The sequence below is a fragment of the Budorcas taxicolor genome, chromosome 9 (assembly GCF_023091745.1).
Source record: "Budorcas taxicolor isolate Tak-1 chromosome 9, Takin1.1, whole genome shotgun sequence".
In the NCBI taxonomy this organism is placed as follows: domain Eukaryota; kingdom Metazoa; phylum Chordata; class Mammalia; order Artiodactyla; family Bovidae; genus Budorcas; species Budorcas taxicolor.
The window spans coordinates 27,168,505-27,240,593 of record NC_068918.1 but is presented as its reverse complement, the minus strand read 5'-3'; positions in this window follow the sequence as shown (position 1 = coordinate 27,240,593).

Here is a 72,089-nt window from a genome sequence, read left to right as displayed (position 1 = left end):
TGATAATAGACAAACAGATAGAGTTGTCATAAATATTAACAAGGATGCTTTAGGAGGAGGAAGGTCTACTTCATATTGATTTGCCACTGAAGTCTTCTCTGTGAGAGTGACTTTTGCGTTGAGATCTGAAAAATGAGAAGGAGCCACCTACATGTGGAATATTAAGAAGAGTATTGAAATAAGTGAGGGGAACAGAGCCAGCAAAGACCTTATCTAAAAAATAGTTGTAATTAAGAAAACTGAAGCAAAACCAAGTTGACAGGGTCATAGTGAGTAATGGGAGCATTGATGATGAGCGTAAAGGAAGTACAGGCAATGATCAATAGTCACAGGGCCCTTGGAAGGCACTGTAGACATCTGATACAATCTTTAATGGGAAGCTGTCCTGGGGTCAAACTGGAAGTAACAACGCAGATGAACAAATCATTCTGGTTCACTGTGAGAGAATGAGAGAAGGAATGAGAAGGGTAAGAGGGTGAGAGTAGGATAAGAGTGGAATCTTACAGATAATTATGATTGTATTGCTTACTCTAGAAGAGAGATCATGGCAGCTTAATTTAAAGCGATGGATAGAAAGTAGATGGATTCGACAGGTATTATAGAGGAATGATCTCTCAGATTTATCCTCCTACATTTCCTGCAGAATAAAATGTAGTTCCCCCTCTCTCCTCTCAGTGCCTAAACTAATCTTATCTTCTAAATTTTGCCCTATCTCATATTTAGTGCCACTTTTTGTCTTTTATCTCATTTATTCTGTTTATCAAGTATCTTCTTCAGCCACTCCTTATTGCTCTTAATATTTTTACTTCAGCATATACACATGATCAGGTATCATCTTTCCACAATCTTCTTTCTCTTCTAATACCTTCCTAGCTTCTTCCCTCCAGAATGTTGCTCATCTCTGCTTTCTACCATTCAGGCTTCTGCCTAAAATTATGTTCCCTAGGCCCTTACTTCATCCCCAGATGTCAAATTCAACATATCATTTTTATTTCATATCTTACTTGATCCCTGTATGGCAACATGAACCATTTGTCTCTTATATTTTGCTCTATTTCTACGATACCTATGGAAATGTTCTGTTATTCTTCCCCTCAGTATTTTTCATGGATAAATACATCATCTATGATGTTCTTTTGACTGATACCTCATAGTATTTGATCTTTCCTTTCCTTCTTTCATTCTGTGAAATCTCTTTGGATTGTCTCCATAATCCTTAAGTAGCTACTAAGGCAACTTGTTGCTGATAGATTCCAAACCTTTCTTTTCCAGCCCTTTGATCCTGATCTTGATCTGTACTCTTTATAGTCACTGGCTATCCTCCCTTATTTTTCTTTCCCAGAAGTTAATAATGTACACTTTCTCCTTCTCTGAACTTTGATCAAACTAAATGGCTAAGATTCCCACAGAGATAATAGTGGGTGGAAAATTCATGTTACCATAGAGCCACCCTAGGTGTGAGAACTTGAAATAGCATGGAATCAAGTGTAGTTACAGAAGCAAATGAAGTGAAGTTTAATTATTTGCTTCTTTCTTCCTGTTGGAGCTGTGAACTGATTGCAAATATTGGCAATTGGCTTGGCATTATAAATGCAAGTTCCCCCTTAACAAAATGTTGAGACTTTCTAAGTTAGTTGAGATCAACTTTTCTAAAATAACTATTATTTCCTTTTTAACAACTTGAATTCTGAAGCTTCTTTTTTAGCTTTTGAAATTTTAGTCTTGAGCTTTAGAAATAGGAGAAATAGCTATCCAGGGTGAAAAAGAATTCTTTCATCAGGAAATCTTCTTGGACCACTTGATAATTACAGTCTCCTTCATTACCTTATAAAAGCAAAACTCCAAAGGCAATAATTGATAGCTTTTCCAGAGCAAACATCTCTCTGCCAAAAACCATGAGGAACAAAACTAAAGAACAAATGAGATAATTTAAAAATATTTTGGCACCATATGTCACAGATAAATTATTTTTACCTTAGTTTATGTGATACTCTTAGAAATCAGAAAAGGAAAGAAAAACAATCTGATTAAAAATAGGCCATTGATAAAAAAAGATGGTTTATATAAAGAACATCAATATTCTATGAATATATAGAAAACATTTCAATAAAGATCAAACAAAGGCACAGAAGAAGGCAGTATATCAACAAGAATATAGCACACAATTTCCTGCCAGACTGCCTGAGTATGGAGCTCAAATCCCTCACTTTGCTCTTTCATACCTTGGGGTAGGAAATATGACCTCTTTTTAAGGTGAACAATCAAGTGACATTTAGTATGTTTATTAAATGTATGTTGTGTAGCCATCATGTCTGTTTATTTCCAAACATTTCATTACCCCAAAAGAAAGCACTGCATCCATTAATTAATTAATCCCTGTTACTTTCTACCCATAACATACAACATGCGACTTTTTATGTTTGCCTTCTTTTACTCAACATAATGCTTTCCAGATTTATACATGTTATTGCATGTCAGTATGTCATCGCTTTATGTGGCTAAATAATATTTCTTTGTATGTATATACCACAGTTTGTTTTTGCATGTATCTCTTCATGGACATTTGGGTTGTCTCCACCTTTTGATACAGAGAATAGCACTGCCATGAGCCTGTGTTTACATGTATTTGTTAAGTTCCTATTTTACATTCTTTTGGGAATTTACCTAGAGGAGGACTCAAAGGATCATATGTTAATTCTGTTTTCAACTCTCGGAGGAATTGCCAAACTCTTTTTATAATGGCTGCACTATTTTGCTTTCCTACCAGCAATGTATGAAGGTTCCAGTTTCTCTATTTCCTTGCCAATACCATTTATTTTTAAAATGTTTACTATAGTTATACTTCTATGTAGAGTAAATCATGCAAAATGCCAGGCTGGATGAAGCACAAGTTGGAATCGAGATTACCGGGAGAAACATCAATAACCTCAGATATGCAGATGACACCACATTTATGCAGAAAGTGAAGAGGAACTAAAGAGCCTCTTAGTGAAAAGGGAGAGTGAAAAAGCTGACTTAAAACTCAACATTCAAAAAATGTTCATGGCGTTCAGTCCCATTGCTTTATGGCAAATAGATGGGGAAACAGTGGCTGACTTTATTTTTCTGGGCTCCAAAATCACTGCAGATGCTGACTGCAGCCATGAAATTAAAAGACATTTGCTCCTGGGAAGAAAAGCTATGACCAACCTACACAGCATTTTAAAAAACAGAGACATTACTTTGCCAACAAAGGTTCATCTAATCAAAGCTATGGTTTTCCAGTAGTCATATATGGATATGAGAGTTGGACTGTGAAGAAAGCTGAGCACTGAAGAATTTATGCTTTTGAACTGTGGTGTTAGAGAAGACTCTTGAGAGTCCCTTGGACTGCAAGGAGATCCAACCAGTCAATCCTAAAGGAAATCAGCCCTGAATGTTCATTAGAAGTACTGATGCTAAAGCTGAAGCACCAATAATTTGGCCACATGATTTAAAGAACCAACTCACTGGAAAAAGACCCTGATGCTGGGAAAGACTGAGGCAGAAGTGGACGATAGAGTATGAGATGGTTGGATGGCATCACTGACTTGATGGACATGAGTTTGAGCAAGCTCTGGGAGTTGGTGATGGACAGCTGACTGATTGATAGTTATTCCAGTGAAAGGGTATGAAATGGTATCACATTGTTACTATGATTTGTGTTTCCCTGATTAATAATGATATTAAGTGGCCCTGCTTATTTAACTTACATGCAGAGTACAGCAGGAGAAACGCTGGACTGGAAGAAGCACAAGCTGGAATCAAGATTGCCGGGAGAAATATCAATAACCTCAGATATGCAGATGACACCACCTTTATGGCAGAAAGTGAAGAGGAGCTCAAAAGCCTCTTGATGAAAGTAAAAGAGGAGAGTGAAAAAGTTGGCTTAAAGCTCAACATTCAGAAAACGAAGATCATGGCATCTGACCCATCACTTCATGGGAAATAGATGGGGAAATAGTGGAAACAGCGTCAGACTTTATTCTTCTGGGCTCCAAAATCATTGCAGATGGTGATTGCAGCCATGAAATTAAAAGACGTTTACTCCTTGGAAGAAAAGTTACGAGCAACTTAGATAGTATATTCAAAAGCAGAGACATTACTTTTCCGACTAAGGTCCGTCTAGTCAAGGCTATGGTTTTTCCTGTGGTCATATATGGATGCGAGAGTCAGACTGTGAAGAAGGTTGAGTGCCGAAGAATTGATGCTTTTGAACTGTGGTGTTGGAGAAGACTCTTGAGAGTCCCTTGGACTGCAAGGAGATCCAACTAGTCCATTCTGAAGGAGACCAGCCCTGGGATTTCTTTGGAAGGAATGATGCTGAAGCTGAAACGCTAGTACTTTGGCCACCTCATGTGAAGAGTTGACTCATTGGAAAAGACTCTGATGCTGGGAGGGATTGGGGGCAGGAGGAGAAGGGGACGACAGAGGATGAGATGGCTGGATGGCATCACTGACTCGATGGACGTGACTCTGAGTGAACTCCGGGAGTTGTTGATGGACAGGGAGGCCTGGCGTGCTGCGATTCATGGGGTTGCAACAAGTTGGACATGACTGAGTGATTGAACTGAACTGAACAAGACCAGGAGCTGACCGTGGCTCAGATCATGAACTCCTTATTGCCATTCAGACTTAAATTGAAGAAAGTAGGGAAAACCACTAGAACATTCAGGTATGACCTAAATCAAATCCCTTATGATTATACAGTGGAAGTGAGAAATAGATTTAAGGGACTATATCTGACAGAGTGCCTGATGAATTATGGACAGAGGTTTGTGACATTGTACAGGAGACAGGGATCAAGACCATCCGCATAGAAAAGGAATGCAAGCAAAATGGCTATCTGGGGAGGCCTTACAAATAGCTGTGAAAAGAAGAGAGGTGAAAAGCAAAGGAGAAAAGGAAAGATATAAGAATCTGAATGCAGAGTTCCAAAGAATAGCAAGGAGAGATAAGAAACCCTTCCTCAGCGATCAATGCAAAGAAATAGAGGAAAACAACAGAATGGGAAAGACTAGAGAGCTATTCAAGAAAATTAGAGAAACCAGGGGAATATTTCATGAAAAGATGGCCTCAATAAAGGACAGAAATGATATGGACCTAACAGAAGCAGAAGATATTAAGAAGAGGTGGCAAGAATACACAAAATAACTGTACAAAAAAGAGCTTCATGACCCAGATAATCACGATGGTATGATCACTCACCTAGAGCCAGACATCCTGGAATGTGAAGTCAAGTGGGCCTTAGAGAGCATCACTATGAACAAAGCTAGTGGAGGTGATGGAATTTCAGTTGAGCTATTTCAAATCCTGAAAGATGATGCTGTGAAAGTGCTGCACTCAGTATGCCGGCAAATTTGGAAAACTCAGCAGTGGCCACAGGGCTGGAAAATGTCAGTTTTCATTCCAATCCCAAAGAAAGGCAATGCCAAAGAATGCTCAAACTAATTGCACTCATCTCACACACTAGTAAAGTAATGCTCAAAATTCTCCAAGCCAGGCTTCAGCAATACACGAATCGTGAACTTCCAGATGTTAAAGCTGGTTTTAGAAAAGGCAGGGGAACCAGAGATCAAATTGCCAACATCTGCTGGATCATGGAAAACGCGAGAGAGTTCCAGAAAAACATGTATTTCTGCTTTATTGACTATGCCAAAGCCTTTGACTATGGGGATTGCAATAAACTGTGGAAAATTCTGAAAGAGATGGGAATACCAGACCACCTGACCTGCCTCTTGAGAAACCTATATGCAGGTCAGGAAGCAACAGTTAGAACTGGACATGGAACAACAGACGACTGGTTCCAAATAGGAAAAGGGAGTACATCAAGGCTGCATATTGTCACCCAGCTTATTTAACTTATATGCAGAGTACGTCATGAGAAATACTAGGCTGGAAGAATCACAAGCTGGAATCAAGATTGCCGGGAGAAATAACAATAACCTCAAATATGCAGATGATACCACCCTTATGGCAGAAATTGAAAAGGAACTTAAAAGCCTCTTGATGACAGTGAAAGAGGAGAGTGAAAAAGTTGGCTTAAAGCTCAACATTCAGAAAACGAGGATCATGGATGGTCCCATCACTTCATGGGAAATAGATGGGGAAACAGTGGAAACAGTGTCAGACTTTATTTTGGGGGGCTCCAAAATCACTGCAGATGGTGATTGAAGCCATGAAATTAAAAAACGCTTACTCCTTGAAAGAAAAGTTATGACCAACCTAGATATCATATTGAAAAGCAGAGACATTACTTTGCCAACAAAGGTCCATCTAGTCAAGGCTATGGTTTTTCCAGTGGTCATGTATGGATGTGAGAGTTGGACTGTGAAGAAAGCTGAGCACCGAAGAATTGATGCTTTTGAACTGTGGTGCTGGAGAAGACTCTTACAAGTCCCTTGGACTGCAAGGAAATCCAACCAATCCATCCTAAAGTAGAACAGTCCTGGGTGTTCATTGGAAGGACTGATGCTGAGGCTGAAACTCCAATACTCTGACCACCTCATGCGAAGAATTGAGTCATTGGAAATGACCCTGGTGCTAGGGGGGATTGGGGACAGGAGGATAAGTGGATGACAGAGGATAAGATGGCTGGATGGCATCACTGACTCGATGGACATGAGTTTAGGTAAACTCCGGTAGTTGTCGATGAACAGGGAGGCCTGGAGTGCTATGATTCATGGGGTCTCAAAGAGTGGGACACAACTGAGTGACTGAATTAATTGAACTGAATGTGTTTATTGGCCGTATATGTACCTTCTCCGGAGAAATATCCATTCAAGTCATGTGTTCATTTTTAAAATTGTGTTACTTGTGTTTTTGTGGTTGATTTATAGTAGCTCTTTGTATATTCTGAAGATTAGACCCTCATTAGACGCAACATTTGCAAATATTCTCCCATTCTGTGGGTTGTCTTTTTACCTTCCTGCTGTTCTTTGAAGAGCAAAGCTTTTTAATTTTGATGAAATTAAATATATATTTTTCCTTCTCCCTTTTTTGTTTCATTTGTGTCTTCATTTTCAATTTAAGAATTCATTGGCAAACCGAGGATCATGAAAATTTACCTTTTTGTTTCTTCTAAGAGCTTTATGGTTTCATCTCTTATTTTTAAATTAATGATCCATTTTGAGTTAATTTTTGCACATGATGTGAATAGATGTCCAACTTCATTCTTTTTTCTCCTGGATATACAGTATATCTTATTTTCCTTTTTTACCCTTTCTCTCTTCTCTTTCTATTGCATATGGATAGTTAAAGGTTAATATATCAAAATAGTAGTAGCAGTTCTCTCTGGGGCCTGGGATTTAGTTACAATGTTATTTATGTCTTTTCCCTTAGAAGTTTTCAAATGTTATATACTTTTTAAAAATTATTTTGAATAAAGAAAGGAAACATAATTATCTGAAAAGATCTTACTAACCTTAAGAAAACATTCTTTCTCAAGAATCTACATGTTATCATCTTGAAACAATCAACTTTAAATTTTTCTTTTTTACCTTTTCATTTTATCTGAAGACATAGTTCTATGTATGTGTGTCATGGTGAAATGAAGAGAAGATGAAAGTCTCTAGTCAATTTATAAAATATGCATATATATTTCACTGGAGCTAAAATTGTTCTGTAGCATGTTCTTGATGAAAGTTTTTTGAAAAATTAATGAAAATAACCACAGCATCCAGGTGCAGGAACTTAAATGAGACAAAGCTTATAGGAATGCCAGAAGAAAGGTTATGATACTTAACAATGGAAAAACTAATATATTTGAGCTTAAATTAATAAGTATAGGTTACATTACTTATAATCACAATTTTAAAAGTCTGTTCAATATGTAGAAAACAGGTGGTAATGAGGAAAGTAAACAATTTCTATTAAAATATAACATTTTAAAATTGAAATCAATAACTACAGAAGAAAATAAATATTCCTGGCTTCTGCTTACAAATTTTTGATTAGGAAAATTATGAATCCTGGTGAGATATTCTAGTAAGAATGAGAATTACTTTAAATGTTACTATTCTTAGTTCTTTTTTATTCCTCAAAATATTATCATTTTTTAAAATGGGAAGCTTGTTAATATACTTATATAATCTGTATATTTGTTAGTTTTTTTAAGTTTAAGTATCTGTTTTCCAAATTTCTACAACTGCTTCTCCATTAACTTGTCAATCTGGATGTTAAGTGGTACTTAAACGATAGGCATGAAATGTACAACAAGTTTAACATGGTAGAGTTAACATTACTGAAAATCTTTGAATTTTGATCATCTCTAGTATTCCATACTTAGTAATTTTTTGGCTACTTGAAATATAGTTAGTTTCTTCTGCCAGAAGTACATTTGGACTGTAAATTAATTAATATTTTATCTCATGTTAATGTGGTATGTCAAAAATGAACAGAGTTTGAACCTTAAAGCCAGAAAAAAATTACAGTGTGGCATAGTACAAATCTCAGAATTGTCTCTTTGTAAGACTTTCAACTTTTAATACTTTGCGGCTATTTAAAACATATGATTTAGATTTGTAACCTAATATGTTTTGCTAATATGGCTCTGATCCCAAAAGTGGTAATAAATAGAACTGAATTCTCTCAAACTAGGGAAGGTTAAGAGAAGTATATACATTTGTTGTCAATGTCTGTGTCATTATTTTTAACTACCACACATGGCTTAGACCCTGATCTACTTGTAGTTATGTGGACCTGTTCATGCTCTCTCATCTGTCTAAGCCTTTGCATGTGTATGTGTATATAAATTTATTTACCCATGTATACATGCATATATATAGAGAGAGTGTATGTATGTGTGTGTGTGTGTATATATATATACACGGTGGTTTAGTCACTAAGTCTGACTCTCACAACCCCATGGACTGGAGCCAGCAAGGTTCCTCTGTCCCTAGGATTTTCTAGGCAAGACTATTGGAGTGAGTTGCATTTCCTTCTCCAGCTGATCTTCTTGACTTAGGGATCAAACCTGGGTCTCCTGCACTGCAGGCAGATTCTTTACCAACTGAGCTATCAGGGAAGCTCATGCATACGTGTATACACACACACACACATACACACACACACACATATAAGAAAGAAAGTGGAAGTGTTAGTCACTTAGTCATGTCCAACTCTTTGTGACCCCATGTAGTGTAGCTTGCCAGGCTCCCCTGTCCTTGGGATTCTCCAGGCAGAAATACTGGAGTGGGTTACTATTCCCTTCTCCGGAGGATCTTTCTGACCTAGGGATCGAACCCAGGTCTCCTGCATTGCAAGCAGATTCTTTGCCATCTGAGCCACTACACATATAATTCTCTCTTTATTCTATAACCTGCTATACTCTTTATATATTTTCTATCCTTCTCTTTTTAGTATTGCTTGTTCTTCTTTTTGTTTATTAAATTTGTATTTTTTCAGCTAATTTTTCCAATGCCCTTTTATTACCCTTTTAAACGTGTTACTTATAAATAGCATAAACCTCTTGTTATGCTTTATATGTCAATATGAATGTACTTGGCTTTTAATGGGGAATTTTAATTCATTTTAACATAATACAATGAATAAAAAGCTGATTTTATTTGTCACTAATTTTTAAATATGTATCATTTTAAAATTTCTTATTATTTTTCCTTTAGCCAACTTTTGTTAAATTGATCAAATTGTTATTCATTCCTTTCACCCCTCTTCTCTTTGGAAGTTTATTTTGCTTCTTAATTTTATTTCTAAGTATCTTTTCCTTCCCAGTACTCATAGTCAAACATTCAGTTTACTAATGTTTTAAAATAATGCCCTTTCCATCTACTCATAGATAGATTCTATTTCCTTACTGCTTCTTTCCATTAAGTCCTAGAATACTTTCCCCTCCCTCTTCTGATTGCCACTATCAAATGATTTTGCTGAGACATTTTGGGATCTTTTTTCTAGATTATAATTAGTTTCTTCCTACAATGTTTTCTCCCTATTTCAAAAATTATTGCTTAGTATTTGTGTCATATACATATATTATTGAGATTTACCTGGTGGCTCAGACGGTAAAGCGTCTGCCTACAACGCAGGAGACCTGGGTTCGATCCCTGGGTTTGGAAGATCTCCTGGAGAAGGAAATGGCAACCCACTCCAGTATTCTTGCCTGGAGAATCCCATGGATGGAGGAAACTGGTAGACAGTCCATGGGGTCACAAAGAGTCGGACACGACTGAGCAACATTTACTTTACTTTACATATATTATTAATCATGTTTATATTTATGTATTACCTATCAAATCTGTGTTTATTGATTAATACTATTTCTTTTCCTTCTCATCTATTCCTATTTTGAGAAGTCCATTCTGAATTATTACTGTCTGGGAAGAGTATTTTCTGAAATATTTTTTTCAGAAAGGGCATGTGTGTGATAGTTCTTTGCATCTATATATATCCACATTGGGCTTCCCTGGTAGCTCAGATGGTAAGGAATCTGCCTGCAGTACAAGAGACCAGGTTTGATCCCTGGGTTGGGAAGATCCCCTGGAGAAGGGAATGGGTATCCAGTATTCATGCCTGGAGAATTCCATGAACAGAGGAGCCTGGTGGGCTACAGTCCTTGGGATCAAAAGAGCCAGACACAACTGAGTGATTAAGCACATATAGCACAGAGAGTAAAAGCCTGCCAGGAACGGAGCTTCTGCACTCTGAGAGGCAGAAAAACTCTGGGAATAATAAGCAGTACAAAAACAAACAAAAAAAGACATGAAGAATCTGTTCTGCGATTTTCCTTAATGAATCAAACACACACTTATTGAATATCAGCTATTTACTAATGAAAGGTCATTAAACACACATTGATAAACCTCATGCAGGCACCATTTTGAAGAGGGTTCAGTTCAGTTCAGTTCAGTCGCTCAGTCGTGTCCGACTCTTTGCAACCCCATGAAGCGCAGCACACCAGGCCTCCCTGTCCATCACCAACTCCCGGAGTCCATCCAAACCCATGTCCATTGAGTTGGTGATGCCATCCAGCCATCTTATCCTCTTGTGTCCCCTTCTCCTCCTGCCCTCAATCTCTCCCAAGCATCAGGGTCTTTTCCAATGAGTCAGCTCTTCAAATCAGGTGACCAAAGTATTGGAATTTCAGCTTCAACATCAGTCCTTCCAATGAACACTCAGGACTGATCTCCTTTAGGATGGACTGGTTGGATCTCCTTGTATTCCAAGGGCCTCTCAAGAATCTTCTCCAACACCACTGTTCAAAAGCACAGATTCTTTGGTGCTCAGCTTTCTTTATAGTCCAATACATGACACATCCATACATGACCATACGTGTATAAACCATACCTGGAAAAAGCATAGCCTTGACTAGAGGGACCTTTGTTGGCAAAGTAATGTCTCTGCTTTTTAATATGCTGTCTAGGTTGGTCATAACTTTCCTTCCAAGGAGTAAGTGTCTTTTAATTTCATGGTTGCAGTCACCATCTGCAGTGATTTTAGATCCCAGAAAAATAAAGTCAGCCACTGTTTCCACTGTTTCCCCATCTATTTGCCATGAAGTGATGGGACCAGATGCCATGATCTTAGTTTTCTGAATGTTGAGCTTTTTCACTCTTCTCTTTCACTTTCATCAAGAGGCTCTTTAGTTCTTCTTCACTTTCTGCCATAAGGGTGGTGTCATCTGCATATCGAAGAAGGTGATGATGTGCATTTCTCAGTTTGATTTTCAGGATTGTGATTATAAATGTTGAATCCATCTCTTCTCGGGAATGCACATAAACTTTATTATTGTTGTTATTGATAAAGACTATAATGTTATTGCTTAAAAATAACTAGGTTTGTATGAGTGAATAATACCCATTTTACTACACAGTGATTAAACATATATTCATTCCCAAAATATTATATAACTATGTGCCAAATACTCTACAATAGTAAAAAGCCAGACACTTTTGTTCACCTCATGGGTATGTGGTTTGGTGAAAAACACACAATATATACAATGGGGAAAGAAGAGTCTCTTCAATTAATGGTGCTGGGTAAACTGGACAGCCACATGCAAAACAATGAAATTGGATTACTGTCTTATACCATGCACAAAAATCAACTCAAAATGGACTTGAACATAAGATTTGAAACTTTAAAATTCCTAGAAGAAAATATAGATGGCAAGCTTCTGGACTTTAGTCTTGGCAATGATTTTATTCTATTTTATTTTTTTGAATTGATACCAAAAGCACATGCAACAATATCAAAAATAAAAGGGATGACATATAACTAAAAGTTTCTGCACAGCAAAGGAAACCATCAACAAAATGAAAAAGCAGCTTGTGGAATAGGAGACAATATTTGCAGATCACAAACCCATTAGAGAGTTAACATCCAAGCTATGCAAGGAACTTATGCAACTCAATATCAAAAAAACAGTAACTTAGTTAAAAATGGGCAAAGGGCCTGAACAGACATTGTTTCCAAAGAGTATATACAAACAGCATATCATATACAAAGTACACGGAAAGATACTTAGCATCTCTAATTACTGAGGAAATTCAAATTGAAACCACAACAAGATATCATCTTATACTAGTGTGATGTCTATTATCAAAAGAACAAGGAATACAGATATTGAATGTGGAGTAAAAGGAACCCTTGTGCACTGTTGGTGGGAATGTAAACTGGTGCAGTCACTTTCTATTATAGAAAATAGTATAGATTCCTCAAAAAATTAAAAGTAGAACTGTCATATGGTCCAGTAATCCTACTTTTGTGTAAATAGCCAAAGGAAATGAGATTATTATCTCAAAGGAATGTATGTGCTTCGAAGTTCATATCATCATTTTTCATAGTAGGCCAGACATGAAAACAAACTATCTATCAATGGATAAAGAAAATATCATGCACAAGTGTGTGTGTGTGTGTATGTGTGTGTGTGTGCACATGCGCGCATGTGTGCGTGTGCGTGTATGTGTGTGTATACAGCCTCAGTAAAGGAGGAACTTGGCTGTTTACAACAATATGAACCGGCCTTGGAGAAGTTAGTCTAAGTGAAAGAAGCCAAACAGAGAAAGACAAATACCACTTGGCATCACTTATAAATCTAAAAAATAAAGAGTTTAACTCATAGAAAAAGAAGCTGAGAGATGAGGCAAATAGAGAGAAACTGGTAAAAGGGTACAAATTTTTAGTTCTAAGTGAACAAGTCTGGAGATTTAGTGTATAGCATGGCAACTATAGTTTTCATAGTACAGTGTTTTATAATTGAGATTTGTAAAGTGAGTAGAACTCAAATGTTTTTCTCCAACCAAAAAAAAAAAAAAAATATGTGAGATAATGGATGTGTTAATTAACTCATGAGGGAAATCCTTCACAGGATTTGTGTATGTATAGCAAATCATCATGTCATGCATTTTGAGTGCTAAAATTTTACTTTCAACTCTACCTCAGTAAAACTGAAAAAACAATGTAATTATTACAAACAAAGGTTAACCTGATACATGTTACTAATGAACACATAGAGGGCAGAGATAGAAAACCAAAGATGACCTATTTTAAAAACATTGGTCAAACATGAACCCCGCTCCCACCTCCCTCCCCATAACATCTCTCTGGGGCTGGGAACGCATGTACAGCCGTGGTGGATTCAAGTCAATGTAGGGCAAAACCAATACAGTATTGTAAAGTAAAATAAAGTAAAAATAAAAATTTAAAAAAAAATAAAAACATTGGTCAGAAAAAGCCCCTTTAAGGAGTAGTTTCTAGGTCTCATGTGACATGAATCCTAGAAATGAGAAGTAGCAGCTTAGGCACTGGCACCCCACTCCAGTACTCTTGCCTGGAAAATCCCATGGACGGAGGAGCCTGGTAGGCTCCAGTCCATGGGGTTGCTAAGAGTCGGACACCACTGAGCGACTTCACTTTCACGCATTGGAGAAGGAAATGGCAACCCACTCCAGTCTTTTTGCCTTGAGAATCCCAGGGATGGGGGAGCCTGGTGGGCTGCCGTCTCTGGGGTCGCACAGAGTCAGACACGACTGAAGTGACTTAGCAGTAGCAGCAGCAGCTTAGGCAGATGTGGAAAGAGTGATATTAATAGAGGGAACAAACAGACAAAGCTCCAAAGATGAGAAAGGAAATAAAACAAAACTGATTTTCAGGGACTTAGTGTATAGCAGGAAGAGTGGGAAATAGAAGAGGATATAATTTGGCATTGATATACTTTTCCAACATAATAATAAACAAGGGTTTTATTCTATGTGCAGTGAAAATCCCATAAATTTTTCATGTGGGATTCATATAATCTAATGTATATGCATATATTTTAAGAAAGCTTTTGTTTTTATGTGGAAATAAATTGGCAGCATTGTGAGAGTGAGCTTGATCCAGAAAGTGGGGAGACTGGGGTAAGGAATCAAGATCAAATTGACTTGAATTCTTTACTTCAGATTTGTATTTCAGCCCAGAATTTCTTTGGGACTTTCAGTCCTATCATCTTAAATTGACCTCTAGTGTTTTCTTCATATCTGAAAATTAGGAGACTATTCAATAGGCTAGACAAGAGATGCCAGTGTTAGGTAGTAATAACGTCTATGGACGCCAGTGGGTAAATTCACAGTAATGGTGAAATCACAGAACTGTCTGAGGTATTTGACATGAGGTTGAACAAATGAAACATTTCAAAGGTGATGTATAGTAATTTCCAGATCTAGCAGCAGAATAGATGGTTATGCCATTTTCTCAGATAGGAGAAAATGGGGAGTGACTTGTTGAGCTGAATCAAGAATTCATGTTTTATGTTAATACTTACCAAGTTTAAAAGTCTGTGACATTTAAAGGATAGATAAAGTAAGAGTAGCAATTGTAAGTCTGTTGCTCACAGAGAAATCCAGCCTTAAAATATACATTTCGGACTCATTAGAATAAGGATGCTCTTTATATCCATGGGGATGGATAAATCTAATTACGTTACATATCTGCTGCGTAGATCTTATTGTTGGCATGGAGTGTATAACAGTGAATAACATAGATTTGTGGAAATTTCATTACAGTGGGAGGTAGATAACAGTGTAGCACAAAGCCAGAAATTGAATCTGAATAACACGTAGATATCAGAAGTCTGGTTGAGGAAGATCACCCAGGATAGGATACTAACAGGAACTGGCTAGTGGGTAATTGAAAACTCAAGAGGATTCGAAAGAGGAGATTTTCAAGAGAGAGAGAACAGTTAACTATGTTGACTATTGCTAAGTAGTGCAGTGGGCTAACACAGGAAGGAGTTAACAGCTTGCCAGTGGTGACTGTTGGTGCCCTAAGAAAACTCTAGTGATAGTAAATAGTAGGGCAACCAGGCTGGAGCAAGCTGTGGACTGAATGATAGAAGAGGAACAGACATGTGAGTGGAGACGTTTAATTTGTTTGTTTGTTTTTTAACTAAAAGATTGTCAGAAGCATCATTTCCAAAATTATGGGGAAAATTAACCTGGTCATCCTGTCTAAAATATCATTTAGAAACTTTTATACTGAAAAAAGACAGATGAGAAGTATGGAGACCCTTTTTTCACAAGAGACCCATTAAACAATTTTCACAATATTTACAGAATTTTGGAGGGTTTCCAGGAAAGAAGAATAGGATTTTCTCCAATTACATTAATTTTTATGGTGTTGCAAAATTGTGATTAATCAATGATATCACTCTAAATTGTAATGATTTAGACATGTTTATTGTAACAATCCCTGACAAGGACAGATGTAAAAGATACACATTTAAAAATATTCAGCATCGAATGGTGTTGCATCTGTATTTAATAGAATCCCAGTGTTTTATAGCATTTTCTCTCTAAGGCATTTTAGATTGACTGTTGTTAATGTATTAAAGACTTCCTTTGCATAATGGTGAGTCTTAAATTTCCAAGTAAAAGTGGGAGTGCACTTAACCAATCCATACTCCTCCCAGACGCCTTGTGTGGATAGCTACAGTAAATGTGCCTTACCACTGCAGCACTCTGCAAGCCACCGCAGTGCTTCATTTTGACAATTTTTTGTTCTGTTGAATGATATATATCTTTGGAGTGGTTAAACCATATTTAATTTGGGGTGATAACTGGTTCAGCATTGTATTTGACTTACAATAACAGAATTAGGATGTGATAAAATATACTAGACAGAGAAAAACAATTTTTTGAGTACAAAGTAAATATTACAGTTAAATCTCTGGTGTTTGATTTTGTGGGGCTTCCCTGCTGGCTCAGTAGTAAAGAATCAAACTGCAGGAGACACAGTTTTGATCCCTGGGTCTGGAAGATCCCCTGGTGAAGGAAATGACAACCCATTCCAGTATTCTTGCCTGGAAAATCCCATAGACAATGGAGCCATGTGGGCTAAAGTCCACAAGGTTTTGCAAAAGAGTTGGAATGACTTAACGACGAAACAACATTTGATATTGTATCTACTCTTAAATTGAATATTTTAAAATTATTGCAGTATTCCTACAGTATTCCATGTTCATTCCTATATGTGTATTTTCCTCTTAAATTGAAAAGCTGGAAATGTATAGTGATATCTTCCACAAATTTGTCTAGGTAAGGCAGGTTCACATATACCATGTGAGTGGGAATAACCGTGAGTTGCTTTGCCCAAAGAATTGAAAAGAATACATTGTCAGAATTCTTGATGCTCTGTATATTTGCAGAAAACAAAATGAGTATGAAAAACTCAGTTTCCTATTTAATTTTATACTTTTAAAATATGATAGTATGTGATTTTTAGGTTTTCCGCTTGATTTCTTGTATTGGGAAAATACATATAATTTTTAACCTATATATCCACTGCATTCCTTAAGTTCATTTATATGTTACTAATTAGAACCGGGAATATATTTGTCAGTAAGAATTGCTTAAACAGAGTAGTTATACTATAGGTCAGCTCACAAAGTTTCATTGAACTCATAGAATAAGAAAGATTTTCTTCCCTTGTAAAATATAAGCACATTGGAGTGAAAAAAGCAACCTGAAACAGAGCTTCCAATGTTACAAAGCACATGCCTGATTTCTCTATAATAAAAAAGAATGACCCACACAAATATTCACTGATAACAATACAAAACGCCAGAGGAGTGACTGTTTTGAAATTATGTCTTGTGGCCTGAGTGGCAAGACCAATATGTGTCATAGTGTTTAGAATAAGATTGGAAAGTAGATATATTTTGAAATATATCTTTGAATAAAGAGTAGAATTTAGGTACATAGGAATGTTGAGCATTGCAGATGGGTGGCAAGAAACTAATATTATGGAAGTATATAAATAAGAGGCTTGGTTTGGGAATTTATGAATTAGATTTGTAGGCAAACCTATGAGAAAGCAAAGTTGTAGAGAGCTAGAAACGATTAGTAACCTGCCTGCCCTTCCCATACCCTCCCAGTGAACTGAGCTCTGGGGTCCTTTTTTCTCTAGACTTATTGTGGTTATATCCTCAGTTACGTCAGGCAGAAGCTCCATATGGCTGAAATCAGGTGTTAATGTGACTGTCTCCTTAGAAGACTTGCAAGGGTTCTATGAACACACACTTGGCTTTGAGAACAGCCTTGTCTACTTCTTAGCTGCCTGAGAAGCCTGACACCAAGAAATCTGAAACGCATTCTTCTCAGGATCAGGGGCCTTGGTATCTCACCTGGTAATTGCTTATGTGATTTTGTCCTTTACTTGTTTTTTTTTCAATGGAGCTCTCTGTTTAAAACAAAATGGCTACATAATCTTTTCTGAAAAACTGGAGATTAGTAATTTAAATCACACATGGTAGGGAATATTGCTCAAGGCACTAGGAGATGGCGGAGGACTTTTATCTGTCCTTGACTTAGCTAACAACCTTACAAGAGGTAAGATATGTAACTGCATTCACAGTCGTACCCTCTTGGGGAACCATAGGTGCTCTGCCTAAGTGACCATGAGCTTATTGCACTAACTTGTTTTTATGACACTGAAATATTCTTCTAAATGTCATGGCATCCCTCTGCAAATGCATGTGACATCTCCCCAGGAACATATTCTTCATTTTGTTTGTACTTGAATTTTCAAATCCCAATCAGATGGACACCTGTCTTCTTTTCTAAGTAGCAGTGCTCTAGAGTTTGCTTATCCTGTTTTTTTTTTTTAACATTTGTGATGAACTCTTTAATGATCAGTAGCAAAGGGATCCAAGAGTTCAGTTGGTTAAGTAGCAGTACAGCTTCTGGCTAGTGTTAGGTAGAAAATAATTGAATTTTATTTCAGTGCTGTACCATACACGTGTTCTCAAGCAAAGGTATTTCCTAATCTTACTGCAAAGAGGCTTTCCAAAATACACTCTCTAAATTGCATCTGTTTATCAAGCAAGTCAGAAAGTAGGTGTTCATATTTTGTTCATATGGAAGATTAAGAGGATTGTTCTTATCCTAATCATAGCTTCTTGTCACAGTATTTGCAAACGTAATATGGGCTGTAAGGAGATCCAACCAGTCCATTCTAAAGGAGAACAGCCCTGGGTGTTCTTTGGAAGGAATGATGCTAAAGCTGAAACTCCAGTACTTTGGCCACCTCATGTGAAGAGTTGACTCATTAGAAGAGATTCTGATGCTGGGAGGGATTGGGGGCAGGAGGAGAAGGGGACGACAGAGGATGAGATGGCTGGATGGCATCTCCGACTGGATGGACATGAGTTTGAGGGAACTCCGGGAGATGGTGACGGACAGGGAGGCCTGGCGTGCTGGGATTCTTGGGGTTGCAAAGAGTCGGACACGACTGAACGACTGAACTGAACTGAACTGAATAACATATATGATTTTTTCCTGTGATTTTGGCTATCTCTAAGATAGAAACTTAAATGAAGTTGGATTATAAATGAAAGTCGGCATAATATATATTAGGACACCATCAAACATTAGACAATGGATATTTGGTTGTAGATTTAAATTTATCACTGATTTTCTTACTTTCATAGACCCATTAAGATTTATTTAACTATTAGTGTAGTGAAAAAAATAGTGACTGAGTCAGTATAACTGGGTCATAGTTTTAATTCTGCCACTATTTAGGTATATGTTGGTCATGGACAGGGAGGCCTGGCATGCTGTGATTTATGGGGTTGCAAAGAGTTGGACACAACTGAGCAACTGAACTGGACTGAACTGAACCTTCAGTAAGTCATTTATTTACTTCTTTCATTTGCTTTTGCAATCAGTCTTTAATATGTGAGGTGATTTGCTATAAAATTCCACAAACTGAAGTTTCTTCCATTTCTTTTTTATTATATTGACATTTCCAGTAACCCCAATGGATAAATGGCATGTGCTAGTTTTTCAATGGATCTTACTTGAATATATTAAGTACAATCATTTACATTTTACAATGTTTTTGTACTAGGATACAGTTCTCTGGAAATTCCCATATCAATGTCTTTTAACTCCACTTGCTGAAAATAGCCTTTGTCAACATTTATAAAAATTTATTACCATAATTGAACACATGTACATTTGGGCTTTTCCATTCACTGTTGTAGATAAATTATGTTTCATTTCTAAAGAATAATGGTTTAGGTGTTTTGGGGCCTGAGAAATGCTGATGGAGTAATTGGATACTGTTCCATCTCCTTCTATGCACTCTGCTCTGTATTCTACCTAAACAAGATTGTTAGCAATTTTGATGAAGAAACAAATGGTGCAGTTATCAAATTTATTCATAAATATGTGAAATAAAAGAGCCAAGCAATACACCTGAGAATCATGATTTAACTCCAGAGCATTTCCAGGGATTACCAACAGAATATAGAATAGATATACACCAGGCTTCCCTGGTGGCTCAGAGGTTAAAGCGTCTGCCTGACATGTGGGGGACCTGGATTCAATCCCTGGGTTGGGCAGATCCCCTGGAGAAGGAAATGGCAACTCTCCAGTATTCTTGCCTGGAGAATCCCATGGACAGAGGAGCTTGGTGGGCTACAGTCCACGGGGTCACAAAGAGTCGGACACGACTAAGTGACTTCACTTTCATACAATAGATAAAAATATGTCAAGGCCTGAAATTTGGTAAAATAAAAAAAAAAACAGGACAGACTCAGATTTATAAAGACAATTTAAAAAATGCTTCACAAGTAAGAACAATAAGATGTTCTTAATTATCCACAAAATAGGTGGCATTAATATAAGTACACTATTTCAATGTCAGAAGAGAATATCCTTACTTATGTGACCTCTGGAGAGTTTAATTTAATTCTGTGTTTAATTCCTAAATTCAACAAACTTTTGTATAACATCATATCTAAGAAGAGAAGCTCCCAGCCCTGTTTGCCCTTTAAAAGTACCTTTAAGCTTTCTAAAATAAAGTATGGTATAAAAAAATATATCAAGTATGGTACAGGCCATGGATTGCAGCCTGCCAGGCTCCTCTGTCCATGTGGATTCTCCAGGCAAGAATACTGGAGTTGGTAGCCATTCTCTTCTCCAGGAGATTTTCCCAAACCAAGGATCAAATCCAGGTCTCCTGCATTATAGGTGGATTCTTTACATTCTGAACCATCAGGGAAGCCCTCAGAATAAAGTATGGTATAACTCTACACTAGGTAATTTTGCTTGTTTGTTTGTTTTTCTTCAGAATTTTTCTTTTTCATTAAGATAGATTATTTAGAGAATTCATATCTTGTAAAGCAGGGACAGAGTTTATTTACTTAATTTTTCTTGGATATAATTGCTTTACACTGTTGTGTTAGTTTCTGCTGTACAACAAAGTGAATTGGCTGTGTGTGTGTGTGTGTGTGTGTGTGTGTGTGTGTGTGTGTGTGTGTACGGGCTTCCCTTGTGGCTCGGCTGGGAAAGAATCTGCTTGCAATGTGGGAAACCTGGGTTTGGCCCCTGGTTTGGGAAGATCCCCTGGAGGAGGGAAAGGCCACCCTCTCCAGTATTCTGGCCTAGAGAATTCCGTAGATATACCTCGCCTCCTTTGTTAGCCTCCCTCCTATCCCATGCTCACCCCACCTCTCTAGATCATCACAGAGCACCAAGCTGATCTCTCTGTGCTATACAGCAGCTTTCCAATAGCAATCTGTTTTACATACGGTAGCATATGTATCTCGGAGAAGGCAATGGCAGCCCACTCCAGTGTTCTTGCCTGGAGAATCCCAGGGACAGGGGAGCCTGGTGGGCTGCTGTCCATAGGGTTACACAGAGTTGGACACGACTGAAGTGACTTAGCATGCATACATGCATTGGAGAAGGAAATGGCAACCCACTCCAATGTTCTTGCCTGGATAACCCCAGGGATGGCGGAGGAGCCTGGTGGGCTACCGACTCTGGGGTCTCACAGAGTCGGACACAAATGAAGTGACGCAGCAGCAGCCGCATATATATGTTGGGCTCTTCTGGTAGCTCAGTGATAAAGAGCCTGCCAGTGCAGGAGAGGTGGGTTCAATCCCCAGGCTGGGAAGATCCACTGGAGGGGAGGGCATGGCAACTCACTGTCGTATTCTTGTCTGGGAAATCCCATGGATAGAGAGGCCTTGCAGCGTACAGTTCATGGGGTTTCAGAGTCAGACATGATTTAGCAACTGAACTCACGTGAAGTGTATATGCGTCGGTTCTACTCTGCCAACTCATCCCATCTTCCCCTCCCCCCTGCCACCCCATTCCATGTGTCAGTTCTCTATATCTACATCTTTATTCCTGCCCTGCAAATAGGTTTATCTGTGCATTTTTCTAGGTTCCACATATATGCATTAATGTACAATACTTCCTTTTCTCCTTCTGACTGACTTTACTCTGTGTGGTATACTCCACGTCCATCCATACCACTACAGATGACCCAGTTTCATTCCTTTTTATGACTGAGTAGTATTCCATTGGACATATGTAGCACATCTTTATCCTTTCATTGAGCAGAACACTCTTTGACGTAAATTGCAGCTACATCATTCTTGAACCATCTTATAGGGTAATGAAAATAAAAACTAAAACAAATGGGACCTAATGAAACTTAAAATCTTTTGCATAGAAAAAGAAACCATTCACCAGGTGCTTTTGATACAGAAGTAGTTCTGGGTTATATACCAAACTGCTGTACTATTTGCATGCTGATACATAGCCAGCGTCACTTGGTATAGTAGGAAGACATAGTTGTCTAAGGGACCTGGATAGGAATTAAAATTAACTAATGTGTCCTTATACAATAATGCTAATTATAAGAACTACCACAAAGTGAATTATTTCAGTGAGGTAAATTGTTTACATATATTATTGCATTACTCAGTATAAAGTATTTTTTTTTCTTGTGATAACTGAACTTCAGTGGTATGAAACAATTTTCCCCAAACAGTATATTTAACAAGTGGCTTCTTTGATTTCAAAGATTCTTTTCTCATTTTAGTCATTGCTTTCTGTCAGCGGTAGATGACCTGGGATGATGAAAGGAACTGTAGCTCTGAGTTACACTGGCAGTAGGCCTGAAGCAGGAACCCTCAGGCTTTGGGACAGAAATGACACTGGAGCCCTGCCTAGTCCTGGGAATCAGTTCAGTTCAGTCACTCAGTCGTGTCTGATTCTTTGTGACCCCAGGGACTGCAGCGTACCAGGCTTCCCTGTCCATCACCAACTCCCAGAGCTTGCTCAAACTCATGTCCATTGAGTCGGTGATGCCATCCAACCACCTCATCTTCTATCATCCTCTTCTCCTGGCTTCAATTTTTCCCAGCATCAGGGTCTTTTCTAATGAGCCAATTCTCCTGGGAGTCAGAAGGGGTCACAATTCAAGCCACAGAGCCCTAGTAGGAACAGGGTTGACAGGGCCAAGCTAGAGAGGAATTCCCAGCAGTGGAATGGTGCCCACTTGTCCTCATAATAGAAGCCTCCTAAGAAAAAGCAAATGTAAAGCAGAATCTTTTTCTCATTTTGCCTATTCTTGGCACCAGAATCGAAACTTCAGTCATTAGACAAAGTTACTTGTGTTGAGGTATCCAGTTCTTCCTAAGGGCTTGTCTTTAATGCTACAGCTAAGGAGATACATGATTCCAGCTGAACTTTTCTTTTATGTCTCAAGCTGATTTGGTGCTACATTGGCTGTGCTGCAATTTCTATTTTGTGCTTTATGGTCTGTACTATTAACTAAAAGTTTTCTGTCACCTTCATAACCATATGTGCATTTGTGGGAGCACATACATGATTCTGTATACCCTCTTCTGACCTCAGGAGTCACCATACACATTCTTTATAGGCTACTGTACCCCTAAAAACAGTTTTAAAAAAGGTATTTTGAGTGTCAAGACTCATCCTAAGATTAAGACAGTTCCCCATATGGCAGCAGAGTATTCTTCAAATCAGTGGAAATAGTAACTCACCTTACCTTTTGGAAACCAGATTGGTGCAGTGGTAACTGTGTGGCTATCAGAGAGCCAGAATGGGACTTCGAAATAAGGATGAGTTGGCAGAGTTCTAAGCCACATTAGCTTAGTCAGGACAAGTCTGTGTGTTAGTCATTCAGTGGTGTCCTACTTATTGCAACCCCATGGATGTGGCCCACCAGTACACTCTGTCCATGGGATTTTCCAGGCAAGAGTACTAGATTAGGTTGCCATTCCCTTCTCCAGGGGGTATCTTCATGACCCAGGGATCAAACTTGGGTCTCCTGTATTGTAGGCAGATTCTTTACTGTCTGAGCCAAGGTTCAGAAAGACATTGTTGAGGTGGCAGTGGGAGTAACTGGTTAGTTCAGTTTGTTATAACAGGATGATAGGGCAGGAAAAGCCTGTGGAGAGGCAAGGTTTGCACACTTTTTTCAACATTCAAATGGTTATTAGCTCCATGAAGACATGGATGAAATAGTTTGACACAGTGACTATCACTTCTATTTGTGCTAAAAGATTAAGAACTTTAACTAGAATCTTGATTTATCCACTGTGAAAATTCTGAAAGAGTTGGGAATACCAGACCACCTGACCTGCCTCTTGAGAAACCTATACGCAGGTCAGGAAGCAACAGTTAGAACTGGACATGGAACAACAGACTGGTTCCAAATGGGAAAAGGAGTACATCAAGGCTGTGTATTGTCACCCTGCTTCTAATTTATATGCAGAATACATCATGAGAAACACTGGGCTGGAAGAAGCACAAGTTGGAATCAAGGTTGCCAGGAGAAATGTCAATAACCTCAGATATGCAGATGACACCACCCTTATGGCAGAAAGTGAAGAGGAAGTAAAAAGCCTCTTGATGAAAGTGAAAGAGGAGAGTGAAAAAGTTGGCTTAAAGCTCAACATTCAGAAAACGAAGATCATGGTATCTGGTCCCATCACTTCATGGGAAATAGATGAGAAAACAGTGGAAACAGTGTCAGACTTTATTTTTTGGGTCTCCAAAATCACTGCAGATGGTGACTGCAGCCATGAAATTAAAAGACGCTTACTCCTTGGAAGGAAAGTTATGACCAACCTAGACAGCATATTCAAAAGCAGAGACATTACTTTGCCAACAAAGGTCCGTCTAGTCAAGGCTATGGTTTTTCCAGTGGTCATGTATGGATGTGAGAGTTGGACTGTGAAGAAGGCTGAGCTCCGAAGAATTGATGCTTTTGAACTGTGGTGTTGGAGAAGACTCTTGAGAGTCCCTTGGACTGCAAGGAGATCCAACCAGTCCATTCTGAAGGAGATCAGCCCTAGGATTTCTTTGGAGGGAATGATGCTGAAGCTGAAACTCCGGTATTTTGCCCACCTCATGCGAAGAGTTGACTCATTGGAAAAGATCCAGATGCTGGGAGGGATTGAGGGCAGGAGGAGAAGGGGACGACTGAGGATGAGATGGCTGGATGGCATCACGGACTCGATGGACGTGAGTCTGAGTGAACTCCGGGAGTTGGTGATGGACAGGGCGGCTTGGCGTGCTGCCATTCATGGGGTCGCAAAGAGTCGGACACGACTGAGCAACTGAACTGAACTCATGTATGACCAGGAAATAAAAGTTACACAGAAGACATAAAAAGCACATAGAAGACATACTGTTTTTCCTCAAAGAGCTTTTATTCTCGCTAGATTTGTTTTTGGAAAAAAAGACTTCGTTCATTCAGGAATTGTATTTTCACATACTTTTTTTCATGTATTAATTTATATGTTAATTGTATTATGAAGAAAATACATAAAATTTGCTTTTAAGAAAGAGAAACATTTCTGATTAGTAAGTGTTACCATAGTGGTGGGAAACCATTTCAGAGAAGGAATGACTACAAAACAAAAATAAACAGAAAATCAAAGCAAAAATGAAGAATGGGCACAAGGAACTGTACATGTATTTATTAGAAAGTAATAAAAATAACCATGAAGACCTGGTATACTAGAGCCATTTTGCTGGGATTTTTTTAAAATAAAATTTAAACTACTGTATGATGATATACTAGAAGGAAATTTCTACTATTGTGGCATCTGAAATGTAAGATTTATGGTTCTCAAAATGATGCTGAAGCCAAACAAATATACTTATTAATTATTCATTTTTTTATAGGTTGCTATGTTAATATTGGGCTTCACTAAAAGATTCCAGTGCAAGGGACTTGATTATTCCCTCGATGAGCTTAGTGACTTTTGAGGCAAACTCAATTCATATTTGAATGCAATGTTTTCTTCAATAAATTCGTGTCATAACGAATATAGAGGCCATAGAAATAGTGATTGATTATTCTTTTGTGCACAATGTGCAATTGATGTTTTTCTTTGTTGGCATAAATTAACTTACCTGTTTAACTTCCCAAGACAAAATAAGCTAACCCTTCTTCTTTTTCACTGGTGCTGTATTAGAATGATGTATATTAACTGGCACCTTTGTTTTTTAATGGATATTGCTACAATAGTTTAAAAATACTCACAAACTTGGGCTTCCCAGGTCACTGAGTGGTAAAGAGTCCACCTGCCAATGCAGGTCACGCAGGAGATGTGAGCTCAATCCCTGGTTTGGGAGGATCCCCTGGAGAAGAAAGTGGCAACCTGTTCCAGTATTCTTGCCTGGAAAATTCCACGGATAGACGAGCCTGGCAGGCTATAGTCCACGGGGTCACAAATAGTTGAACATGACTGACTGACTCAGCATGCATGCACGCATGCACTCACAAATTATTCAGTTCAGTTCAGTTCAGTCGCTCAGTTGTGTCCGACTCTTTGCAACCCCATGAATCGCAGCACGCCTGGCCTCCCTGTCCGTCACCAACTCCCGGAGTTCACTCAGACTCACGTCCATCAAGTTGGTGATGCCATCCAGCCATCTCATCCTCTGTCAAATTATTAGAAGTGCTTAAATCACTCAAGTTGGTGGTTAGTGCAATTTTTATATATTGACAATTCTGAGGAAGATAAATTTACTTATAAATAAGAATGCTAATCTGTATCTAAATTATATGTGTTGAAATATAAACAACAAAAGCATCTTAGAGATGTTCTGAATACCTTATAATATGAAAGTTGTGCTTTAGTGGGTTTTGAAATTGGATTTAGAGACTATTAAGGCAAAAGATCGATGAAGATGGATTGTTTTATATAGAGAGCAAGCATGTTATCGTTGCTTAAAGGATTACCCATATTGTGCTTCTCACTGTCAACAAAGTATACTGGTATCATTGAAATAGAAAAGTACATTCTTAAGATTTCAAATCATATCAGTGAGAGGTCTTTTTGTTCTTTGACCCTGTAACAAGTAAAATTGTATGAACCCAAGGTGATACTTTCCATCTGTTTCTGAGTAGTCCAATCATTCTAGTATTAAATATAAAGAATTCTAGAATAATAATGAAATAACATTTTCACCTGGTTATTTCCAATTTCTAGGAGTATCACTAACATAGTAATCTATGTGAATGGTCACTTTCAGAGGTTCTTAGTGTATACCCCCCCATAAGAGTATTTTGCAATTGTGATTTGTTTTTAATAGAAAGTGATTTTTTTTCAATTTACTTTTAAAATCTGATTTCACTTTAGAGTATATAGGGTACAATATAATGAAACGTTTATTTTCTTCCTTTTTGCTTATCTTCAAGCCAAGTATTTGCTAAGGGGAAGACGTGAAAATTTCTGGAGTATGTTTAGGATGACCTCTTGCACATGTAGTTTCATAATTTCTATCTCTTCCATCTTCTTTGTGTAGCTCAAAAATAGTGCAGCTGTCTAGGACACACATTATTGCAAGGTTTATTACTGCCATTGATTTCCTCTTCTTTGTCTCCATCTAGCATTTGATGCATTGTCAACTGCCTTTTGGTAAATTCTTTTCCTGTGTATTTTACACTGGTCCACAACAAGCCAAGCAGAACAAAAATAAGGTATTCATTCACTATTCAAAACTATTTTTTCTGGTAAATGTAAATTCTAATACCCATACAAGGTTGCAGTCTTTCTGCAGGGATACAGAGAGAGTAAATCAGAAAGTACAGCATATTGAATTTACCTTGACTGTTGGCATTTCTCTTGATTACATGTATACTGGGCTCATGTGGAAGGTTTGGGAATGCTCTTGCTACAAATATTAAGTACTTCTCCCAGTGAAGAATTATGGGGGAAAGCTTATAATTTTCGTATTTGGTCTCTAGGAAAGATTATCTACCTTACTGTAAGACTCTGAGTAGAATCTCATTAGTTACTTTTTTTTTTTTTAATAAAATAGCTCTGTTTTTTCTTTAGACTATTTAACAAATTTAGCTCAGATAGTTTATCTTACTTTTTATTTGAGATGTATGGCAAAATCAATACAGTATTGTAAAGTAAGATAAGAATCTGAAAATAAAATAAAATAAAATAAAATTCAACACAATTATTTTAAACAACAAAAACAAAATAACACATAATTAATGGCTTCCGTGGTGGCTCAGATGCTAGGAGTTTGCCTGCAGTGCAGGAGACCCCAGTTTGATCCCTGGTTCAGGAAGATCCTCTGGAGAAGGGAATGGCAACCCATTCCAGTAATTCTTATCTGGAGAATTCCATGGACAGAAGAGACAATCCATGGGATTGCATAGAGTCAGACACGACTGAGTGACTAACACTTTGACTTTCAATGGAAGAAGAACAGAACGTGTTTTTAGAATTGGAGAACATTAAATAACCAGTGATCTTCCTGGGGAGGGGTGGGGGGGGGGCTAGTGGTAAGGAACCTGCTTGTGAATGCAAGAGACTTGCAAGAGGGTTCGGTCCCTTGATTGGGAAGATCCCCTGAACAAGGAAATGGCCACCCACTCCAGTATTCTTGCCTGGAAAATCTCATGGACAGAGGAGCCTGGCAGGCTACATTGCATTATGTCACAGACATGGCCATGACTGAAGCAACTTAGCCTGCACATAATCACTAATAAAAAAAATTTAACTTATTCCTTCCCTGTAGAGACTTCAAACATTTTTGTTGAAGAAAATATTTTTGGGGTATTTAATAATTTTTAAATATTATTAATGCTTAATTGCAACTATATTTTATATACATATCTGCATGTTGTGACATATAACATTTATAAAATCTTTAGTTTATTTAGCTTGACTACTCTGATTTAAATCACTATTCTAACTTATTTCTGTCCTCTAAGTTTTCCTTTGCTTTCTGAAGCCTGATTTGTGGTGACTCACCTGTCTTTTTTTGGTTGGTTGTTTAAGTTAGCATTACTTGAATCCTTTGCATTTTAAACAAAAACAATTCCTATTTCTTCCTAATGAAGCAGATCCTTTGTGCTCTGTTTCAGAGCTTGTACCACTCACATTTTTCTGAGAGTCTTATATTTCACTTAGGTTTCTCTCAGTTCTCCTCGTATATGGGTAAACAGAGTTCAGCAGTGGTACTCAGTTCCTTTATCCCTGTCTTCCTCTAAAATTTCTTTAAAGTCCCACTTCTGTAGATGGCATGACCTCTGAAAAGTTCATATGTCCTTAAAATTTCTACTTTTAAGAACTGCCCTTAATACTAAGTTTGGTTACCAATAATTGTTTTTATTAATTTCCTGATGAATAAATTGAACACTTAAAATGTGCCTGTCTCAGGTGAGGTAATTCTCTAGACCAGTCAACGGTAACAAAGGAACAAGGTGAATATCTCAGTACTGCCCCCAGGGTTAGCAAGTGAGGCTAAATCTCCAAGTGAAGGAGAAAATTAAGCAGATATTTCCATAAATGTGTAACCCAGAAGGCTTCCCTTTTGACTTTATTAACAGTGTATCAAACAAGTCATTGTTTGGCCTTCTTGTCTCACTCTGTATAGTCTGTCTGGTGCATCGCAGCAAGCTCTAGTAATCTGGTCTAGAATTTGTCACCAAATACGAAATTCCAGCACAAGTTTATCTCAGGTGGTATGCCCAAATATTCCGATAATCCTTTGCTTCCCTCATGTTCCACATCGAATCAACCATGTAGTCCTATAAATTTTATTTTCTGAAAATCGCTCCTCCCTCTTGCAGTTCCAACCTCATTCCCTGTGCTTTAGTAAACAATTTAATTATCCTTTGTCTGTACTATTGAAATGGTTTAACAGTTTCTGTCCCTGATCTCATTTGTATGTGCTTCTTCTTTCAGTTCAGTTCAGTTCAGTCACTCAGTCGTGTCCGACTGTTTGCGACCCCATGAATCGCAGCACACCAGGCCTCCCTGTCCATCACCATCTCCCGGAGTTCACTCAGACTCACGTCCATTGAGTCCGTGATGCCATCCAGCCATCTCATCCTCGGTCGTCCCCTTCTCTTTACCTTATACATTAAGACATCTTTTCCAACACAAAAATGGTCTGTACTTAAATCCATTCATCATGGTTCTTTGTGCACAGGCTTAAACCCAAAGTGTGTTAAGTCCAACACAATTTCATTCTCAAATTTCTCTCTAGTCTTGACTGTTGCTCTAATTGCCTTCATAAATCTCACTCTATCTATACTATAATGGATGTAAATAGTTCTGATATATGAAGCTTCTCTGCTGTTGATATATCTGCTTTCTTTTCTTGAAGAGAATCTTTGCTCTTCTTCCTTCTGGTGATAGGAATAAACATTTTAAAGACTGCTCTCCTACTAAAAGCTATAGCATAATGCATCAAATATAATGGTATATAACATTATCTCCTATAAAGATGATCCTCTTGTTAGCTCCATTTTTGCTATTGCAAAGACTAAAATATATGGAGGTTAAATAACTTGTCCACGGTCAAAATCTGGGAGCATGTCAGAGCTGATATCTATAACAAAAAATGTACTCTATTATCACTCAAGGACTTCTCTGTATTAATTTAGTGCTAAGATGTGGGGGTTAAGAAGAACTTAACCTCCAATTACATGTATAAAGTAAGTATACACCAAATGCAAGGAATTATTAAAGGAAGGTTTTATTATTTTCATGTGTTTGTTTGGGTCTTTTTCCTTGATTTAGAGCTCCACAAACATTGTGGCTTAATTTAAAATAGATACAATAATAGACGCAGTTGGGTAGGCAGTACATGATAACACAGAAATATGTAACAGACAGAGACACAACTCTGAAAAAGAGACAGTGGTTACTGTCTCAGTCATCTTCTTTATTAGAACAGAAACTCCAAACTGTATATTGCAGGCCAAGCATCTCTCTCCTAGAGGGGAATATTCCACCTAAAATAGCTCCAAGGTGATTCTGGACCAACTTCAGAAATAAGAACAGTTCTTTTTCATATGGAAAAGGTAGGAGTCTGTCCCTCATAGGAAGAATGCCACGTATTTCTATTTTACCTATCGGCCAGGCAGATTGTGATTGTTTAAATTTTAGCTAAATTAATCTCATAGTTATTTCACTTTTTTTCCGAGATAGAAACAAAACAAAACAAAACAGGAAAGTACTATTTTCAGTTTCTAATAAGTTTCTTAGAACATAATGAAAAAAATTTGAGTAAAAGATATTTGAAAAAGCACTTTAAATATGACACCCGCTCTCGCTCGCTCTCTCTCTCTCTCTCTCTGTTCTGTGCTTAGTTGCTCAGTGGTGTCTGACTCTGCAACACCATGGACTGTAGCCCACCAGGCTTCTCTGTCCATGGGGATTCTCCAGGCAAGAATACTGGAGTGGGTTGCCATGCCCTCCTCCAGGGGATCTTCCTAAACCAGGGATAGAACCCAGGTCTCCTACATTGCAGGCCAATTCTTTATCATCTGAGCCACTGGGGAAGCCCTATATATATTACCTTTCTTTGAAATTCATGGTGTTTTCTTGGCACCTATACAAGTAGAAAAAGGTTTCTTTTTTATTTTGATGGAACACTAAATGGCAACTTTTACTTAAAGTATTTTTGTGAAGCCAGATAGCACCATTATCTAGTAGAGAATGTATTCTTGTTATATTTATTCCACTCTTGGAATGTAAAACATCACCATATTACATCTGTCAGAAATAAATAGAAATATGAATGTGATTTTTTTTTATTGATTACTTCTAAGTGCAGGCATTACAGATTTCTGGGTGGACTCGCAATGCCCTCCTTCAAGTCAATACATAGCTCTCTAGATCTACTCACTTCTATAAAATGGTCAATGTATTGTTGAGCACACTCTGAGTTTTGAAGACAGAGAGGCAGTATAGCATTTCAATTGGAATTGTTTTGACTGGAGCGTTGGGTGATTAAGCTGGTCAGTTGTGGAAACGTATTGATTTCGTGATATATTTTCAGGAAGCAATTTTTCTTTTCTGAAACACTGTATCATCATGCACTATTTAGAATTTCTTCTCTTCCCAGAGGGACATGGAATAGCTTTCAACAACTGAAATAAAGATGTAACAATGTAAAAAGAAAATATTTTGTCATTGTTGTATTCAACTCCCTAAATGTTAATATAGAATCTGCAAGTATGAATTTGTGTTTTTCTTGATTCTTAAAGGCTTATGAAGTAAGTGTATTTCAGTTTATTATACATCAGTCATACCATCCAGAAAAGCACATGGGGTATATTACAATTTTAAATACAGCCAACACATGAAATATATGAAATGTTTAGTTTTAAACCTGAAATAGAATGTTGCTTACATTTTATACTGGATGTTTTTCCCTTTTTTTCTAGATTTCTTTGATTTAGGATTGTTCTTTAAAATTGGCTATTTTAAATGAATGGCTTCATGATATCTTTTTAAATATTTATTTTTGGAAAGAAACTGACATATATTAAGCCTACATTATATGCCAGGCACTTTAAGATTATATTTCATTTAGTAGTCATAAGAATTACTTGAAGTGGAAATCAGTATCACCTTTTGCAGATAAGAAAAAATAAAGGTAAGACTCAAAAATATTACATATCAAAATCCATCCAAATAATAAGTATAATAATATATAATAGTTGTTAAGTCACTAAGTCATGTCCAACTCTTTTGTGATCCCATAGACTGTAGCCCACCAGCTCCTCTGTCCTTGAGATTTCCCAGGCAACAAGAATGGAGAGGGTCGACAATTTCCTTCACCAGGGGATCTTCCTGACCCAGGAATTAAAGCCTGAATTAGCCAGCAGATTCTTTACCACTGAACCACGTGGGAAACCCAATATATTAGTAAAATATGCCATATTTCTTTAGCACATTCAATACCTGGTTTTATCCTCTTCCCTTTTTCCTCATTAAATGGAGATTAGATATTTAAAATACTTTATTTTTCAGCTTTTGTTGCAGCTAAGGGTGGCTTAATGACCTGCTGCTGCTGCTAAGTCACTTCAGTCGTATCCGACTCTGTGTGATCCCATAGATGGCAGCCTACCAGACTCCCCCGTCCCTGGGATTCTCCAGGCAAGAGTACTGGAGTGGGTTGCCATTTCCTTCTCCAATGCATGAAAATGGAAAGTGAAAGTGAAGTCACTCAGTCGTGTCCGACTCTTAGCGACCCCATGGACTGCAGCCCACCAGGCTCCTCCATCCATGGGATTTTCCAGGCAAGAGTGCTGGAGTGGGGTGCCATTGGCTTAATGACCTAGGCTTGGTCAATAGGATGTAAAAAGAAGTCCCTATAGAAGGGGTCCTCCTTATCTTTGTTTTTCTCTTCTGTCTGAAAAATAGATTTGGTACCTAGAGTTATGCAGTCATTCTGAGATCACATGAAAATTGGTAATTGGGAAGACAAATGATTCTGCAATATTAGATGTTTCTGAAATATGAGGTCCTAGTTGTCCAACTCAGGAATTGATGTTGCATAAGAAAAATAAATTGCTTGTTTTTTGAAAGGTCATGTTTCTATGACCTTTTATTACTTTAAGCCTGACAAATCTTTTCTAAGTAACTAAGCACACTTTCGTTGTTGATTTCTGTAGGAGACAGGGGAGGGTTTGGGTTCTGAGATTGTATCACCAAATAAATTTTAGTCCACATTAAAAAAAAAAAAAAAAACTGTTAAGGAAATATGGTAATAGTTTAAATGAATCAAATTAACAAATTATCAAGCTTCTATTGTGGGCAGGTCACTTAGATAGTGAAACACAGGATGTGAAGGAGTTAATATATTTTTTTGTTTGTTTCTTTGTTTGAACTTCTGTCTTAGCTCCAGTGTGGTTGAAGACGTGAATTTTTCTAATTTTTGACTGACTCCAAGCAGCTAGGTCTGGCTTAGAAAAGAAGGCACACAAAGCCTAGACTTTTCTCTGAGCATTAATTTCTATGACTTCTCTAATTTTTGGTAACAATTCTATCTCCTCTTCCTCTCCCCCATGTGTCTTCTCCTTCCCCATCCTTTCCTTCTCCTTTCTACTTAATCAGAATTTGTTGAATCTAGTTTGTTTGCTTGCTGTCCTTTCCTCTCTCCTAAAAATGTATGAAGTTCAGGTTTGGATTTGTGGCTTTATGGTAATTAATTGCTGTGTTTTGTGTAATTTAACATTATTATTATTATTTTAAATATAAAAGGTAGAGCTAATTCTCTGGATAGAGTAAGTGACTACTAGAAGATACAGGGTTATTAACCTGGTTATTCTTGCCTGTAAATTTGTAAATTGTACTTTATTTTCCAGAAGGTAATCCAGTCTATTAATATGTGAAAACTAGAGGAAGTAGGTAACTGAGAAGGAATGATTAGATAATTAAGTTTTTCAGAAAGAGCCAAGGTTATAGTTTTCAGTAAACAAACACAGCCTCCTGTCTTGACAAAGACTTGATTAAAAATTCACTGCTTTCTAGGATGGTAGTAATTTTTTACACTTTTGTCATCTCTTCCTTATAAATTGCAAAAAGATGGGAGAGTCATGATTCATCTTACAATTTCCCTTTTGATTATAACAATTTTAAGGCAAATCAAAAGTAAGACCAGACAAGCTGACAGGGCCCCTTTAAATACCTTCTTTACTGTTTAAATGCAGTCTAAGAGTCCAAAACAGAAAGTCTGGGCTTTTGAAACACAATCAGACCAGGTGTATAGAGACATTTTGAAGGCTGACTTAGATATAAATATTCAATAGTATTGGATGATTTGGGGGTTAGGATATGATTTTATTAGATGAAAATTAGATCAGTTATGGAGTAAAAAGAGGGCTAAAATATAATGTTATGCTTGTAAACTTGTTCAATAGATAAACAGTTGCAATGGATGAATATTTGAACAAAGGAAATCAGTTGGCCTTTTACCAGGCATGTGAATGAACAATAAACTTCACGCTAGTTTTCATTTTTTTCCCTTCTAAGAATTATTTAGATAAGTATGGTGAAATGGAAAGTAATGTGGGAGAGGATATTTGAAAAGTGAAAATAGAAATTATTATCTATTTTCACTTTTGTGAAGCTAGGAGAGTTTGTTGTTTGATTAGAAATAATCAGAAGAATTACAGGAAATTATTTTAATAGTTTTCAATATTAAATGAAACTGGGTTTTTGGAAAATCCAAAAACATTTTGAAAATAAAGAAATTAATTCAACAAATGCAGTAGATAGTGTGAAAACTTTTTTCCTCCTCAAAAATGTTATAAATGATTATATTACAATGTAGAATTGAGGTTAACATTTGTACTGTATCTATGTCAATTAATGATACTTGTCTTTATTTCTCCCATATGCCTACTGATATTTTATGCTTTGTAATTCACAGCAGTCATGGAACTGAGATTATCTTTTATTCTCAATTGTTTCATAATTTAGTAGTATATATATGCTTTTAAAAACAATTCTTGAACTACTCAATTTTTCAAAGGCCAATTTGCAGTGTTTTAAAATGAAATGTAAGTTAATAGAATGTCCCAAAATATGGCTTATTTAGAAAAAATATAAATTAGAAAACAATTTTCAAATTGATACTTGATTGTCAACCTACAGGTTATAAGGCAAGGGTTATAATAATTATTAATTTTTTAATAATCAAGTAGCCTGTTTGCAAGTATGTTTCCTGAGAAAATGGAATAAATAATAATATTTATGGAGAACAACTGATTAGTTGTTATAGTTGATTTTAGTTGTTATTAGTTGTTTATTAGCTATAAAGCATGATATCAATTGAAAAGGTAAGGAAAGCGCTTTATTATATAAGGTATGTGAGAAGCCAGCCGTGGAGTCAGCATACAGGACTGTATTGTGTTCTTGCTCAGCCACTCAATTGTGTAGTACTCCACTAAAAAGTTTATGAAAGGCATTTGGCCATGAAAGGAGAGCACATATATAATTTTTGTAATGGCTCAAATAAGATGAAGAAAATACAGCTTGGAGATAATGTTCAAAATTCCTTTCACATATCAGTGTATGAGGGTTTGCTGAGAACTCAATCATGACGGAGAAATCACAATTCTTTTATAATACTCTCTTTCATTTTTTAAGCAACACTAATATGTGTACTTATATCTTCAAATCTCAGCTTGTGCAATTCTAAAATAGAGCTAACACATCCCTTTTAACCTGAAATCATGAAATCAAAGCCTTCACTAGGTAGGGAATGGCTTTAGAATTGAATTAGTCTACCTTTTTTTTTTTTCCCCATTGTGAATATTTTTACATCATTGCAATTTTCTTAGCTCATGATGAGTCAATCAACTTTAGGCTACTTCTTGATCTTATGATCAAATTCCCTTTATTATTTCCCTGCTAAGGTAATTTACAATTGAACTCATTTATTGATAGGAAAGTCTGTCCTATTTTTGAGGACAGATTGATGTAAGAAGAATGTCTCTACCTTAGCCAAACATATACTTTGATATATTTTTCTCCTAAATAACCTAGTTTCACATTATAATGACATCAATAACACATTTGGTCCCTACTCCAGATAATAACCCTTCAAATATTTAAAGATTATAATTTCTACCACACTCCTCATTCTGATTTTCTCAAAAATTTAGACTCTTTTTTATTTTAGAACAATAACATCGATATTTACAGAAAAACCTTTCTGAGACTTTACAGGAATATGTAAACCTGGATTTCAATATGTGAAGAACTTACATCTTTACTATGTTGAGTCTCAGTCTAAAACCACACGTGTCTTACTATTTATTTAGACCTTTGATTTCATCAGTGTTGTGCAGTTTTCAGTATACAAGTCCTTAGTTCAGTTCAGTTGTTCAGTCATGTCCAGCTCTTTGAGACCCCATGGATTGCAGTACGCCAGGCTTCCCTGTCCATCAACAACTCCCAGAGCTTGCTCAAACTCCTGTCCATTAGTTGGTCCATTGAGTCGGTGATACCATCAAACCATCTCATCCTCTCTTGTACACTTCTCCTCCCGCCTTCAATATTTTCCAGTATCAGGGTCTTTTCTAATGAGTCAGTTCTTTGCATCAGGTGGCCAAAGTACTGGAGCTTCAGCCTCACCATCATCCTTCCAATGAATATTCAGGACTGATCTCCTTTAGGATGGACTGGTTGGATCTCTTTGCAGTCCAAGGGACTCTCAAGTGTCTTCTTCAACACCACAGTTCAACAGCATCAATTCTTTGGCACTCAACTTTCTTTATGGTCCAACTCTCACATCCGTACATGACCACTGGAAAAACCATAGCCTTGATTAGACGGACCTTTGTCAGCAAAGTAATGTCTCTGCTTTTTAATATGCTGTCTAGGTTTGTCAGAGTGTTTTTTCCAAGGAGAATGCATCTTTTAATTTCATAGCTGAAGTCACCATCCTCAGTGATTTTGGAGCCTGAGAAAATAAAATTTGTCACTGTTGCCATTGTTTCCCCATCTATTTGCCATGAAGTGATGGGACCAGAAGCCATGATCTTAGTTTTCTGAATGTTGAGTTTCAAGCCACTTTTGTCACCCTCCTCTTTCACTTTCTTTTTTTTTTTTTTTCCTTTTTCACTTTCATCAAGAGGCTCTTTAGTTCTTCTTCACTTTCTGCCATAAGGGTGGTGTCATCTGCATATCTGAGGTTATTGATATTTCTCCCAGCAATCTTGATTCCAGCTTGTGTTTCTTCCAGCCTGGCATTTCACATGATGTACTCTGCATATAAGTTAAATAAGCAGGGTGAAAATATACAGCCTTGATGTACTCCTTTCCCAAACTGGAACCAATCTGTTGAACCATGTCCAGTTCTAACTATTTCTTCTTGACCTACATACAGATTTCTCAGGAGGCAGGTCAGATGGTCTGGTATTCCCATCTCTTTAAGAGTTTTCCACAGTTTGTTGTGATCCACACAGTCAAAGTCTTTGGCATAGTCAATAAAGAAGTAGATGTTTTACTGGAATTCTCTTGCTTTTTCAATAATCCAACAGATGTCGGCAATTTGATCTCATTCCTCTACCTTTTCTAAATACAGTTTGAACATCTAGAATTTCTTGGTTCACATATTTTTGAAGCCTAGCTTGGAGAATTTTCAGCATTACTTTGCTAGTGTGTGAGATGAGTGCAATTGTTTGGTAGTTTGAACATTTTCTGGCATTGCATTTCTTTGGGACTGGAATGAAAACTGACCTTTTCCAGTCCTGTGGCCGCTGCTGAGTTCTCCAAATTTGTTGGCATATTGAATGCAGCATTTTAACAGGATCATCATTTAGGATTTGAAATAGCTCAACTGGAATCCCATCACCTCCACTAGCTTTGTTCGTAGTGATGTTTCCTAAGGCCCACTTGACTTTGCATTCCAGGATGTTCGGCTCTAGGTGAGTGATCACACCATCGTGGTTATCTGGGTCATTAAGATCTTTTTGTATATTTCTTCTGTGTATTCTTGCCACCTCTTCTTTGTATCTTCTGCTCCTGCTAGGTCCATACCATTTCTGTCCTTTATTGTGCCCATCTTTGCATGAAATGTTCCCTTGGTTTCCCTGATTTTCTTGAAGAGATCTCTAGTCTTTCCCATTCTAAGTTCTACATATGTATTACTTGTTGTTCTGTCACTAAGTCATGTCCAACTCTTTGCAATACTATGAACTGTGCACACCAGTCTTCCTTGTCATTCTCTGCCTCCTATTAGATTCACATATAACCATTTCATTTTTTGAGTGACTGTAGATAGTGTGATGTTTTTAATTTCAGCATCTATGTTTTCCTTGGTAGTATACAGAAATATAGTCGATTTTTATATTTCTACACAAATAATCATTTTCTCAGTGGAGAGCTTTCTTTCTTTCTGATCTTTATGACTTCTATTTCCTCTTCTTGGCTTTTCACCCTAGAACTCAAGCCTTACAGTGAATGAATGGTGAAAGGACATATTTGGCTTATTCTCAATGCTAGTGGGGAAGCATTCACTCTCTCATTATTTATAATAATGTTAATAGTAGATTTTTTTCCAGGTGATTTTATCATGTGGACATGTTCACCTCTATTCCTGTTTTTCTGAGAATCCTATTGTGAATAAATATTGAATTTTATCATTTACTTTTCCTGTATCAATTAATATAATCATGTGATTTTTTTCTTGATCTTGTTAATAAAATAAATTAACATTGATTTTTCCAATATTTGTATTGATGTTAAAGCAAACTCATAAAGAAATAAGTACATGGATTTAAAAGAAAGTTATCTATTAGGTAGTAAATACCTAATATATAAACTATCTAATATCTATTAGATAGTCATGAGTGTATAAGTGAAAACAGTCTCTCCAATTACTTGAAAATAATCAAGTTTATGTACACAATATGCTTTTGCATATATCCTACAACAAGTATTTTGTTGATTTCGTGCTTGTTAACTTTTGTATATACAACTTATAATGTGCCAAGTGACATTTTCAAGTACTAATTCATTTAATCATTGTAATCTGTAAGGTATTCTTACTATTGCTTTTTATATTATTGACTGAAGTAGTAACAGAAAAGGAAAACAAACCAAAATTGAACCCTAAATATTTACTCAATTTTTTCTTTGCTGCCAGAAAATTGCTTAGATATTTATGCTAATAGAAAAAAAAAAAAACTATGAGGGTTTTGTTGTTTCAAGAAGAGTTTTATTACTTTTTCAAAGCATCACTGTGATTCTGCTGTTATAAATGAGACAGAAAAAGCTTGCATTTCCTGAAAATATACAGCAGTATGAAGAAGGAACATAGAACTTAAGGTGATCATTCTCAATTCATTCAACAAATTTTCTTGATCTGTTTTTATTAAAATTTTGTCACTCAAAAAATAAGAGTAGATAATAAAAGTAAGAGATATGGGAAGAATGCTAGTTGAAATAAATGTTTAAGTCATATTTTAGCAGCCACTGAAAATGATATTTTAAAAGAGAACAATTAAATAATATATTTTGCTATCTATCATGCTAACCAAGGAGTTTATTACATGCGGCTTCAGAAAGAATGATTCTTTGTTCAGTCATTCCATAAACTTAGTAAATATCTATTGCATGTCAGGTACTTTGTGTGGTTTGGGAACTGAAATGGAGCTGTGCCAGGGTTTTAGCTTAAAAATACTCTAAAGGAAGGAAGACATGTGAGAAGAAGAAGCCTTAATGCAGTGTGGTAGCCTTCATAATAGAGATACTGTGCACAAAGTGATGTTTTTGGACGAATGCAAGTACTTACAGGGGGATCAGATTTTTGCCAAATACATTAACAATTTTTAAGAAATAGAGTGATTTCTTCAAAAAAAAAAAAAAGGAATAACAGACTGAGGAGGAGTAGTTCATAATTATGAAAACATTCAACCAGCACTTTGCAAATCACATAAAAAAGTATTGGAGGTTGATTTCCTCTACTGGTTGAGATTCAGCTAGGAGACTATACCTCTATGGTCTCTTGAATCCAATACTCTGTGGGGAAATTGTGAAGTGCTGTGCCAGATCATAGAGAAATGTCTTAAGTAAAAAACATTTTAACAAGTGTTTATCAAAAGCTCTTATGGGTTTCTCTCTCTCTGGTTGCTGCTGTGGGAAATACAAATAAGTACAATGCATAGATAATATTTTTCACTAGCTTATATTCAGGTTGAAAAGTATCCTTACTTATTTAACAAATGAGTGTACTGCACTTCCACTAGAGATTAGATGTTTTTGCTATTTTCATTATTTACAAACAGCTATCACTTTTGAGATCCCAGGGCACTTCACTGGCACTGTAACATCCTATTACTTTCATTCTTTCAGGGTGACTGTATAGTAGTGATAATTTCCACTATAGATAGGATGATCACACTGATATTCAGAAAAGTTTAAAAAAGCACCCAGGATTACCCAACTGGTAAATGGCACAGCTAAGTTTTAGACCCAATTCTAGTTAATGCTAATTCCAAAACACACAGTGCTTGGTGATCAGCTAAATTATCCATTAGAAAGCAATCTAACAACACTAAGCAATTATTTAGAGCAATTGTTTAGAGTTATAATGGACAATTCATATATTAGTTACAAATATCAGACATTTTTTCTTACAAAGAACATTACAATTTCACATATTATAATACTTGCTAACATGTCTTAAGCTCTTGACATGCTCCATGCATTATTCTAAAGCACTTATACTTGATCATCACCATAAATCTGTGAGGAATTTCATTGCTAATCATCTAAATTTTAGAGAAAATATTCTCCTTAATCTCATCACATTATCCCAGCTATCAAAACTATCTGTTTCTTTGAAACTTCCTCCTTCCCATACACACTGCAGTGGTGTTGTTAATGTTCAGTTGCTAAGTCATGTCTAACTCTTTGTGACTCCGTGGACTGCAGCATGCCAGTCTTCCTCGTCCTTCACTGTCTTCTGGAGTTTGCTCGAGCACATGTTCATTGAGTCGATGATGCCACCCACCATCTCATCTCTGTGCTCCCTTCTCCTCCTGCCCTCAATCTTTCCTAGGATCAGTGTCTTTTCCAGTGAGTTGACTCTTTCTATCAGGTGGTCAAAGTATTGGAGCTTCAGCTTCAGCATCAGTCCTTTCAACGAATATTCAGAGTTGATTTCTTTAGGATTGACTGGTTTGATCTCCTTGCTGTCCAAGGGACTCTCAAGAGTCTTCTCCGGTACCACTATTTGAAAGCATAAGCTTTTCAGCACTCAGTCTTCATTATGGCCCAACCTGAATACTTATTTAATAGAAATTAATCTGAAATTATTTAATCATAATTTATTACCACATAGCATTTTTCCTACAGAATCAACACAAACATATTTGGCTATTCTTGAACATAATATTGGACTCATTACTGTGATGACTGAATCTATCAAAATCTTAAATGCATGTTTAGATTATTGTGAAAGAAGAACTAGCATCTTTCTGGAATTTTAATCATAACTAGTTTATTATTAAAACTCATCAAATATCTTATTTATAAACATCATATTTGTACTGTAACTGCAGTATGGCATTTTATAATGATAAGAATTTTAATATCAGTAAGCTCACAAAAGTTTAGTAGAATTAAACAAATGTAAGTTTTTATCATCTTTGGTAAAGTAGGAATAATAGCATCTAGGTCAAAGGTTTGGAGCAGAATTCAAACAAAATACATGTAAAAAGTTGTTGGCAAAGTAGACAACCATTAAATGCCTTCTGTTAGATTATGGACAAACCTTGTCAGACTTTTAAGCCCTTCAGGATGGCATGAGCAATGACCTATATGACATATATATTTTTTCTGTTTTTCTGGAGAACCTTGATTAGTACACTAATAAAAGTAATAATCTATCATGTCACACTCTGATACTTATGTAGTCAAATGTTGACTTAGAAAGTTATTTTCAAATTAAATAAGGTGATTTTAGGTCTTAGAATAATTCCTTTAACACCACAAGCATCTCACCAGAATGCCAAGCATGGCCCCTACCACACACTATGCTGATGGTAAAAGCACAGGGTTAGAGACTGGTAATAGCTACCTGAGAAATAGATGGGGAAACAGTGGAAACAGTGTCAGACTTTATTTTTGGGGGCTCCCAAATCACTGCAGATGGTGATTGCAGCCATGAAATTAAAAGACGCTTACTCCTTGGAAGAAAAGTTATGACCAACCTAGATAGCATATTGAAAAGCAGAGACATTACTTTGCCGACTAAGGTCCGTCTAGTCAAGGCTATGGTTTTTCCTGTGGTCATGCATGGATGTGAGAGTTGGACTGTGAAGAAGGCTGAGCGCTGAAGAATTGATGCTTTTGAACTGTGGTGTTGGAAAAGACTCTTGAGAGTCCCTTGGACTGCAAGGAGATCCAACCAGTCCGTTCTGAAGGAGATCAGCCCTGGGATTTCTTTGGAAGGAATGATGCTAAAGCTGAAACTCCAGTACTTTGGCCACCTCATGAGAAGAGTTGACTCACTGGAAAAGACTCTGATGCTGAGAGCGATTGGGGGCAGGAGGAGAAGGGGACAACAGAGGATGAGATGGCTGGATGGCATCAGGGACTCGATGGACGTGAGTCTGAGTGAACTCCGGGAGATGGTGATGGACAGGGAGGCCTGGCGTGCTGCGATTCATGGGGTTGCAAAGAGTCGGGCACGACTGAGCGACTGAACTGAACTGAATACCTACCTGTTGGAGGAGAGCCAGCACCCCACTGCAGTGTTCTTGCCTGGAGAATCTCATGAATGGCTAAGCCTGGCAGGCCACAGTCCATGGATCACACAGAGTCGGACACGACTGAAGCAACTTAGCATAATCACATGAGTATCTATATGTCCAGGAACCAAAGGTTATCAAATAATTATCCCTTAGTTAATAAATTGTCAGTGTAACCCTTTCACATTTCCAAGTTTGTTTTTAATGCCATTTTAAAATCATGGCAGGAAATGGAGTAGTGCTAGAGATAAAATATTAGCATATGTGGACTCTTGTATGTTTTCTGTGTTTGCTTATTACAAGGATGGGATTCAGTGACTCCTTAAAAAGCAGCAAAAGATCTGCTTACTACTCGAATCACAACTTAAACAGTCAGGCCCAGAGGTGTGATGAGGCTTTTTATATATTAGGGTTGGCAGCACTGCTAGTTGACTTGTTGATTCCTGTGTATTCTTTTCAGTTTTCCCCTCATTCTTGAATTATAAGATCTATACTGATTCTTAGTATGTGAGCCTTGAAAAGACTTTGGTTTGCAAATGTAAGATTGAAAATCAGATGTGGTTTGAAAATGTGTTTAGAGCTAGAATATACTGTTTCTCTAAGGAAACATTAGTTCAGTTAGCTTCTTTGAAACATACATTGCTCTTTATAGATGGACTTGCTTAGTGCTTTCTAATTCAGGTTCATCCTTCAACATTCTTTTACATATACTATTAAGTTAAAAGTTTCCTTTGTTTTCAGTTTTACTGATAGTATTAATAATTGACATAGTCTTGGGCCTTAATTTTAGCAACAATTTCATGTACAATATGATATAAATACTGAGATTATTAGTGAAATAGGTCAATTTTTATCAACTCTAAGCATTTAATTTTAAGTCCATAATGCTTTATTCAGGTTTTACAAGTTAGTACCAATTTAGAAATTATCTGTAAATCAATTTAATAAGGAAAGCAAGTTCATATTTTAATGTACTTACTATAATTATAAAATAAAAGAAGCTGGCAAACCCATTTGTCATCATAACTACATATTAGACATAGTAACATAAAATATTGCTTCAAAGACATAATTTACTGTGAAAGATCAATGTTGAGAGCATGAAAGTCTGGCAAATATATGGCTTTAATTAATAATCAATAATAATGATAACAACAATAATAAATTTTCCTTCATAGCAGTCATTCCCAAAGGTACGTAGAAGCCTAAGTAAAAATAGGAAAGAATAGATTTACTTTAGAGAAGATGATACTCTTCCCATATATGCTTTCAATGAAATGAAAGAAAATTTGACTATTTTATATAGAGAAATAGCATCATGTTTACATATGTCAAATTTAAAATATCTCTACATACATCAATGGTAACCTGTTCACACAGTAATCATATCAGGATAGTTTAAATGGCATAAATGAGTATTCAGGATGACTAAAAGTGAATTTATTTGTTGTGATGATATGTGAAAAAAAAAACTGGTACACTGTGGCATAATATTTCATCTGTTTTACATTTGAAAAAACCAAGCTGATTTGAAAAATGCTAAAAAATTTCTTTGCTCTCTTTACCTATTATTTCAATAAATTTGCTTTAGTTCACAGAATCTTGTAAATTTATAGTGACATGGAAACATCTGATTTTTGATTTGAAAGAGTTTAAGCTTTTTAATAAACAGATAAGCCATATTTATTCCACAAAATTAAGATTTATATATAACTTTAAAGATTTTTTAAATTAAATTTTAAACTCATTTAAATTTTAAATTCAATTAAGTATATTTGCTATCTTGCCACCTAAAGATACACCTGGTAAATTTTTTTTTTGTATATCCTGCCAGGCTATTTTCAAAGAGAACTTTTTTATTTTCAACCAAAAATGTAGGTGCTTTATATATATATATTTATAATATATTAAAATATAATTTTATTTCTAATAAAATATGTTTATGAAAATATAATTTTGTTATTAATATAATTTTATTTATTAAAATATTTTTATTTTTATTAAAATATAATTCTAGAAGATTTAGAAACACTTGTGTTTGGAAATTGCACTTTGAATAGTATATTATAATTCAACACAGTATTTTTTCACTGCATTATCCAACCCCCTTTTTTTTTTTTACTGAAAATATAAGATAGTATTATGTTAGTCTGTGAACCATGAACTTCCAGACGTTCAAGCTGAATTTAAAAAAGGCAGAGGGACCAGAGATCAAATTGCCAACATCTGTTGGATCATCGATAAAGCAAGAGAGTTGCAGAAAAACATTTACTTCTGCTTAATTGACTATGCCAAAGCCTTTGACTGTGTGGATCAAAACAAACTGTGGAAAATTCTTTTTTTTTAACTTTAATTTATTTGATTTATTAATTTATTTATTGTGTCTATTTATTTTTAATATAAATTTATTTATTTTAATTGGAGGTTAATTACTTTACAATAAAGATAGAATGGTAGAAATAAATGAATCAGAGAGGAAAATTCTTAAAGAGATAGGAATACCAGACCGCTTGACCTGCCTCCTGAGAAATCTGAATGCAGTCAAATGGTAGAAGGATCAAACAACTGATTGTAAAATGATGGCTGCTTATGGTTGAAGTGGATTCCAAAGAGATGCCAGTTCACAGGAGTCCTTCTAAACTGTGCAAAGGGTGCTGACTTTATCAAAGGGGCTATAAAGGTCATTAGAGAGTTTGAGGGCTTCTCAGGTAGTGTGGTGGTAAGAATCTGTTTGCCAATGCAGGAGACCCAAAAGCCGCGGGTTCCATCCCTGTGTCCAGAAGATCCCCTCATGAAGGATATGGCAACCCACTCCAGATCCTTGTCTGGAAAATTCCATGGACAGAGGAGCCTGGCAGGCTATAGTCTATGAGCTCACAAAGATTGGACACAACTGAGCACACACACAACTTGAGAGTTTGAAGAAAAATGATATGGTCAGGTTTGCATGTTATAACAAAGACATGGGATTCAAAATGGAGGGTAATTGGAGTGAGACAAATTAAAGAAAGAAAAATTAGGTTGATTCACTGTCCCAATTTGTTTAAAAAAAGAAAATAGTCATTTGCTATTAGTCATAATATAAATAGTCATTTATGTTATAGTGGTATTAAAGGCTGAGGTAACTGGTTCGATTTGCATGCTTGGGAAGGATAGATAAGGATTTCACATGGCTCCCAGGTGTTTTATCTGATCTCCTGCAAGATGGTGATGTCTTTCACATAAAATTCTAAAAGAAGGAAGGACCAGAAAATTGCATAAAGTTTCAGTAATATATTCACAGCATCATATTGGAATGAAATAGTTAATCACAGTAAACATTTGTCATATTAAAATATTGTTACTAACTTAATTATTTAGCAGTTGTTATTCAGTCTCTAAGTTGTGTCCAGCTCTTTGGGACCCCATGGACTGCAGCATGCCAGGCTACCTTGTCCTTCACTATCTCCCACTGTTTGTTCAAATTCATGTCCATTGAGTCAGTGATGCCATCCTACATCTCATTCTCTGTCATCCCCTTCTCCTCCTGCCTGCAATCTTTAATTGTTGGTAGAGTTAACTGCATTTAATTTATAAATCATTCTGTTTTACAAATGACTTATTGCACAGTTTTGAAGGGGGGAAGAGATGAAGTTGTGGAAGAGACTACTCAGTAAGAATTGTGACTGCAAAGGAATGCAGACTGCTCCTCCACTCAGCTAGGCAGATGGTACAGGGGAATCAGAAGGTGAAGTAGGGTGGAATAAAGATACTGATTTTTCTCTTTGCCTGTCTTCTGCTCTGTTTTGGCACCTCCCATTGACTGAAACATAAGGGAAACCACATGGAGAGAGCCCAGGTGATGTAGTTCATTTACATAGATCATTTTCCTTGGGCTCAGAGATCATAGAAAATAGAAATGAGAAAAGGGTCATAAGTTAAAAGCAAGCATGCAAGCGAAGAAGTAAATATCTGCTGAGCATGCCAAAAGGAAATTTTTCCTTATACTCTTCTAGGTTCTTTGCTGTTCTAGTAATTAAACAACATAAGACAGATTAACAAGAGAAAAATAAATTTAATTTCAGATGTGTGGGAGTCCCATGAAGATATGAAACCCAAAGATAGAAAATTGAGGCTTACTTACCATCCTGAGCTAAGGAATGGGATTGGGATTTGGGGCTTCAAAGGGCAAGAGGGCAATTCACAGGATGACCAAACGAGTAGATGTTAGGTAACCAGACATTTGCAAATAGATCTTTCAGATAAAAAGTTATGTCTGGTAATAACTCTCTTTCTGGGCCAGGCCCACAACTAAATTCTTTTAGACAGTGAAAGATAAAAGTCTTTCTTGAGTCTGCTAGGTCATAACTCCCTTCAACTCAAAATAATCTACTTGACAAAGTGGGAGTTTTTGGAATTACATATCCTGATCCCCTTCAATACCAACCTCATATTTATTTTTTTAGCAATGTACTGAAAATAGTTTCAATTGCTAAGAGTAGAAAGCAATCCTCTGACTTAAGTAATGTATAGTTAAGTTGCAAAATAGCCACATAAATACTTAAAACACTGAGTTAAAGAATGCTTTTCAAAGTACCTGCAGAGGTGCTAATGGGATATACCAAATATATCAGAATGGGGATCAACACTCAACATAATTTGCCTTCAGCATTGTACAATCATAGGGAAAAAAATGCTGCACATTCCTAAAGACAAAAATTATTTAACCGATGGTATAAAGTATGGTTTAATCTCTAACCAATTTCCCCAGAGGAGCAGGAATGTATTTAATGTATTTTTATTGCTACTAGCCATTATTTTTTCTCCTTATGCTTAAAGTTGTCATGGTTAGATTGGAACCTATTTGCAGTGCAGTGTGAAAACAGAATATCACCTCTGCCTGTCTGAGCCCTGCCTTTTATTCAAAGTGCTTAATTTTCTCACTCATCCATCTAGATGTTTTGTCAAGTGAAAGTTCTTAAGTTCTGAATAGGAAGAAGGTTGAAGGAGAATAATGGTTGATTCCCTGCCAAGTTTTAAATAAATGAACACAAATGGATATTTTCCAATTAATAATGTCCCATTTCCTCACAAAATCATTGAGTAATAACTACCTAAACCTACATGTGTTCACAATTGATAGATGCTGTAAGTTAAAATCTAATATGTATGATCCTCAGTGAGCTACTCATGCTGGCAAGACTGACTCATTAAATAAATGTGTAATCAAAATAAAGAAAATATATTTTTTGTCTCTTTCTTTAGTAACTTTTTTAAAATTTATTTATTTTAATTGGAGGCTAATTACTTTGCAATATTGTATTGGTTTTGCCATACATCAACATGAATCTGCCACAGGTATACACATGTTCCCCATTCTGAACCACCCTTCCACCTCCCTCCCCATACCATCCCTCTGGGTCATCCCAGTGCACCAGCCCCAAGCATCCTGTATCCTGCATCGAACCTGGACTGGCAATTTATTTCTTATATGATATTATACATGTTTCAATGCCATTCTCCCAAATCATCCCACCCTCTCCCTCTCCCACAGAGTTCAAAAGACTGTTCTATACATCTGTGTCTCTTTTGCTGTCTCGCATACAGGTTTATCATTACCATTTTTCTAAATTCCGTATATATGTGTTAGTATACTGTACTGGTGTTTTTCTTTCTGGCTTACTTCACTCTATAATCGGCTCCAGTTTCATCCACCTCAGTAGAACTGATTCAAATGTATTTTTTTTTAATGTCGGAGTAATACTCCATTGTGTATATGTACCACAGCTTTCTTATCCATTCATCTGCTGATGGACATCTAGGTTGCTTCCATGTCCTGGCTATTATAAACAGTGCTACGATGAACATTGGGGTACATGTGTCTCTTTCAATCCTGGTTTTCTCAGTGTGTATGCCCAGCAGTGGGATTGATGGGTCATAACGTAGTTCTATTTCCAGTTTTTAAAGGAATCTCCACACTTTTCTCCATAGTGGCTGCACCAGTTTGCATTCCCACCAACAGTATAAGAGGGTTCCCTTTTCTCCACACCCTCTCCAGCATTTATTGCTTGTAGACTTTTGGATCGCAGCCATTCTGACTGGCATGAAATGGTACCTAATTGTGGTCTTGATTTGCATTTCTCTGATAATGAATGATGTTGAGCATCTTTTCATGTGTTTGTTAGCCATCTGTATGTCTTATTTGGAGAAATGTCTATTTAGTTCTCTGGCCCTTTTTTTGGGGGGGGGGGGTCATTTATTTTTCTGGAATTGAGCTGCAGGAGTTGCTTCTATATTTTTGAGATTAGTTGTTTGTCAGTTGCTTCATTTGCTATTATTTTCTCCCATTTTGAAGGCTGTCTTTTCACCTTGCTTGTAGTTTCCTTTGTTGTGGAGAAGCTTTTAATTTTAATTAGGTTTATTTTTGCTTTTATTTCCAATATTCTGGGAGGTGGGTCATAGAGGATCCTGCTGTGATTTATGTTGGAGAGTGTTTTGCCTATGTTCTCCTCTAGGAGTTTTATAGTTTCTGGTCTTACATTTAGATCTTTAATCCATTTTGACTTTATTTTTGTGTATGGTTTTAGCAAGTGTTCTAGTTTCATTCTTTTACAAGTGGTTGACCAGTTTTCCCAGCACCACTTGTTAAAGAGATTGTCTTTACTCCATTGCATATTCTTGCCTCCTTTGTCAAAGATGAGGTGTCCATAGGTGCATGGATTTATCTCTGGGCTTTCTATTTTGTTCCATTGATCTATATTTCTGTCTTTGTGCCAGTACCATACTGTCTTGATGACTGTGGCTTTATAGTAGAGTCTGAAGTCAGGCAGATTTATTTCTCCAGTTCCATTCTCCTTTCTCAAGATTGCTTTGGCTATTCAAGATTTTTTGTATTTCCATACAAATTGTGAAATTATTTGTTCTAGCTCTGTGAAAAATACCATTGGTAGCTTGATAGGGATTGCATTGAATCTATAGATTGCTTTGGGTAGTGTACTCATTTTCACTATATTGATTCTTCCAATCTATGAACATGGTATATTTCTCCATTAATTAGTGTCCTCTTTGATTTCTTTCACCAGTGTTTTTTAGTTTTCTATGGAGAAGGCAATGGCAACCAACTCCAGTACTCTTGCCTGGAAAATCCCATGGATGGAGGAGCCTGGTAGGCTGCAGTCCATGGGATCGCGAAGAGTTGGACACGGCTGAGCGACTTCACTTTCCCTTTTCACTTTCATGCATTGGAGAAGGAAATGGCAACCCACACCAGTATTCTTGCCTGGAGAATCCCAGGGACAGAGGAGCCTAGTGGGCTGCCGTCTACGGGGTCACAGAGAGTAGGACATGACTGAAGCGACTTAGAAGCATATATAGGCTTTTGGTTTTTTAGGTAGATATATTCCTAAGTATTTTATTCTTTTCATTGCAATGGTGAATTGTTTCCTTAATTTCTCTTTCCATTTTCTCATTATTAGTGCATAGGAATGCAGGGATTTCTGTGTGTTGATTTTATAATTGCAACTTTACTATATTCAGTGATTAGATCTAGTAATTTTCTGGTGGAGTCTTTAGAGTTTTCTATGTAGAGGATCATGTCATCTGCAACCAATGAGAGTTTTACTTCTTCTTTTCCAGTTTGGATTCCTTTTATTTCTTTTTCTGCTCTGATTGCTGTGGCCAATACTTCCAGCACTCTGTTGAATAGCAGTGGTGAAAGTGGGCACCCTTGTCTTGTTCCTGACTTTAGGGGAAATGCTTTCAATTTTTCACCATTGAGGATGTTTGCTGTGGGTTTGTCATATATAGCTTTTATTATGTTGAGGTATGTTCCTTCTATTCCTGCTTTCTGGAGAGTTTTTATCATAAATGGATGTTGAATTTTGTCAAAGGTCTTCTCTGCATCTATTGAGATAATCATATGGCTTTTATTTTTCAATTTGTTAATGTGGTGAATTACATTGATTGATTTGTGGATGTTGAAGAATCCTTGCATCCCTGGGATAAAGCCCACTTGGTCATGGTGTATGATCTTTTTAATGTGTTGTTGGATTCTGATTGCTAGAATTTTGTTAAGGATTTTTGCATCTATGTTCATCAGTGATATTGGCCTGTAGTTTTCTTTTTGTGTGGCATCTTTGTCAGGTTTTGGTATTAGGGTGATGGTGGCCTCAAACAAAGGCTGTGAAAAGAGACAAAGAAGGACACCACATAATGAACAAAGGATCAATCCAAGAAGAAGATATAAAAATTATAAATATATATGCACCCAACATAGGAGCACCACAATATGTAAGACAAATGTTAACAATTATGAAAGGGGAAATTAACAATAACACAATAATAGTGGGAGACTTTAATACCCCACTCACACCTATGGACAGATCAACTAAACAGAAAATTAACAAGGAAACACAAACTTTAAATGACACAATAGACCAGTTAGACCTAATTGTTATCTATAGGACATTTCACCCCAAAACAATGAATTTCACCTTTTTCTCAAATGCACATGGAACCTTCTCCAGGATAGATCACATCCTGGGCCATAAATCTAGCCTTGGTAAATTCAAAAAAATTGAAATCATTCCAAGCATCTTTTCTGACCACAATGCAGTAAGATTAGATCTCAATCACAGGAGAAAAACTATTAAAAATTCCAACATATGGAGGCTGAACAACATGCTTCTGAATAACCAACAAATCACAGAATAAATCAAAAAAAGAAATAATAATATGCATAGAAACTAATGAAAATGGAAACACAACAACCCAAAACCTGTGGGACACTGTAAAAGCAGTGCTAAGGGGAAAGTTCATAGCAATACAGGCATACCTCAAGAAACAAGGAAAAAGTCAAACAGATAACCTAACTCTACACCTAAAGCAACTAGAAAAGGAAGAAATGAAGAACTCCAGGGTTAGTAGAAGGAAAGAAATCTTAAAAATTAGGGCAGGAATAAATGCAAAAGAAACAAGAGGGACCATAGCAAAAATCAACAAAGCCAAAAGCTGGTTCTTTGAAAGGATAAATAAAATTGACAGACCATTAGCCAGACTCGTCAAGAAACAAAGGGAGAATAATCAAATCAATAAAATTAGAAATGAAAATGGAAAGATCACAACAGACAACACAGAAATACAAAAGATCATAAGAGACTACTATCAGCAATTATATCCAATAAAATGGACAACCTGAAATAAATGGAAAAATTCTTAGAAAAGTACAAGTTTCCAAAACTGAACCAGGAAGAAATAGAAAATCTTAATAGCCCCATCAGAAGCACAGAAATTGAAACTGTAATCAGAAATCTTCCAGCAAACAAAAGCCCAGGTCCAGACAGCTTCACAGCTGAATTCTACCAAAAATTTCGAGAAGAGCTAACACCTATCCTACTCAAACTCTTCCAAAAAATTGCAGAGGAAGGTAAACTTCCAAACTCATTCTAAGAAAATATTTAGATAAAATTATCTCTAATATCTTTTTTTGAATTTCTGATACCTTCTCTTCTCCTAAGAGAGAGGTACAGATTTGTATTACGAGGTTTGACATGGAAAGCATAGCAGTATGTAATATCTACTGATATGTAAACAACAGCAAATATCCCATATGTAAACAGTATCTTATGATTAATAACATATTATACCAGACACTTTTATCATTTAGTCTTCCCAACTCTGAGAAACAGTTATTATAATTCTGTTTTAAAGATGAGAATAACTGATAATGTCTTTAAGTAACTTGCCCAGAGTCAGACAAGGCTTCAACTTCCAAGGTTATTTTTTTTCAACTACCCTAGATACCCTAACACATGTCCTCACATTGTGAATGAACTAATAAAGTTGATATTGTTAAAATATAAAGAACTAAGTGAAAGTCACTCAGTTGTGTACAGCTCTTTGCGACCCCATGGACTATACAGTCCATGGAATTCTCCAGACCAGAATACTGGAGTGGGTAGCCTTTCCCTTCTCCAGGGGATCTTCCCAACCCAGGTCTCCTGCATTGCAGGTGGATTCTTTACCAGCTGAGCCACGAGGGAAGCCCATAAGGACCTAAAAGTAATTTCAAAATATGCTTTGCCTGTGGTTAGAATTCACAACTCTCTGTTATATTGGAAAGCATTCTTGGAGTTAGAAAAGAACCTAAGTTCAAATCATAGTTTTGCCACTATGGTAAATGGTAGACACTGAGGGAAACTTTTATTTATTTTTTTTTATTTTAATTTTTTTAATAGTTTTTTATTTTTTTAATTTTAAAATCTTTAATTCTTACATGTGTTCCCAAACAGGAACCCCCCTCCCACCTTCCTCCCCATAACATCTCTGTGGGTCATCCCCATGCACCAGCCCCAAGCATGCTGTATCCTGCGTCAGACATAGACTAGCGATTCAATTATTACATGATAGTATACATGATAAACATTGTCAGTCAAGTTTTCTCCATCTCAGTAACAAAAATTATAATATCTGTCAGAGTCATTTTAGCCTAAAATGAAATAATACATGAAAGTATATAAAATGGAATCTGCTCAATATTTATTACATCTCTTTGGTTTTTTTCAACTGTAACTGTTCATAACTGTTGTCTACTGGCAAGCATTATGAATTCTTGAATTAGCCTAATTAGGGACTAGGATAGTTAACAAAATTGATCCCAGAGCTTGATGGTTTTTCTATACCTTGGAGCCATTTTCACCCTTTCTATCATATGGAATAAGCATTTCCAAGGACAGTAGATTCCAAATTGTTTCTGGTATTTGAAAACAGCAGAAAATATTATCACCTAAGCTATAGGATTTTCTGAATCTTTAGGTTGAAATTACAGTTGACATTAACTTATACTCCATGTAGGAAGACTGTGAAGTGGTGTTGTGATATTAATGCTTCAGTACCAATACTGCACACATTGATTTTATTACCATGGACTGATATTCTAATCAGTCTTGTCATAGTAGAACCAGGTAGACAGAGATGCTGATTACTCTTAAGTATTAACAAGCATTACGTTGCATGCAAGGAGATAGTGAGAAGAAGAATTTGCATAGGCTTTTCCTTTTGATTTTATTCATTTCTTATTTTCCTCCATATTTACATTGGGATCAATATTCCCTGAGCTTGTAATGGAATTAGAAGAATCATTAGCTATTAGGAGGATTAGCTTGGGTTGAAAGAAAAGAATAGAAAGCTAATGAATGTTCTTTGTTATCAAATGTCTATAACTCCTCTGAATTCTTTATATAAAAGTCTAAAATGTAAGTAAGAAACAATTGAGTCATATAACGTATATTTTATCTTTTCAGCAAATGGTTTTGAAGCCACTTAATATGTGTATAGATTTTTAATATTTATATAAAAATCTAAAATGTAAGTAAGAAACGATTGAGGCATATACATGTATATTTTACCTTTTCAGAAAATTATTTTGAAGCCACTTAATATGTGTATAGCAGTGAAACTTGGTTATCACTTCTCTGCATCATATATCTCTGTGCTTGGTAACAAAATATAGAAAACAAGACTTAGAGTTTGGCTTGACTTGATATATGTGTTATTTTTAGGTTGAAGTCTAGGCTTCCCAGGTGGCTCTCTGATAACCTGCCTGCCAATGAAGGAGATGCAAGAGACTCAGGTTCAATCCCTGGATCGGGAAGATCCCCTGGAGGAGGAAATGGCAACCCACTCCAGTATTCTTGCCTGGAGCATCTCATGGAGAGAGTTACTACAGTCTACGGGGTCGCAAGGAGTCGGACACAACTGAGTGATTGAGTGTGCACACTAGCCATCTGTGTATGATTGACTCCAAAGTAATCAAATTGAGACATCACTTATTGGACACCAGTGAATACAAAGGTACTATTCTAGCCACTGTGGAGAATGCAATATGTGGGGAGAGAGAGAGGTAAACAGACAGACAGAAAGAAACCAAGTGACTTGAGGTAAAGAAGAGAAATGCCCGTAGGCTATAGGTGGTCAGGATGAATGAGGGATTCCTTTTGGTGACAACAGGATTTGCAGAAAGTCTGCTAATACTTTCATGAGAGGAATAACCACACATCCCGATTTACTAGGATAGATCCAGCATAATTACTACTAGCACCCTTTTTCATTTTCAAAAGTATCCTTTCTCACATCAAAAAATTTTATTATAACTCGAGTTATAGAGAAGTTTTAAAATATGTTTCTTTTCGGTATTTAAATGACTGCTGTCTCTTCTGAGCAACAGAAAAGATTTCCTTTCTATTTTGGAGCCAGCATTATTAAGATTTTTATAATAACTAAACATTTTAAAGTAAAATCAGCCATGAAAATATTAGCAATTTTATTGCTTTTTGTTGCATATATGAATTTTTAAATATTGTCTTCCTTTCCCACAATCAAGATAAACAGAAAAATCAGTTTTCAATTTGTGGAGTTTAGAATGTTAAATAAGATCTCTATGTAAAGCAATAATCATATTTTTGTGAAGAGAAATACAGCTAAAATGAACACTCTAGAAATATAATACATTTCTGCTCAATCATGATTTGTAAAGTTAGGCACTCTGTGTAAAAATTAAATATCATCTGACTAGGAATCAAGAAACTTGAGTAGGTTCTGTGTGTCTTTGGGCTTTAACTTTTATTCTCTAAATTTAAGTTTCCTCATCTTTGAAATGACAGGGTTAACATAGATGATCATTAAGGTCTCTCCCAGCTCTTATAGCCTACTATTTGAAATTGAAATAGGTCAATATAAATTTTACTCTTGGTAGTGAAACTTCCTGAGATGACTGCTTAACATAATTGAAAAAGTAATGATAAAAAAATCTTCAAAAGAAATTATAGAAATATGTCTGAAGAATGTAATGATAGAGACTGGAACCAGTAGACAATAGTGGAAGGTTTTCTTTGTTGGGACACATTTAATATTCGCTAATATATACTTCTTATCTGAATGGCCTAGTGGTTTTCCCTATTTTCTTCAATTTAAGCCTGAATTTTGCAATAGGAGCTGATGCTCTGAGCCACAGTAAGTTCCAGGTCTTGTTTTGGCTGACTGTATAGAGTTTCTTCATCTTTGGTTGCAAAGAATATAATCAATCTGATTTCAGTATCAACCATCTCATGATGTCCATGTGTAGAGCTATCTCTTGTGTTGTTGGAAGAGGGTGTTTGCTATGACCAGTTTGTTCTCTTGGAAAATTCTGTTAACTTTTGCCCTGCTTCATTGTGTACTCCAAGGGCAAACTTGACTGTTACTCCAGGTATTTCTTGACATCCTACTTTTGCATTCCAGTCCCCTGTGATGTAAAAACATCTTTTTTGGATGTTAGTTCTAGAAAATCTTGTAGGTCTTCATAGAGCTGATCAACTTCAGCTTCAGCATCCATGGTTGGAACATAGACAACATTATTGTGATGTTGAATGGTTTGCTTTGGAAATGAACTAATATCTTTCTGTCATTTTTGAGATTGTGCCCAAGTACTGCATTTTGGACTCTCTTGTTGACTATGAGGGCTACACCATTTCTTCTAAAGGACTTTTGTCCACAGTAGTAGATACAATATGAATTAAATTCTCCCATTCCTATCCTTTTTTGTTCAAAAGTTCATGGGGTCACAGAGTCAGACATGAATTTGCTAGTGAACCAAAACAAAATAACAATAACATCCTTCTTACAACTTCACTCTTAAACATCAGATTGCATCACACTACTTGAACTGCTTATGAATGCTCACATTCTAAAACATACTTCTGGATATTTTGAGTGCATATAATGTTATAAAAGGGGCTTCCTTGATTGCTCAGACAGTAAAGATTCTGTCTGCAGTGCAGGAGACCTGGATTTGATCCCTGGGTTGGAAACAACCCCTCGAGGAGGGCATGGCAACCCACTCCAACATTCTTGCCTGGAGAATCCCCATGGATGGAGGAACCTGGCAGTCTACAGTCCATGGGGTTGCAGAGTCAGACACAATTGAGCAACTAAGCACCTAATGCTATAAAAATAGTGTTTTGGATTCCTGTTTCTCAAGCAATAGGTCCAAAATATTCTACTGCCTTAGGTTATGTCTTTCTAGAAAGAGACTCTGGGCTGAGGATTTGAATTCAAGCGATTTATTAAAAATATGCTTCTGGGAGAAAACATGGGGAAGTGGAGCAGTGAGGAAGCTGGAAAAGGCACTTTCAAATAAAGATGGAACTTCAAATGAAGTCTCCGACTCAGCATAAAACCACAGGCAGGTACCGGAATATACCCGAGAGCTTTCCCAGCAAAGGACATGGACTTTTGTATTCCTACACCTGTCAGTCATTGACTATTAATCAGGAGGATGATGGGAGAGGAGTAAGCATGAAAGGGGTATACACTTTCCTCCATTTCCAATTCACTCAACTGGCAGGACTGTTCCAGTGCCCAAAATTGATATTTTGAAGACATTTCCAGGTGAGGCATTTTAACAGCCAGAAAGCAGAAGCTGGTAGGTGGGACACAGTGCCAATAAAGGGATGTGTGGTTTTCTAGGTGGCACATCAAGAAAGTCCACTGTAGCTGCTTACCTCCCAAACTCTTTCCATGGTCAAACTGATGTGAGAAACTGTCTATGCTGTACCTCCTGAGGTTGATAATGCACGATAACATATCATAACTTTAAGAGGTAATGCAGTAAAGTTACTACTTTTTTTCCAACCCAGTATTTCCCAAATGCATTTGGCAAATTTATCATATGACTACCTTAATGGAAGTTGCTAATTTTTAAAATAAGACTGAAATAACTTTGAGTTAAAGAGGGAAATTTTACTAAATCATAGCTTTTCGGTCCAAATGGCATCTAGCAGCAGCCTCTGAAGCAGCCCAGCTAACCACTAAAATACCTACTAAGGCATATTATACACAAACACACTAACATTAAGGGATGACTGTCAACCTGTTGTAATAAACTGTGAGAAATTTCCTCCAACTGAAGACCCTGAGGGAATGGAATTGCAAAATAAAATTGATAGTTTATATGGTCTCTGCCTGCAATTCGTTAGCAGAGACATTTTACCTTTTGGCTCCTACATTCAAGATCTATACCAATAGTAAAAGTAATCAACTGTCTCTCTCCTGAGGGTATGCCACTTATTGAGGGAAAATGCAAACCTTATCCCTTCCCCATCTCATCCCGCAGACAAATTTGCTTTTTTTTTATTTAGTCAAAATCTGCAACACTGAAGGGAAAACCTGGACAGGAAGACAAGAGTAGTTCATGGTGACTCATTACATCCTGTGCTAGGGTGCATGCTGAGTGATTTCAGCCATGTCTGACTCTTTGCGACCCTATGAACTGTAGCTTGCCGGACTCCTCTGTCCTTGGGATTCTCCAAGCAAGAATACTAGAGTGGGTTACCATGCCCTTCTCCAGGGGATCTACCTGACCTAGGGATCAAATAAGCATCTCCTGTGGCTCCTGACTGCAGGTAGATTCTTTATCACTGAGACACAGGGGAAGCAAAATTACATCCTAGGAGTTTAATAATACTTAAATCTATTACTTGTTTTCATCTATGTGGTATGTCCAGCGTTAGGAACTTTATGTGTGTCTTTTCATATAATTTACAAAACCAATACAACCATCCTGAGAAGTGAGTGATAATAAAAATGATTTAACAAAATTAGGAAACTTTCCCAAAGCCATAAAACTAGAAAGTGATAGCACGGATATTCAAAAATTGATCTTTTTGAATTCTCACTAGACAATACTAATTGTAGTTATGGAAAGCAAAATTATTTTTGTCACCAACGTGTAATAAAGATTTTGATAATGCAAGTGCCTTACCTATATAGAAACATATAAAGCTAGAGGGAGGACAGCAAGATAAGTCTGAAATAGCTGCTTTCAATAAGAATATTTTTTTTTTCATTTTAAAATCTTTAATTCTTACATGTGTTCCCAAACATGAGCCCCCCTCCCACCTCCCTCCCCATAACAAAGTAAATTCATTTTAAAATTCAAAGTCTCAGTTTTGTTTTCAGTTAGTCATTTGAAAGAGAGGGCTGATTAGCACTAAAATTAACAGATAACAACATCAAGAGTATTTCTATACAGTATTTGTGGGCAAATAAGTTATCTGTGGGCCAACACAGGTATTGGATTTAATTCTCACCTTTCAAGGAGATTCATACAAAGAAACATGGTACCATGAATTCATGTTGCAGAACAGCAGTAAGAGAGCATCTTCCTCAAATCCTTGAAAATGATTTCCTGTAAGAACCAAGAGGAAATTATGAAACTCTGTTTGGTATCTTTCATAGGAAATAAAAATATGATAAAGAAACAGAAATCATGTAGCAGGAATAGGTAAAGATATAAAGCTCACAGCATTTTGTGAAAAGAGAGATAGCAACATAGAAATGTTTGCAGGGAAACTAAAAATGAAAGACCAGAAATGACACAGTCAAATGGTACCAGTACTGCAGAAGAATATTCCTGAGTCATTCTTCCAAAGTCATTTTTCTAGAGTATTCAGAGGAAGAGTAAAACAACAGAGACAGTGACACATGTGTCAGAAAGCAAAGATATAATCTAAGTTGTTAGTGACCTTGGATATAATACCAAAATAATCACAGAAACAGTAATATCAAACTGATTTATTCCTGACCCATTACAGAATTCAAGGTAGAGATAAAATAACAATGTTGCTAAAAGAAAAATACACAAACAAACATGGAGATCTACATCTAGAAAAATACTTGAGACATTTTCAAGTTTAATGATAAAGAAAAGTAAACTCCTATATACATTTAAGTAGAAAATTCTGCTTATCTCCAGAATACATCATATTGAATTTAATCTTCTCTTTTGCAACTTAATATCAAATTGGATAGAGAAAGTTTAGTTTTGATAGAGAAAAGTTTGTAATTCAATATGCTTTATATCGAGCTGAGATATATTTTAAATGTGAATGCAATAATAAAACACTTTCACTTAATACCTAGGTTCAGACAAAATGCCCTTTTCAATTCTTAATAAAGTTATTTAGAATCATATTCAGACAAAGAAAGGAATATTGTATGATATCAGCTTATACATGGAATCTAAAAAACTGATACTAATGAATTTATTTACAAAACAGAAACATGCACACAGACTTAGAGAAAAAAAATACGGCGTTATGGGGGAGGGGAGGGAGAAGAAGGGGAGACTAGTTTGGGAGTTTCAGCTTCAGCATCAGTCTTTCCAATGAATATTCAGGACTGATTTCCTCTAGGATGGACTGGTTAGATCTCCTTGCAGTCCAAGGGACTCTCTAGAGTCTTCTCCAACACCACAGTTCAAAAGCATCAATTCTTCTGCACTCAGCTATCTTTATAACTCTCACATCCTTACATGACTACTGGAAAAACCATGGCTTTGACTATACAGACCTTTGTTGGCAAAGAATGTCTCTGCTTTTTAATATGCTCTCTAGGTTGGTCATAACTTTTCTTCCAAGGAGCAAGCATCTTTTAATTTCATGGCTGCAGTCACCATGTGCAGTGATTTTGGAGCCTGAAAACATAAAGTCTGTCATTGTTTCCACTGTTTTCCCATCTATTTGCCATGACCTGATGGGACCAGATGCCATAATCTTAGTTTCATTATGTGAAATGCTGGGCTGAATGAAGCACAAGTCTGGAATCAAGAGTGCTGGGAGAAAACAATAAACTCAGATACGCAGATGATACCACCCTTATGGCAGAAAGCAAAGAAAAACTAAAGAGCCCCTTGATGAAAGTGAAAGAGGACAGTGAAACAGTATGTTTAAAACTCAGCATTTGGAAAACTAAGATCATGGCCTCTGGTCCCATCACTTCAGGGCAAATAGATGGGGAAACAATGGACAATGACAGATTTTATTTTGGGGGGCTCCAAAATCACTGCAGATGGTGACAGCAGCCATGAAATCAAAAGATGGTCGCTCCTTGGGAGAAAAGCTATGACCAATCCAATGAAAGCTGACTGCCGAAGAATTGATGCTTTTGAACTGTGGTGTTGGAGAATACTCTTGAGAGTCCCTTGGACTGCAAGGAGATCAAACCAGTCAGTCCTAAAGGAGATCAGTCCTGAATATTCATTGGAAGGACTGATGCTGAAGCTGGAACTCTAATACTTTGGCCACCTGATGCGAAGAACTGACTCATTGGAAAAGACCCTGATGCTGGGAAAGATTGAGGCAGGAGAAGGCGATGATGTAGGATGAGATGGTTGGATGACATCCCTAATTCAATGGACACTAGTTTGAACAAGCTATGTGTTTTGGTGATGGACAGGGAAGCCTGGCGTGTTGCAGTCCATGGGGTCGCAAAGAGCAACTGAACTGAAATGATTATGACATAAATGAGACTATTGTTGAATTCCCCCTGCCCCAATTCTTTAGGAATATACTCTCCCACCAATAGGTTTCCACCATTTAGAAATCTAGATAAATGTAATTATAATTATGCTTAAGCATTAGAAATTATTAAGCATACACATACAACCTGTTTCTAAGACATGAAAAAAGAAGCACATTAATTGTTAGGACTTTTGTCTTTGAGTGGAGGGACTATGCATAACATTTTCACATTTTTATCCTATTTTTTAAAATTTTCATAATGATCAAGTTTAATTTAAATTACAAATAAATATCTCATTAAAAACAAAAGGTAAACAACCAAAAAAATCTTAAAATCCAAAAATCCAAAATTAAAAAAAGAAAAGCTTGGGATTTTGGGATTTATGGTTATTCTCATTAATAATTTGAAGAAGCTGATTTTCCTTTCTCCAGTTTTCTCCCAGGGCAGTAGATGTACTTCTTTGGGCAGGGAGGACTCTAAAGATGGCATTCCAAGATTTGCAACTCCTGGTTATTCAATTAAACACTAATCTAGTATGTAGGGACTTTGCAAATGTAAGTAAAGTTACTATCAGTAGCTTTTAAGGCAGGGAGATTTATCTAGATTATCTGGGTGGGCCCAGTATACTCACATGAGTCCTTCAAGAATAGAAGACAATGGCTAGGGGAAGGCAGAGATTGACTTAAAGCAAGAAGCAGCAGAAGAAATAGAATTAGCATTCTCTACATCTTTCCTGGCTTTTAAGATGGTGGAGGCCATAAGTCAGGAATGTGGGCACCCTCTACAAAATAAGAACAACCTCTGGCCTGTGTCCAGTAAGGAAAAAGGGATCTCAGTCCAACAGCTGCATAAAACTGATTTCTGCAAAACATCCTGCTTGAACCTGGAAGAAGATTCACCCCCAGAGAATCCAGATAAATAAAATAGCCTCCTTAATACCTTGCCTGTGCCATTGTAAACCCTTACAGTCATACTCAGTTATTACCATACTCAGACTTCTGGCCTACAGAACTATGAATAATAAATGGATGTTTTGTTTTGTTTAATATATTTTTTTCTTGGAGCAGTTTTAAGTTCAAAGCAAAATTGAGTAGAAGATACAGAAATTTCTCACATATCCCCTGCCCCACACACTCATAGACTTCCCAATTACCAACATCTTCCACTAGAGAGGTACATTTGTTAGCAATTGATGAACCTACATTACACATCATAGTCACCCAAAGTCCAAAGTTTACCCAAGGATTCATTCTTGGTGGTGCAGACTTTATGAATTTGGACTAATTTATAATGACATGTATCCATTATTATAGTACGTTATACAATAGTTTCACTGCCCTAAAAATCTTCTATAATGCCTATTTATCCCTCAACTCCTTAACTCCTAGCAATGTGTCTTTTTTTTTTTAAAATTGGTTAATTTATGGCAATTTGTTGTAGCAACAATAGAAAAAATAATACAGGTCCCAAGTGAACTCGAAGGCTCTGTAGGAGCTTATAGTATTTTACTGTCTTCAATCCTTCTATGTTTTATTTATGGGTGTTTTTTGTGAGACTTGCTAGAGAATTTAAGGTTAATCTGATAAACCAACTTAAGTCAAAATATATTTAAATAAGGGTTTTTGTACCTTGATCTAAAATGGTGACTCTTACTGGGAAATTTAGACATTATTGACTTGGCAAACATTTTACACAAACAACCAACTCATTTCTTATGTACTAATACATATGCACTACCATGCATTTACTTGAAGAGCTAATATTGATTGTTTGTTGTTCTAACTGGGCCAGGATGACATGGTGTTTTTATATCTAAGATTGTCTAATTCTCTGGAAAGTGAAATTTTCACTGTTATGAGATGATCAATATATATTACAGATACAGAAGCTTATTGAAAAGTAAACCTTACCAACAGTTAGTCCATTGCCAAATATCTTTGTTTTCTAAAACTCGTTTACAAGTTGCTTTAAAAAATCACTTTGCCAGTATATTTGAAATGTGGTTTTACATACATAAATTTATGTATTGTGAAAATAGAAATATGGCTAGAAAAAGTTAAAAGTGCAATAAATAGATCTCATAGGAAAATGCTTGCACTTTTGGATTTATGAACATTATATTTTCTAGTCTTTCAAACTAATTCACTGATTAATGCTGCCACTTGCATTCCCTTAATCTGTTAAAATGCAGCTGCCTATAAAACTAGTGACTAGATTTAGACTAAATTAAGTATCCAATTCATTTAGCATCTGTTCAGGTTAGCCTACAATATTATAATTAGTCAAAATTATCACTAATCTCACAAGGATTTTCACAAGTTCTCATTTACATATGTAAATTTTCAGTGCTTGCTTAAGTAGACCAGACCTGTTCCTGGCTTCTACTATAAAAAGTCCACATTTTCAGGCAATAATGTGATTCTAAATATATCATTGAGTTGAGTTTTTTAATCTAAACTCCACTAATTCAGACAAATGTTTAACTAGTTCCCAAAATCACTTGAAAACTTTAAGTTAGCTGAATGGTTAAGCAATCTTTTCAGGGGTTGCCTCTACTAAAACATAATGTTATCACTTGCCTGAGGAAGAGATGGAGCCTCGTAGAGAACCCAGACACTATGATCCTTTACTGATTTATCTCCATTCCTCCTTAGATCTGGTCCCAGTTCTGAGTCTGATTTGCAGATCTGAGTGGCAGAATCTGATTTTAAAGGATCAACTTTACTACACATCAAAATAGTAAGTTCTGTAATGCTACCTTGAGTCAAACAGTGAAGAGTATGAAGTATGCTGCTGCCGCCACTGCTAAGTCGCTTCAGTCCTGTCCGATTCTGTGCGACCCCATAGATGGCAGCCCACCAGGCTCCCCCATCCCTGGGATTCTCCAGGCAAGAACACTGGAGTGGGTTGCCATTTCCTTCTCCAATGCACAAAAGTGAAAAGGGAAAGTGAAGTCGCTCAGTCGTGTCTGACTCTTCGCGGCCCCATGGACTGCAGCCTACCAGGCTCCTCCATCAATGGGATTTTCCCGGCAAGAGTACTGGAGTGCGGTGCCATTGCCTTCTCCAAGTATGAAGTATATTTAACTCAAATTTCAGCTTTAGCTTTGAAGAGGTAATGAGCCAATACTGGTCAAGGGACCAATGCAGCATCTCTCCTGTAGAAGAAAGAACAGGAGATGAATATTTTCTAAGTACAAGCTGGGGCAGTGAGCAGTTTTTCAGTTGCAGTGTGGTGGTGGATGGAAGATAATTAAAATCTTGAGATGTGTATTCATCAGACCCTAGTGCTTCTGCCTCATTTATTGCTTGACCATGAAGGAATAAGGATCCAGATAACCCCAAAACTATGTCAAAGTTGTCAGAAGCCTAAATATTCAAAAAAAAAAAAAAAAAAAGGAAAACAAACAAACATAGACAACAGCCTTTTAAAAAATATTTTGTTTTAAGGCTAAAATTACAAGAAAGCACAGTACTAAGGATGAGAAATTTGTTGTTCGGTTGCTAAGTTGAGTCTGACTCTTTCCTACCTCATGGACTGTGGCATGCCAGGCTTCCCTGTCCTTCACTCTCTTCCAAAGTTTGCTCAAACTCATGTCCACTGAGTCGGTGATGCCATTCAACCATCCTGTCCTCTGTCACCCTCTTCTCCTGCCCTCAATCTTTCCCAGCACCAGGGTCTTTTCCAGTAAGTTGGTTCTTTGCATCATGTGGCCAAAGTATTAGAATATAGAGAAGTGTGGATGAGTGCATGCTAAGTTGCTTCAGTCATGTCCAACTCTTCGTAACCCTTTGAACTGTAGCCTGCCAGGCTCCTCTGTCCATGGGATTCTCCAGGCAAGAGTACTCGAGTGGTTGTCATGCCCTCCTCTAGGGGATCTCTCTGACCCAGGGATAGAATCCTGTCTCATGTCTCCTGCATTGGCCGGTGAGTTCTTTACCACTAGCTCCACCTGGGAAGCCTGTTGAGAAACTGAACAGTACTCAAAATGTATGTGGCTCTTATATTATGGCAATACTAGGTGAAAACAAAGCAAACAGAGAATGAAGATGAGAAAAATATGCCGCCGCTGCTGCTGCTAAGTCGCTTCAGTCGTGTCCGACTCTGTGCGACCTCATACATGGCAGCCCACCAGGCATATTTCTTTAAGTACCTTGACAATTCCGTACTTGAAACTTTTCTGGCTTCTGATTTACTACAGTCAACACCTTCAGAAGCTGTCTGTTAAAATAGATAAAAATAACTCTGCAGTTTTAATATCATTTCCTGGATCACATTTGTAAATTTGTTGTTTCCTGACAATAGTGCTTGCCAGAGTCTTGAATATTTAAGTTTTAAATCAAGAAACTCAAAGATAAATTGTCTTTGATACTGTGCTAAGATTAGATGACTGTAACACTGAAGTGTTTGTTGCACTGTTTGGTCATCAGATACAATTAGCAGATACTTTCATTGTTACCAATGTTATATTAAAAATTATAATGTGTGTATAGCCTTATTCTTTGTTATAAAGCATGTGTAACCCAGCTCTTTTCAATTATGTAAAGAACAGCTTCCCTTAAGTTTACTTGACTTGTCCAAATATTAATTTTTTTCTCTCATCTGTTCTCAGCATTCTACGCTTTAACACTCCTAAGTATATTCTTTCCAATCAGGTCTTGCTCAGCTCTGTAGACTTGAAACTCTACACTCTATAGAGTGTGAAATTCATTAATGAGTTGCTCTTCATCGTATAGATTTGTTTTAAACTTGTAAGAAGGTGACATTATTATTATGTTTTTCATTTAAAGGTGATTGAGCAGGTAAGGCTCATTGCTGAATCATACAGAACAGCAGAAAGGAACATATAAAAATGGTTTTCTCAAATTAATATAAAGTTCCACTGAAATATCTATGTAATAGCAAGAAACGAATGATTTGATTTTTTTCATGAAATGTTTTCTGTTCTTTAACGATTACCTAATTTGATTTATTTTTACTGTTTTTTAAACAAATACATATGAAAGACTATATTGTGCTTATGTTTTTTTAATTAAATCTTTTATTTTGAGATAACTTTAGAATCACATGCAATTGTAAGAAACAATACAGGAAAATCCATATATTCTTTGCCCAGTTTCTCCCATAGTAACACCTTGCAAAACTATTTTACAACATTGCAACCAAGATATTGACATAGATAGTCAATATTAAACATTTCTATCTCACGGATCCATCATGTTGCCTTTTTATAACCACATCTATTTCCATCCCACCACACCTTCTTCTTAACCTCTAGTAATCACTAATTCATTCTCCATTTTTATATTTTTTGTCATTTCAAGCATGTTATATATATATGGAGTCATATATTAATGTAGCCTTTTGGGATTGACACTTTCCATTCAGCACAATTTTCTGGAGATTCATCATGCTGTGTGTATTAGTAGTTCACCCTTTTTATTGCTTCTTAGTATGTTATGGATGTACAACAGTTTGTTTACTCATTAAGGACATCAGGCTGTTTCTACTTTTGGGTGATACAAATAAATAACAAGCTGTTATAAACATGAATGTACATGTTTTTGTGTGAACAAAAGCCTTCAATTCTCTTAGGTAAATTCCTGGGAGTGCAATATTTGGGTTTTATGATAGTTTAATGTTTCATTTTCTAAGAAAATTATCACTATTTTCCACAGGGAATGTACCGTTTTAATTCCCACCAGCATTTGGGATTTTGATCAGTAAGCCACATTTGGTCTTTATATCAGCTTTCATATTTAGATCTCCAATTGATCCATACTTGTTTTATTTTTACAAAGTAAGAATTAAAATTTACTATTTTTCTGTATGATTTTCAACTGACCATCCATCCTACTGATCACCATACTGCTTTAATTCAGGTGAACATAAAGATGTGAGTCTATTTCTAGACTTCATAACATTTCATTTGCCTGTCTACCTTTGTGACAATATTAAACTGCTCTTACTGCTGTAGCGTTACAATCGATCTTAGTATTTAGTAGTTTAAATTCCCCAGTTTTGTTTTTCTTGTTTAATATTGATTTGTCTATACATTTTAGAATCAGCTTGTAAATTTCTACAAAAACTGTGAAAGTTTTCACTTGTATTTCATTAAATTTATAGGTCAGTTTGAGATGACTGACTTATTTACAACTTGAATTTTCAAATGACTAATATAGTATGATATATCTATTATTTAGATCCTTGTCAGTTGTTCTACATAATATTTGTAGAATGTTACCAAGTGCTGGGCCTACATTTATTGACATGATTATTAAATTGCTCTCCCTTTTGTAGTCAATATGATACAATATATAGATTGATTTTTAAAATGTTGAGACCACCTTGAATTACTATAATCAACACTGTTTGTAATGTATAATCATTATTATTTATTATTTATCACTAGACCTAATTTGCTAATATTTGAGTTAGTTCATTACCTTCATGTTCATGAGAAAAGTTGGGCTATACCTTTATCAAGTTTTGGTGTCAGCATTGCCCTAGCCTCTTGAAACAAATTGTGAAATTTCTCTTCTTTCTCTATTTTTCAAAAGTGTTTGTATAGGATGTATAGGATTAGTGCTATCTCTTCCTTAAATTTTTGTTAGAAGGATTTTTTTCTTAATTAGAAGAATTTTAAGAGCAGTTTCAGTTTTTGAGAGATAAAGGAGCATGCAAATATTTTTATTTTACCAATTTTGATATATTTTGTTTCTAAAGAATTTATCTGTTTTCCCTATATTGCAGAAGTAATGCTTTTGCTGTCTGTGGGGTTGTTGGCAGTGCTTCTCTCTCTGTTATTTTTATTTAGTCTTAAATTTTTGCCTTCAGATTTTCTTTATTGTATATGTCTATTTTATTTTCTTCTCATATTGTCATTATTGTTCTAGTTTATTTGGGTTGGTATACTGTAGTTTTTTAAGAAACAAGATATTGATATTTAACCTTTTATATTAAGTATTTCTTTAAAACTATATACATTTCTCTCTAAGCTCTGTTTTAGTTACATTCCATCCATTCTGATATATTGCTTATTATTATCATTAAGTTAAATTTTTTCTCTTTCTATTTCTTTTTGTGTAATAAATTTTCTTAAAATATATTTTTTAATATTCAGCAAATTGGACTTCTTAATGAATTTTACTTGATGTTCAAATTAACTCTGTTATTGTTAAGAGTTCTCTGAGTCCTTAAAAAGAGCATTCTGTCATTGTTGGGTATAATGTTCTAGTTATATTTTGAAAAATTGCTTTATAACTAATATGTTTATTTTCAAACAGAATTCCAAAAGGTAATATGTAATGAAAAAAATATATATCCTTTTCCTTTAACTATATGAAGTTGAATGATGAAAGGATTTATCCACCATCGTTTGTTTAATGTGAGAATATCATTGACTCCATTTCTTAGAAGAAATTCCTCCCTTTATATTCTTTTTCTAGCAATTTCATTCAAATCTGTTCATCAGTGGTAGATCTGAGAAAACAGGCTTGTCATTTGGACTCCATTTAGAAAATACTATTTTGAGAATAAATCCAAAAATGTCATTCTTTTAAAAAGAGAGTAAGGAAAAGAAAGCTAATAAAATTATAAAGAGAAATCTTTCTTCCATCTCATTGTCACTCTTGATAGTGCAATCTAGATTGAGGTACAAAGTTGAAAGAGAAATAATCCATATTTACCCTTTGTGCAGTTGTACAGAAAAGCGGAAATAAAGATGTCAGGACCTCTTTGCAGGAACATGACTTTGCTCCTTCTCTACTTGACTGCTGACTAAATTCTAACAGCACTTTGATGGCGATTTGAGAACTTGACATTATCTTCTGTTAACTGTTCTGCATGTCTTAGTGCAACTCAGAAGCCTCATGTTATCACTTTGACCTGCAATTCTGAACGTATTAAGCCTGTTTATACCACCATTTTCTGGGCTTCTCTTTTCTAACTCATTTTCCTTCTTGCCACCATTCTCCCTCATACATCTGACACTTTCCCTTTTCTTTGTTACTCAGTGAAATGAAGCATGCTTATGCTTCCCTATTGAAGGTTCTCCCCCGCCCCCATCCCTGACACAGTCAACCATAATCTATTGCTACATTATATGAATTCCATTATTTTTCCACTGTGTTAACTTCAAGTGCCTTAAGCTGAGTTCTTGTACCATGGGACCAAAAGAACTAGAGATTGTGAAAGTGAACTAATCACCAAAGCTATATATCTATAATTTAATAGATTGCTTATTCATTCAGGTATCTGTAAGATTTCCCAGGGAATTTCACAAGCTATGCCATTTAAATAAAACCCATTAGATCTAATGTTCAAGGGAGAAGAAACTAGATTCTGTTTGGAACATTCAGAAACAGCAAACACTGGAGGGACAATGCATTTTAAGAAGAATAAAAATTCAGTGAAGTTTAAGATATCACTTTCTAACTTGTCTAATTCACATCTCCTTGGACTCTTTCTCATTATTATATTTACCTGAGTTTTAACAATGCGTCATGTTTCTGTGATAGCATCTTAAATGTATTTTGGTATAAAGTCCAGTAGCAAGTCTTGTCATTTAAGAGAACAGTTAACTAAAACCCTAGTGTAAGCCATAAAATCAAGCTCTAGAACTCCATTTTTCCTTCCCCCAAAACAGAGAGAGATCACAGGAGCTCATAGGCTATTGTAGGAAAGTTTCATAATTTCATCCCTCTCTGGGCTCTTTTTTAATATAATTTTATTTGTTTGTTTATTTTTGGCTGTTCTGGGTCTTTGTGGCGGCATGGGTTTTCCTCCAGTTGTCAGCGGGGACCACTCTCAGCTTGTGGTGCACAGGCCTCTCATTGAGCTGACTTCTCTTGTTGCAGTGCATGGGCTCAATAGTTGTGACTCATGAGCTTAGTTGCCCAGAGGCATTTGGGACCCTCCTGGACTAGGGATCGAACCCATGTCTCCTGCATTGGCAGGCAAATTCCTATCCAGTCTGCCAGCAGAGAAACCGCGCCTTCTGGGATCTTAATTATATACCCCAAGTATTACGCATTGGATGACTTAACAGATCAACAGTCTAATGGTGCACTCTTTGGGATCTTCTTATTAAGTGCATTGGCTTTTTAAAATGTCAGTGATAAAATAAAAAATCATCCATGACAGCTTCTGTTTTTTCCATTGTTAAAAGATAAATAAATACTACTTTTCTTAAGTAAAGACCAAATATTTGATCCTTTCACCCCTTGAAATGATTGTGTTTTTTAACAAAAAGTCATAGAGAAAATTCAAACCATGGTTACCCTAGAACATGGAGAGAGTTTAATTGAATTATAACAATATTAATAACTTAATTCCAAGGTCAGATACTATTTTCAAATCTGTTATGGCAATACTCAGTACTGCTTTTCTGCCTATTACCAATATTGTAGCCAATGATTTGCAATCCATTTTGGGTTCCTTTTGTCTTTTCAGAAAGAGATTTAAATTTAGACTTTAGATTGCTTATCAGAGTTGGCAGTAGGACATTCTGGTGATTAAGTGGCAGAAAGAAAATTTTTAGGCATAATAAACCACTTTTCTGCACTAATTTCCTTTTTCAATGACTTTTTGCTCTCTGTGCATGATAGAACAGGAATGTGAAGGAGCACATGACTGGGTGAGCCAGGTTTGGTCCAGCTCTGACATTATTTAGTTGGGTAATATTATCTAAGTCTATGAAACTCCTTGTCTTCCACAATGGAAACAATTGCTACATCACTGGGTTGGTGTAAATATCAAAGAAAATATTGCATGCAAAATTTAAAAAGAGTTATTATTGTCATCCTTTGTAAGTGGTTCAAACTAAGGTTAGGGAAACAATGGAGAGGAAGAAAGATGAATGTCTATCCATTAATTTGATAACTTCCAAATAATATAATAAGAAATTTTATAGATTAGTGATTATAAGTTTAACACTATTGACAAATTATATACATATGTATGTGTACATATATTAATTATATATAGCTAAATGTACTGTGGCCACTTGCATTTCTAATCATTTCTGAAAGGAAAAAGGCAACCTCCAAAATTAAAATTTCTGTAGTGTGGCATTTTGCCTTGAGTCTTGTTTTTTTCCAGTGCTGTAGTCTATTTTGGTAAATGCACGAAGATGACTAACAGAGTGTGTAACAAATCTTATGTGAAAGTAGGGCAGGCTATTCTCACCTTAGAGTCAGGCAGGCTGCATTGCCTAGCAGGTAAGACCATATGCAGCGTCAGATTGCCACAGCTTCATCACTTCCTAGTTGTGTGAATTTGACAAGCTATTTAAACATTATGAACCCCAAGTTCTGCATCTATAGAATGGGAGTAAAAAACCATCTGTTTCTTAGATTTGTTATGAAGTTAGATGAGTTAATAAATGTATAGCATTTAGAATAGTTTCTATCAGACAGTAAATACTCAGTACATTTTAATTATTACCATTTCCAGATTTTACAGCCTAGGTTTTCACTGATGCTGTACCAGTGGCTTAGATGGTAAAGAGTCTTCCTGTAATGCAGGAGACCCAGGTTTGATCCATGGGCCAGGAAGATCCCCTGGAGAAGGGAATGGCAACTCACTCCAGTATTCTTTCTATATGACTCTTACTCTGTTTTCTACCACTTGTCTATTTCCTCTCCAAAGCTCTTGTTTTTCCCCTCATATTTCTCTTTCCATCTTTTCCTTCACTGGAAACAGATGAAATCTTGATTGTACAAGCTGAAAAGCAGGTCTCTTCTTACCTCACCAGGCCACAAGTGGGAGCTGAACTGTTTAAGCAAGACTGATGGAATTGAACTGATGTGAGCAAATTTCATATGTCTCAGTGTTATTTGTGGTGTCAGATATATCTGTAGAATCCTTCCATTTGAAAGGTCCTCTTAGGTTAAATTAAAGGTTATAAGTGATGCTCACAGCCCTCTGCCTCAAGCACTGTATAAATAGTG